The 67,114-nt window shown below is 56.6% G+C and overlaps 6 protein-coding genes and 1 long non-coding RNA gene across 24 annotated transcripts in view; 3 read left to right on the top strand and 4 right to left on the bottom strand.

The window, feature by feature from the left end:
* Positions 1-3,928: 3,928 nt before the first annotated feature.
* On the bottom strand, positions 3,929-4,873 carry LOC138824448 (olfactory receptor 4D5-like). The gene has a single exon (XM_070018325.1). The coding sequence runs from the start codon at positions 4,871-4,873 to the stop codon at positions 3,929-3,931; it is 945 nt and encodes a 314-aa protein (XP_069874426.1).
* A 5,399-nt stretch (positions 4,874-10,272) lies between these two features.
* LOC138824449 (olfactory receptor 8D4-like) lies at positions 10,273-11,208 on the bottom strand. The gene has a single exon (XM_070018326.1). It carries the CDS (start codon positions 11,206-11,208, stop codon positions 10,273-10,275), a length of 936 nt encoding a protein of 311 aa, XP_069874427.1.
* Positions 11,209-17,683: 6,475 nt separating this feature from the next.
* Positions 17,684-20,192, top strand: LOC138824450 (transmembrane protein 225-like). 2 transcript variants are annotated; one of them, XM_070018329.1, is made up of 4 exons: positions 17,684-18,016; positions 18,552-18,701; positions 18,954-19,088; positions 19,728-20,192. In XM_070018329.1, exons 1-4 carry the CDS (start codon positions 17,842-17,844, stop codon positions 19,958-19,960), a joined length of 693 nt encoding a protein of 230 aa, XP_069874430.1. In that variant the 5' UTR covers positions 17,684-17,841; the 3' UTR covers positions 19,961-20,192. The 2 variants fall into 2 exon arrangements, with proteins under 2 accessions (XP_069874430.1, XP_069874429.1); XM_070018328.1 differs by having other exon boundaries at positions 19,708-20,192.
* Positions 20,193-20,262: 70 nt separating this feature from the next.
* LOC138824451 (uncharacterized) lies at positions 20,263-21,170 on the bottom strand. The gene is made up of 2 exons (XR_011371089.1): positions 21,017-21,170; positions 20,263-20,721 (listed from the first exon to the last, which is right to left on the bottom strand). It is a non-coding gene; the product is annotated as an uncharacterized lncRNA (long non-coding RNA).
* Positions 21,171-27,849: 6,679 nt separating this feature from the next.
* LOC138824447 (zinc finger protein 202-like) lies at positions 27,850-34,152 on the top strand. 6 transcript variants are annotated; one of them, XM_070018321.1, is made up of 7 exons: positions 27,850-27,924; positions 29,270-29,759; positions 30,292-30,436; positions 30,708-30,796; positions 31,220-31,346; positions 31,800-31,907; positions 32,368-34,152. In XM_070018321.1, exons 2-7 carry the CDS (start codon positions 29,364-29,366, stop codon positions 33,192-33,194), a joined length of 1,692 nt encoding a protein of 563 aa, XP_069874422.1. In that variant the 5' UTR covers positions 27,850-27,924; positions 29,270-29,363; the 3' UTR covers positions 33,195-34,152. The 6 variants fall into 6 exon arrangements, with proteins under 6 accessions (XP_069874422.1, XP_069874423.1, XP_069874421.1 ...); XM_070018320.1 differs by lacking the exon at positions 27,850-27,924 and adding an exon at positions 28,298-28,919; XM_070018322.1 differs by lacking the exon at positions 27,850-27,924 and having other exon boundaries at positions 28,297-29,759; positions 30,310-30,436.
* A 15,019-nt stretch (positions 34,153-49,171) lies between these two features.
* On the top strand, positions 49,172-62,504 carry LOC138824446 (sodium channel regulatory subunit beta-3). The gene is made up of 6 exons (XM_070018318.1): positions 49,172-49,656; positions 53,087-53,250; positions 54,371-54,596; positions 57,148-57,286; positions 58,714-58,802; positions 59,112-62,504. Exons 1-5 carry the CDS (start codon positions 49,602-49,604, stop codon positions 58,775-58,777), a joined length of 648 nt encoding a protein of 215 aa, XP_069874419.1. The 5' UTR covers positions 49,172-49,601; the 3' UTR covers positions 58,778-58,802; positions 59,112-62,504.
* A 3,549-nt stretch (positions 62,505-66,053) lies between these two features.
* Positions 66,054-67,114, bottom strand: part of LOC138824445 (protein Aster-B) — a 120,023-nt gene continuing 118,962 nt past the window's right edge. For 8 of the 12 annotated variants that reach the window (XM_070018311.1, XM_070018312.1, XM_070018315.1 and 5 more), the window contains one exon: positions 66,056-67,114. This exon is cut by the window's right edge and continues 1,149 nt beyond it. The gene's annotated coding sequence lies outside the window, so the exon portion shown is untranslated. The other 4 variants (XM_070018304.1, XM_070018305.1, XM_070018306.1 and 1 more) reach the window with 2 other exon arrangements.

The raw sequence follows: 67,114 nt of genomic DNA, 5'->3' as shown, positions 1-67,114 counted from the left end.
CAATATTTGCATCTCTTTTAAAATTCTAGTAAGTGCATTATTTAACAGTTACTTAAAGGAATAGTTGATAGTGTTGTACACAAAGCCGGGGAGCCAGAGAGCCACAGGACTACGAGTCACTGTGTTAGTAAAACAGCAGTGGTGGTGCGTCGCAAGCCTCACCTGGCCCTGCTCCTGTGCTCCTCCACCTGCATCGGACGATGGCTCCCAGGCACAGGGGTGTGCTACGAAGCTCTTCCTCGTCATCTGCTCCCCGACGGGTCACAGACGCGTCTGTTCAGCAGCCTCCTCGATCCTTCCTTTCTCTGTGATCATAGTCCAGCCTGCCTTAAGGCGAGCTGGGAGATTTGACACCGCACGTGAATCTCCTGGAACATAATATAATGGGTGTGATTGTTCCTAGACAACCTGCCACCAGCGTCTGCTCTTCCCCTCACAAGCCACCCGCAAGCAGGGATAGAGAGCCGAGGAAGCTCGGGATGTAGCAAGGGCTGGGCAGTGGGCGCGCGTGGGGAAGTGGGGATGGGAAGGGCGCCGCGCCCGGCCCTGCCGCTCTGCTGCGGGCTCCTCGCACCGGTGAGTGAACGCAGCACAGCTGGGTGCGGCCTTCCTCGTTGATAAACATGAAAAGATTGAATCCTGTAACACTTCAGGGTATGTCTGTCTCTGAGATCATCATAAACTCCGTAACACCTTTCCTCCAAATGATTTCTAACACAGACACATGGCTTAGCTTAGGATTTTAAGTGGTTTATGGAGCATTTAAATCTAGCTCTGGAAGCCTCGCTTTACAGAAAGTCTTGGGGGCTCTAGCAAGCTATACTTTTGTAAGTTTCTAAGGGAACTGTATATTATATCTAGCTCTCTCCTTTCTAGTAGATTCTGAAACCAAGCACCAGCACAAGCATTATATTTCAGTAGTAAGATTTGAGAGACAAATGGATAGGGATTGGTAGATAAATTATATGGCTAGATAGATAGATATAAGGAAGGAGAGAGACAGAAAGATGTGTCTCCATATTGTATATGTTAAGTATATATAGCTGAGGTGTAAGAGGCAGGCTCTGCTGTAGTACAGGAAAGACCAAACATTTTTTCCATGTGTTAGAAAAGCCATTTGAAGACCAAAAGACACTCTGGATTTAGTGGGCTTTTAAGTCACATATGCCAATTGGTGTATCTAAATGCCTTATTTCCATATCACTTTACTGGCTTCAATGTTAGCCTTTGTCCTTTACATTGGGTCAGTTGAATTACACTGATTTACTTCAGAATAAAAGGGTAAGCAATTTTATTGGAAGGATAAGAAATCTGCACCTCTCTGTTGGCCCCTGTTCTACCAGTCTTTCTGCACCATTAAATCACATGGCCCTGGACTTTTCCCTTGATAGTCAAACACACTACCATCTGGCCAGAAGCCCTAGAAGTGTGTTGTTTCTGATGATGTCTCCTTCGTTTCTTCAGCTTCCTGAGTTTTATTGTAAGCCAGGCTGTGTAACTCTCGCCTCACATCTGCGTGAATCCTGAGCAAAATCCTGAGATTTCCAAGTCATCTCTGTGGGCCTTCCCAGAACCTCTGCCCTGCTATGCAGTATATTGACTGTGTGGTGTGTAAGAACCATCTAGTCATTCACAGGGAAACCTTTTATAAATAAGAAACCCAAGCATTTCAAATCATCTCCTGAAACCACTTGGCCATTAACCTTCTTACTGCAAAAGTTTCACCATGAAGTTGAGGGAGAGGGAGAGGGAGAAACAGAAAAAGAGGAGGACTGGGGGAGGAGTAGAGTCTTCTTAGTCTTTCAATGTCTATATCAAGATGGTAATCATGAACAGTTGTGGTGTCCCATGCCAGTAATCCCAGCACAGACGAGAGAAGTTTAGGACAGGAGAGTGCTGAGTTCAAAGCCAGCCTGGATCATAGAGTGACCTCACGAGAAGAAGGAGAAAGAAGGGGGAAAGGAAGAGGAAGGAGACGGGGAAGCAAGGAGGAGGAGGAGGAGGAGAGGGAGGGGGAGGAGGAGGAGAGGGAGGGGAAGGAGGAGGAGAGGGAGGGGGAGGAGGAGAGGGAGGGGGAGGAGGAGGAGAGGGAGGGGGAGGAGGAGGAGGAGGAGGAGAACAGTTGGCTATTGGCTAAGAAGAAAATAAAATGATTTTCTATTTCCCTTTATTGTCACCTTAACACATTAGGGTCTAGGCCTGAGTCACTTACTAGGTCATAGATTTTCACCTTAAAAAAAATAGTATTTTACCAAAAGAAACAGGGAAGTGATAGAAGGAAATGGAGGCTGGGAGGCGGGGTCGATGGATGGTGAGCCGGCCCAGAGTCCCCTCCCTGCTCCAGGCTGAGGCTTCTCCAATGAACGTGCCCTCCAGGGGTGAGGTCCAGCCACCAGAGAGAAGCGGGGTCATGAGGAGCTATGGCAGGATGGATTCTGCCAAGGGGGGGGGGGTGTGCAGCGTGCAGGCAAGGTGGCTGAGTCTGCGTGGTGAGCCGGTGGAGAACGCGTCTGCTGGGGGAGGAGGAGGTGTCTAATCAGGAGATCAAGCCAGAGGGAGAGCATCACTCGGCCCTTACGAACAGAGACTCCAGCCCTCCAGCCGTGCCAGCCAGAGACTTCAGCAGCCGCGGCCAGCAGAGGCTGGGAGGCAGAATTACCCTCTCGTTCAGGGGTGGGTGTGGAACGCAGCCCAAGCCAGCGGGCCGAGGGCAGACTCCGGAGAACTGTCATTCATTCGTTCTGTAAAGGGACTGTTGGAAGTGTGCATAGAAGTCAGTATACTTGTCTTCCCTAGTTTCTCTACTGTCCAGCAAAGTGATCCTGGCAAATAAAATAGTATCCATTGCCAAATAAATAAATGAGTCACAGCGGGGTGCTGCTATTGGCTCATACATATCACTAGCTTCTCGCCAGCTACTCAGGATGTTGAGATTTGAGGATCATGGCCCAAGGCTTTTGGAGAGACAAACCCCAGAGATTCTTGTCTCAATTAGCCAGCAAAAAAACAGAAACGGAGGTGTGGCTCATGTAGAAGAGCTCCAGCCTTGACTGAAGAAGCTAAGGGAGAGGGAGCGGCCTGAGTTCAAGCCCCGGTATTGGCATTCATTAATTGATTAATTAAAAAGTCACCTTTTCTTTGCACTATGGTTGAATAAAGGTAAATGTATGGCCTTCTACAAGCTCATGGTAAAGTGGAAAGATAATTCACCTTTTGCTGTTAAACTAAGTTTATGGAAGGAGAGGTCTGGACTTGTCTCCTGACTTTAAATTTTTCTTCCTACTAAATACCACTCTTTAAATACTACCATATTTTTTATGCTACCATTTTTCTTCCTTCAGTATCACAACTGAGCTATTCGGGAAGCTGAGATGTGAGGATTGCAGTTCGAAGCCAGCTTGCACAAGAGACTCTTTTCTCCAATTATAGCCATCAAAAAACTGGAAGTGAAGCCAGGTGGCTCACACCTATAATCCTAACCTCCAGAAGGCTGAGATCTGAGGATCCTGATTCCAAGCCAGCCAGGAAAAGTCCATGAGACTCTTATCTCCAATTAACCACCAGAAAACCAGAAGTAAAGCTAGGGCTTGCGGGCTAGCTCTTGAAGCCTCACAACTGACAAAAAAAAAAAAAAAAAAAAAAAAATCTGGAGGTGGAACTGTGGCTCTAGTAATCAAGTGACAGCCTAAGACAGCGCCCAGGCCCCGAGTTCAAGTGCCAATACTGATGTATGTGCACACGCACGCTCATGCACACACACGCGCACACACACATTCCAAGCTTCTCAAGTGTACTCTGTGTCCACAAAGCGAGGTCAGGACCCCCCGCCCCCCGCCCCCCCGCCATGCCCCGTGGACTCTGCGCCCTGCAGCTCCTCTGACACAGGTCTGCACGCTGCAGCCTTGCTTTGCGTCTTCCAGTCTGGAGCTCAGTGTTCTGAGTGACCCAGGCGCCCCTCCTGCCTCCCCCACAGCTTCTTCATGGCCAGGATCATGTCCTTATTCCTCAGGGTGTAAATGGCGGGATTCAGCATGGGCGTGACCACTGTGTAGAGCACGGAGACCGCCTTGTCCATGGGGAATGTCCGGAAAGGCCTGGCGTAGATGTAGATGCAGGGCACGAAGATGAGCGTCACCACGGCGACGTGCGAGGCGCAGGTGGCCAGGGCCTTCCCGCGGGCCTCCCGCGCCCGGCCGCGCAGCATGAGCAGCAGCGCCGTGTAGGACCCCAGCAGCAGCAGGAAACACAGCAGCGTGACCAGCCCGTTGTTGGACACCATCAGGAGCTCTAAGACGAAAGTGTCGCTGCAGGCGAGCTTGATGAGCTGGGGCACGTCGCAGTAAAAGTTGTCCAGCCGGTCGGGACCGCAGAAGGGCAGGTGGACAGTGAGCCCCACCTGGACGATGGAATGGACGAAGCCGCCCAGCCAGGAGCCCGCCACCAGGAGCCCGCAGGCGGTCTGGTTCATCAGGAGGGTGTAGCGCAGAGGCTGGGAAATGGCCACGTAGCGGTCATACGCCATGACCGTGAGCAGGAAGATCTTGATGCCGCCGATGAAGTGGAAGAAGAAGAGCTGGGTCAGGCAGGCGCCCAGAGAGATGGTGGGGTTGTGCGAGAGCAGGTCCACCAGCATCCTCGGAGCGGTGACGGTGGAGTAGCAGAAGTCCAGGAAGGAAAGGTTGCCCAGGAGGAAGTACATGGTGGTGTGCAGGCGGGGCTGGGCGGCCACCACCGCCACGATCAGGAGGTTGCCAGCCACCGTCACGAGGTACACGGCTGAGAAGACCAGGAAGAGGAGGAGCCGGGGCTCCCGCTCCCGAGACAGCCCCAGGAGGACGAACGCCGTCACCCGAGAATGGTTGGCTGGGTTCATCTGCCTGGTGGGTGACCCCGCCGAGGAACACGGACGGACAGATGGATGGACGGATGGACGGAGGGACGTGTGTGCCAAGAGCGCTGCACACTTCCAGGACGCATCAGGAGCAGCGCCGTCCTCTCTTCAACCCTCCGCTCCCAAGGGACCTGCTGCTTCCCTCACCAGGAGGCGGCTGGCACCGGCTGGCACCGGCTGGCACCGGCTCTACAGGACGCGGTGCCTGGTGTAAGCAAACACAGAAGACCCTGGTGGATCCCTGCACATCCCTGTGGATGCAGACTTTCCCTGCAGTGCTTGATCATCATCTGCTTTATAAAACAACAAAACCACAAGTTGCCCAGCATCCTATCCCACTTCCGGGGTAGCTCAGAACTTGTGTTCTCCTTGTTGTTTGTTTTAGCTTTAAAATGATGCAAAGTCATGGATACCACAGCAAAATAGAAAACAATGTCCTTATAGTTTGTTTTACTTTGTTTATTTACTTATTTAGTTATGGTCGGTCATGGGGCCTGAACTCTCTCTGGGCCTGGGCACTGTCCCTCAGCTCTTCAGCTCAAGGCTAGTGCTCTACCACTTGAGCCACAGCGCCACTTCTGGCATTTTCTGTTTACATGGTGCTGAGGAATCAAACCCAGGGCCTCATGCATGCGAGGCAAGCACTCTACCACTGAGCCACCTTCCCAGCCCTGCCCTTATGTTTCATGATGAGTGAAAAAACTACTGTTTTCTCTAAATTTAGTCAAGGAAACATGTGAAAGAGAGCTGGGCGTGGCTCTGTGGAGGCCCTAGCAGGAGGCCTAGGAGTTAAGGTCAGCTCGGCTGCAGAGCAGTTGAGAACAGCGTGAACAACACAAGACCCTATCTGGAAGGGAAAAACAGAAAAGAAGCTGAGTGTGGTGATGCAGCGTGGTCCCAGCTATGCCTGGCCAAAGCAGACACAGACTGTGTCTGACCTGAGCAAAACCATGAAACCCTATCTATAATTGGGGCGTGGCTCAGTAGGTAGAGCACTTGCCTAATCTGGAATTCAGTAAAGTAGCAGAATACGGAAGCTAGAGACATGATGAAACATACTACTCATTCTCTGAATAAAATAACCTACACACAGATATATCCTTAAACCATCACCTAATGAGAGATTCATATCCAAAATATGTTTTTTTAAAAATCTCAAATAAATCAATAGCAACAAAATAAACCTGATTAAAAACAAAGAACCTGAAAAAGCATTTCTCAAAAGAAGACAAATTGCCAAACATAACCATATGAAAAAATGCCCAGCACCACTAATCATTAAAGAATTGCACATCAGAATGGTTGTTGTCCAAAAGACAAAAGATAAAAGTTCATAAGGACGCGGATAAAAGAAAATCTTCCTGTAGCCAGAGCCTGGATCCTAGGCTGGCTTCCCACTGCAGTGTGTAACACTGGAGCAGTTAGCTGAGCTCTGTCACTGGAGTTTTCCTGTATGTAAATGATAGCAGGAAACCTATTTGCCTCACTGAGATACTTTAAATACCAAAAAAGGCAAAATGTGAAAAGTGTGTCTGTCTGTGTGTGTGTGTGCACGCGAGCAGGTGCACGCACACACACACACACACACACACACACACACACAGAGACACACACACACACACACACACACAGTGTCCTTCCAGCTCTAGCCTGGTTTCAGCAATTCACTGTGACAGATTAGACTGCGCACAGAGCTCAGACTTGAACTCATCATGGCTAAAACCTTCCTTGATTCAATAAAGCTCCAAAGTCATTATGTCTCAATCCTAGAAATGTGTGACTTTCTATTTTCTATTGGCATGAGAGCTTTGTCTTCAACACCATTTCTGGTTTTTTTTTTTTTATTGTGAAAATACCATACAGAGGGGTTACAATTACATGGGCAAGGTAATGAGTACATTTCTCATCAAGCATGGTTGCCTCCTCCTTTGTTTCCCCTTCCCATCCCACTCCCCCCCACCCCCTCCTTCAGCACACATTTCTAAGTGCAATTCTGTGCATACGTGTGTGACTTCTTCCAATCAGGGGATCAGTTAGTCTCTCAATATTTTGTATAATGCAGAGAATACTAACCATCATAAGAATACTGGAACTGAGGGCTGGGAAGGTGGCTCAGTGGTAGAGCACTTGCCTTGCATGCCTGAGGCCCTGGGTTCAATTCCTCAGCACCACATAAGCAGAAAAAAAAGCTGGAAGTGGTGCTGTGGCTCAAGTGGTAGAGCGCTAGCCTTGAGCTGAAGAGCTGAGGGACAGACCCCAGGCCCAGAGTTCAGGCCCCACGACCGGACCCCCCCCAAAAAAAGAATAATAGAACTGAATACGAAGAGTCACCAGCCTGTGCTATGTAGTAATATAGACTTTATCTCAAAGAGGAAGAGGAGGTGGGCAAATTGTGGGCACCAGTGCCTGCCTTGCTGCTTCAAAACTTAAACAGAATACTAACATTTTACCCTTCAAGTGAGACATGAGATCAGACACAAGTGCAAAGCGTGGAGCCTGGGCCTGGAGAATGCCAGGCAGTGACACTTTGGCTAAATCTTGAAGTTTCTTGTCAGAATCAGGGCAGACAGGGATGGTTTTGAAGGAAAGTGCAGGTTAAGAAACTGCAAGGGGGGCTGGGAAGGTGGCTCAGTGGTAGAGCACTTGCCTTGCATGCATGAGGCCCTGGGTTCGATTCCTCAGCACCACATAAGCAAAAAGAAAAAAACCGGAAGTGGCGCTGTGGCTCAAGTGGTAGAGCGCTCGCCTTGAGCTGAAGAGCTGAGGGACAGCGCCCAGGCCCAGAGTTCAGGCCCCATGACCGGACCCAAAAAAAAATAAAAAATAAAGATGCCTGGCTAGAAATAGGTCCAGAGACAGGACAGTAGGAGGAGAGCGGATAAAGGGCGGTCACGTCCCAGCTCCAGCTCCCGAGAAGCAGGCCCTGCATCAGATAGGGTATCTGCACTGGGAAGTCAAGAATGAAATCTAGGCTTTAGTGTTTCCTAGCTGTGGCATCTCAGGAGCCGGTTAGTCTCCATCTATAGCGTAGGAATCACCCTCAGCCACACGGAGCTTTAAATCTCTCCTCCAAGTGCCCTACTTCAGTGGACGTGCACTTCTATTCCCCTGGTCTAACTTTCATCTTCTTCTGTATCCCGGAAGTGGGAGGGCCACCCACAGCCACTCAGAATGGGAGCTCAGTGGGGTTCAAGGACACACGGGGTCCTCAAGGTCAGTGAGCTCCAAAGGATGCCGTGCGTGCGTGGATGGCTGTGGGCGTGGCCGGCTCCAGGAACGGGGGAGGTGAAGCCTCGCGTGAGGTCCCTGTGACTCACCTGCAGCCGTCTGCGCCCAGCAGCGCCATGGCTGTCTTACGGATGTAAATTCTGGTCACATAGTTGAGCCCTGGAGAGGGCTCTGGGACTGGAATCGGTGAGCTTAAGCACACAGGGTTATTGACGGAGCGGGAGGGAAATGTGGGGTGTGGGCAGGCAAACGTGGGGCTCTCCTACCCCCCCCCGTCCCCAGGGACTGCCTGGGCCAGGGCAGTGACCCAAGGAAGCCGTCCCTGGGGAATAAATTAACCGCCCTCCCTGGGGACCACACCACCACCTCCTCCTGCAAAAGATGAACAGTTCTGCTTTAATTATTCGTCTCCAAACTGCTTTTATCCTATCTTTCTTTTGGGCTCAATCTTTTTTTTAAACCCACCTACCTTACAGATCAAAGGTCTAAGTGCAGAGTTTTTTTTAAAAAGGAAAAAGAAAAGAAAAGAAAAAGTCCAGCCAGCCAGCTAGTTCAAAAACACATCAATTTGATTTTTCTTTCTTTCTTTCTTTTCTTTCCGGTCGTGGGGCCTGAACGTGGACTTGGGCGCTGTCCCTCAGCTCTTCAGCTCAAGGCTAGAGCTCTACCACTTGAGCCACAGCGCCACTTCCGGCTTTTTCTGCTTATGTGGTGCTGAGGAATCGAACCCAGGGCCTCATGCATGCGAGGCAAGCACTGTACCACTGAGCCCCCTTCCCCCAATGTGGGTATTTTAACACGTTCTTGCCACCGATAACTACCAAGCTCCACATCAGCTTCAACTGCTTTCTGACGTGCTGGCTTTAATAAATACCTTAATTCTGATTGAGGGTGAACATATCTTTTTGCCTGTGGGGCAAATTCCTCATCATTTGTTGGAAGTAAGCAAACTGTTTCTTTTGCTTATGGTTAGCTAGTGTTTTAATAATTTCCTTAGGGGAGAGAAAGAAGAGAGACAGAGACAGAGGTAAAGAGAGAAAGAGGTAAAGGAAAGGCAGACCGGGGATGGGGGAGGAAAGGGGAAGAAAGAGAGGAATGCAAGTTAATGTTTTAATTTGCTTTTGCACATTATACTCACAACCTGACTTGAAATTGTACAAGTCCTTAAAGATAACAACAAAATGCTATTCTAAAAATACCTTGTCTTTGGGACGGGCTCTGTCCTGGGACCTCCAATGCCTCCTCAGCCACATTTCCTTCTTGCCTTGATCCTTGAGATCAACCCCAGCCTGCGGTAGAAGTTTAGAGGGTTCTTGTGTTGTTAGGAAAGCATTTTTTCTTTTAAATCTCTTCTCAGCTTTTATGCCTGGGTTTTTAACCCCCTGTGCTTTTGTTATTTTTAAGTAGTTGTACGAGGGAGTTACAATGCCATGTGTCATTTATGAGTACAATGCATTTTGGTCACTGTCGCCCCTTCCGTCACTCTCTCCTGCCTGTCCCAACCCCACCCGTCCCCTCCATTCCCAGATCTCAGCCTCCCAGTAGCGAGGATGGCAGGCGTGAACCACGGGCACCTGGCCTAAGTCCTATCTTTGGGTTTCCAGATATCAAATGCACTCCCCGAGACCACACCAGCTTTCCTTCGTGCTGAGTCTTTGCCGAAGAATTCTGCTTTAACAGAACACCACCCTTCAATAAGTCCTTTAACATTACACAGTGTAAAAACGTCTTCCACGTTTATTAGAAACATTTTTGAAGGGGCCTCCTCACACTGTCTCGAATTTCTTACACAGGTTTCCGTAAGAGAAATGTTCTTTAGAAAGTCATGCGTGTGTGCTTGTCTTTTCCTCGTATGACTATGCCACACACCAAAGTTAGGCTTTACTCCTTTGGGGCTGGGATTCAGGAAACTAAGTGCCAAGGATCAGTGTTCAATCGCAGCAGTGAAATGAAACATTACATTTTGAATACATGCTACCCTCCACGCTTCCGCACGCGTTGCATCCTAGCACACAGATCTCGCGTGGGCGTCTGTTCAGCAACCTGAACACACACATCCCTAAATTGAATATAGTATCTGGGCTCCATAAAAAATCACCCGCCGACCAGCACGCTCACGACTGTGCTAACAGATCCTCACACAGAGCCACCCATTACGAAGACACCTGGCATCGCGTAAGTTTCACCAGGGCCTTTTTCACGTCCTGGTTCCTCAGGCTGTAGATGAGGGGGTTGAGCATGGGGATCACCGTGGTGTAGAAGACGGAGGCCACCTTCTCCTGGAGGGCGGAGGTGCTGGACGCAGGCTTGAGGTACATAGACATGAGAGACCCGTAGAAGACGAGCACGGCGGTCAGGTGGGAGCTGCAGGTGCTGAAGGCTTTGGCCCTGCCCTCTTGGGAATGGATGCGCAGGATGCTGGCGAGGATCAAGGCGTAGGATGTGCCGATGGTCAGGCTGGTGGCTCCCATGTTAAACCCACCGATGACAAAGATCAGAAGTTCGTCCACGGCCGTGCTGGAGCAGGAGAGCTTTATCAGGGGGACGATGTCACAGAAATAATGCCTAATGGTGTTTGAGCTGCAGAAAGACAGCCTTAGGATACAGCCTCCGTGAATCGCCGCGTCGACGAGGCCCACGGAGAAGACGGCAGCCACCAGCAGAAAGCAGAGGCGGGGGGACATGATGGCGCCGTAGCGCAGGGGGTGGCAGATGGCCGCGTAGCGATCGTAGGCCATGGCCGCCAGCATGTAGCACTCGGAGATGACAAACAGGCAGAAGAAGAAGAGCTGAGCCATGCATCCCGAATACGAGATCGTCCTGCCCCTGCCTAGAAACCCCGCCAGCATCCCGGGGGTGACGGCCGAGGAGTAGCAGAGGTCGATGAAGGACAGGGCGCCGAGGAAGCAGTACATGGGCGTGTGGAGCTGAGGGCTGCACTTGATAATGGCCATCAAGCCCAGGTTTCCCACCACGGTGACGGCGTAAACCCCGAAGAACAGGCAGAAGAGGGGCCGCTGGAGCTCGGGCTGCTCCGTGAGTCCCAAAAGGAGAAACTCAGTCACCACGGAGTGATTGTGTACACCCATGCTCCCCCACGAAATCTACGGAGCAGAAAGGAAGAGTCGGGTTAGACGGGTGGACTTCCAGCTTGCCCCCAGTTCCCCAGGACCAGGCATTCCAGCCAGAAAAATACTGAGTGTTACTGGAGATTTGAACTCAGGACCCAGGGCTGGCTAGGCAAGCCAGCGCCACCAGTAGTCTATCACCGTGTATCACCAGTAGTCCTATCACACCCCGAGCCCTTGTTGCTTTCTTTTTTAGGTAGATTCTCACTTCGCCCAGAGAAGGCTTTGAATGGAGATCCTCCCACCGCCGCGTCCGGGGCAGCGGGTGGCAGATGCCCATCGGACCTCGCTGCTCTGAGCCACGGCCCCAGCCACGTGGCAAAGCACACAATGCCGGCTCCGGCATTTCAACCAGAGTCCTGCACGCTAGTTGGAGGGGTCGTTTTCGGTTATTCTCCCCTCGATGTGAAATCGTCTTCCTTCTTGCTTGTTTCCTCCCCTGACCCTCTTTCTCGGGACCAGAAAGCATTCCAGGTTCATGCAAGGCCTGACTTGGAAAATGCTCTCAGCAAAAGCCTTCCTGGATCAAGGGTAGGAGTTGTACAAGTTTTATATTCCAGCATTTTGTTAACTATCTCTGAATTCAGAGATACCACAGGTGTTGTGTATGTCAAATAGCTTGTAACAACACATTGTGTTGTGTTTTAGATAGAAATGTTATAAAAAGCTTGACTTAAGACATAAAAATGAGCACTAGTAGCCGCTGTGAGGGGCCCACACCTGTAATACCCTAGCTACTCAGAAGGCTGAGAACTGAGAATCTCCATATGAAGCCAGCCAAGGCAGACAAATCTGAGAGACTCTTATCTCCTATTAAACAACAAAAAGCTAGAAGTAGAGATGTGGCTCAAATGGAGCACACCAGCCTTGAATAAAAAAGCTGAACAAGAGCTGAGATCCTAAGTTCAAGCCCCAGTGCATACATACATACACGCCCATGAGCACCCACACACATATACATGCACACACGTGTGTATATATGCACACACTCGCACAGAGCAGTAATAAGCCGTGTCTATTTAACCAGATACTAAAGGATATGCAACTAGACTAAGGCCAAAACTTTTTTAGTCAAACTTTTCTTTTCTTTTTTTTTTTTGGGGGGGGGGGGTCTGGTCGTGGGGCCTGAACTCTGGGCCTGGGCGCTGTCCCTCAGCTCTTCAGCTCAAGGCTAGCACTCTACCACTTGAGCCACAGCGCCACTTCTGGCTTTTTTCTTATGTGGTGCTGAGGAATTGAACCCAGGGCCTCAAGCATGCAAGGCAAGTGCTCTACCATTGAGCCACCTTCCCAGCCCCTTAGTCAAACTTTTCTACTACATTGATTCAGCCTTGATTCAGAGCCAATGTATTTTTAGCCATTTTAAAGCAGGTTATTTTTAAACACTGTGACAGACTTTTAAAATTACACACAAACACACACACACACACACACACAGAAATATCATCATGTAATCCCTTTGGGACAATACATGTTAACAAAAGTAAACAACATAAAATGTTCTATGAGCCTAATTTAAAAAATTAAAAACAGATGGAATTAATTTTAATAATATGTTTTATTTAATTTATATTCAAAATACCACTTCAACGTGTACACAATAGAAGAATTATAATGAGGTATTTTGCAATGTTTTGCAGAAGAGGCCGGTCCTGACACGCATGCTGTATTTTATATTGACAGCAGCTCCAGCTGAACTAGCCACACTCTGAAGACTCACTCGGGCCCAACAGCTAGTGCTGTACGCTCAGACAGCAAAAGGTTAGAATGTGAATATATATATACATGAAATCTCAGTTGTCCCAGGAGTGCATGGGTGGCAGGAAAGCACTGAACTACATGTAAGTCATGAGAGTCTGTCCAGCCCCAGTTAAGTCTTACAGTGTAACAGTCAACTCATGACAGACTCTGTGAGTTTTGTGTTTCAGTCTGTAAAAAAAAAAAAAGTAAATAATAGTGAGTAATAAACAGTTAAGGCATTGCTGTGCAAAGTAAATAAGTGTGAACAGACCGTAATGGAACACACACCTGTCCAGGGGAGGCACGGTGGCCAGTTCCTTCTGTTCCGGTGACTCAGCGGGGTGCAAATGTGCAGGATTCCTGTGGGCACTGAGGAGTGAACTTTAGAATCCATTGTAATATTCCTACAAGATAAGCATCATAACTCTGAAACCCACCTTCTTCTCCTAACGTGTGTAAATATGCCTTGCTTGAAAAGTATCTGTAGAGCTGCAGGTAACAAGGACCTGGGTCTTTTATTCCTAGAAATAAGAAGACAACCAGTAGTCCCTGAGGGTCTTTGTCTCCTGAGGTCTGACGTAAGACTGTACTGTAGGCACTGTCCCCAGGCTGGCCGGCCACCTGGGACTTCTACCATCGCTTAGACACACTGCAAGAAGCTCCGTGTGAGGCCCTTCAGAACGTCCCTCACGCGGGAGCCGATGTGTCCTGGAGTCTGTGGAGTGCAGGGGGCAGTGCCCAGTGCTGCGCCGTCTGAGCTCAGCGCCGGGCTGGTTGCTATAAAGACTCCCTCTATGGAATGACTGATTTAAAACTGAGACTTTACTAGTGGAGAGAAGTACCTGAGGAGATCTGAAAGGGACAGTCAAGTGTAGCTAAGGTTACAAGCAGAGGAACTGAGAAATAGAAAATAAAGATTTGCATGAAGAACTTTGGGAATGGCTCCTTGAGAAGAAAAGACTCAATGTTTCTAGTGCCTGGTAACCATGGAAACCAATAGTAGCAAGAATCCCTGGACCCCACCCCAGACCTGGGGCGGGCTCTCCAGGACATCTGGTAGACCCGGCCATCTTTAGATGAACCATTCCTGGTACCCTGGAAGTAAACATACGTACTTTTGTTTAAAAAAAAAATCCCCCAATTTTCAGAAGCAAACAGCTGAATTTCAATCTATCCATGGGGAAAATTGTGAGATTATTTCATAGTACCTCATCCTCAGCTACAAAGTACCTACCGGGTTAAAACCAAAATTTCTGGGATCAGAGCAAAGGCGAATGAAACCCGGCTCTTACTTGTATTGTGTGGGTGTTAAACATGCTCTCCAACCAATCTGTTCTTTGGGAAAGTGCTGTGGGACTGCCATCTTTGTGCCGACCTCCTCCCAGCACCGCCACGGACGCCGTGGTCTTCGCTGGCGTTTGGAAGCTTGTTGAAACAAGGGACCGTTTCCCCTGTGCTCCGAGGGCCTGGCAGGCCCCATGGCCGACCTCAGGGGGAATTCATGCTTTCTGCCGCACACACGGCCCCGTCGTGTTCTGTTTCGGTCAGGGCGGGTTGTGTTCTTGTCCCTCTGAGAAAGAACCACCTGAAGACGCAGCAAAGCAATCCCCAGGTGAGACAGCTGGTTCATGGAAAGAAATCACCTGCGCATGATGAGGACGTGGTACAAGAAGAGGAGTGAAATTATGAATGTTTGCAAGACTCTGTCTCAACCAGTGGACGGGGAGCAAGACACAGGAAGGCTCAGGTGGAGGATCATAGCCCAGGTTGGCCTGGGCACAAAAGAATACCCTATCTCAAAAAACGGTCAATGTACCAGGCGCCAAAGCCCACACCTGTAATCCTAGCTCTCAGGAGGCTGAGATCTGAAAATCAAGGTTCAACGCCAGGCCAGGCAGAAAAGTCTGTGAGACTCTTATCTCCAGTGAATCACTCAGAAAAAGCCAGATTCAGCGCTGTGGCTCAAGTGGTAAAACACTAGCCTTGAGCACAGAGAGGCTCGGGGACAGCATCCAGTTCAGCCCCAGTAAGTAAAGTAAGTAAAAAGTAAGTAAAAATAATTCGCAAACAGTCTGAAGGTATGGCTGAAGAGGTAGCGTCTCTGCCTAGCGAGTGTGAAGCCTTGAGTTCAGTCCCCAGTATCACCAAATACAAGGGGGACAACGGCTGTCACCAGAGCCGGGGAAAGTGGGAGGAGAGGCCTGGGAAGGCAGGCCAAGGGAAGATGGAAGAAGAATTTCTGGGTGCTACTGTAAGGGAGAATGTTCTAGTAACAGTAAAGAAACGCGCATTTTGCAGTTAGAAGAGAAGGCTGTGGAAGATTAGAGCATAAAGGAACGATGTTTGAATCAATTGAATCAATCTGATTTAGACATTATACAAGGTAACAGGGTCTGCTGAGCGTCCGGGACAAACTGTTCCGCCCCAGGAAATCCCAGTGGTCAGCGGCGGCCTCGGGGCCCAGGCCGGCCTGCTCGGCCCAGTGTCGGCGGCGGCCTCCGGGCCCAGGCCGGCCCGCTCGGCCGCGGTCTGGCTCACAGCGGGGCGGGCACCGGCGTGCACAACAGCAGCTCCCTTCTCCGCACAGTCCCCAGAGCGCGTGGCATTTAGGGAACGCTTTAATGGTCTCAGAAGGGACTAGGTCCCATGATCCACAAGTGAATCTTGCCATCATTAATGCCACAATATTAGTTCCGACTTCTCCAGAAGCCGGCGGGAGGGTAAACTCTTTAGCGACCTACACAGTGCCCGGGGACTCCACACCGCCCAGCCCCACGAAGCCCTCCGGGCTTAGGTGACGTGATCCTGTGTCAGCCTGCCCACTGCAGCTCTCCTGAAGACCTTAATAACCTGATGGCCAAGCCTGGATGTAACAAGTGGACAAAGAGACAGAGAATGCACGCACAGGCTTTTCATCCTCTGGAGGTGTTAGGCCCACATCTGCTACTTATTATCTGTGTGCAGCATTTGGGCATCAAATCTCTCTAAGTCAAGGTTTCCTTGTTGATGTTAGACATAAAAATTACAGTTCTTGGGCTGGGAAGGTGGCTCAGTGGTAGAGCACTTGCCTAGCATGCATGAGGCCCTGGGTTCGATTCCTCAGTCCCACATACACAGAAAAAGCAGGAAGTGGCGCTGTGGCTCAAGTGGTAGAGCACTAGTCTTGAGTGAAAGAGCTCAGAGACAGCGCCCAGGCCCAGACCAGACAAAAAAACAAACAAACAAACAAACAAAAATCAATGCAGAAGAATATCATTGATTGAGCTGCAAATGTCCTTGTCCAGTCAGGAGGTCAAAGCATAGAGGACAGATTCCCAGGCAGCCGGCAGAGCTTGCGGTAAGCTGGGGTTGACATGGGAGTCCTGGAAGCTTCTCCCACCGCGGCCAGGGTCCTGACTGCGACATGTGCGGTTGCTGAGAGTTCAGACACTGGAGTCAGAAGAGAAACCTCCACGCACACATGGCACTCAGGGCCAAACGGTGCCCAGTCTCACAGCTTGGCTTTCTTGCCTCTATCCGTGAAGATTCTGGAAGATTCTGGGAGATTCTGGGACCCAGCACACCAGGGGGCTTGGCTCAGATTCCCTCCATTGCGGCACCGACTCACCTCCACTTCCGCTCAGTTCGTTCGAGTCCGTTTTCTTAACTATAAAGCCTTGAGATTAAATATCCTATGTGTTTAAAGAAATGGGAAAGATCAAGAAAACACAATGGCCGGGCGCTGGTGGCTCACGCCTGTCATCCTAGCTACTCAGGAGGCTGAGATCTGAGGATCGCAGTTCAAAGCCAGCCCGGGCAGGAGAGACCGTGAGACTCCTATCTCCAATAAACCACCAGAAAACCGGAAGTGGCGCTGTAGCTCAAGTGGTAGAGCGCTCGCCTTGAGCTGAAGAGCTGAGGGACAGCGCCCAGGCCCAGAGTTCAAGCCCCACGACCGACAAAAAAAAAAAAAAAAAGAAAACACAACGGTGATAAAAGGTGTGGAAGAGGTCGGAGAGGCGGCGTGGCGTGGTGAAGGCAGTGAAAGAACCCATTCGGGAATCAGGGAAACGGGCGAGAGAGGCGTTTTGGAGATGGTTGCCTGGGTATTGCTCTGAACCTACTGCGTGTACCTACTGTGTGCTCCGTGTGTACCTACTGTGTGCTCCGTGTGTTCCAGGGACACTGCTGTATGCCATGACACCATGGAACCCAAAAAATCCCAACGACTTCTCTGCAAACTATGAAGGCAACTCTGGCAAGAGATGAGCGTCGGTCCTGACAATAACACTCCAGGCAACGCATTGAGTGTATTCTCCAGTCTTCAAGGCCCTGGTCTTTTTCCTGACCTGCCTAGAAAGCACCCATGTTTATTCGGTGTTTCCTTCTGCAGTTCTGGCTCCATGATTCTTCCTCGTGCTGATCTTGGAGTATCTGAGGACCCCACCAACTATCGGTCCAGCCATTCTAACAACGCAAACAGGACCTCTGTAATGGAGCTTGTGTCTTCAAGGCCTCTGCTTCCCCTGTATCTGGTAACTCTCTCCATCTGTGGCCTCTGACCCTTCTCAGCATCTGATTGGCTCTCTCAGGATCCCTGAGCACCTTGGTCCTTCCCCTGCCCCAGGCTCCAGGGTCGAAGGTCAAAGCAGTAGGCGATTCCGAGGCGGTTCGTAGCCCTGACGACAGGCCTCTCTCAATAAAGGGGTGGTGTGAGGGGCGCTTCCGTTCCAAACGCAACTTCAGCTTCCGCCACTACCCATGCTTCCGCCGTCACTAAAGCCCCGAGTTTCCCCCTCTCCCTGCGAGCAGTCAGACCAAAGAAGAGACATATGAAGTGTTGGTGGTGGCCTCAGCTAGACACCCCCTCTTGCGATGGTCCTAAAGAACAGGAATATCCAGACCATCAACATCCTCTTCTCCTCCTGGGCCTTAACCTTGATGGTGATCAGCCTCATCATGGAGGAATGGGTTGAGTTGCTTCCCAAAATAAAAAAGAACAAGATTAGCCACAGTCCCTGGATGATGTGTTGCACTGCCATTTGGCCAGGTCAGGACTCTTCCGTGTACAGGGCTGGGTGGAGAGGAGGGCTCCATCTCCCCTGGACCTCCCTCACCTCCGTTCACCCCCAAAACTCCTGGGGCCGCCTCCTGGGGCAGCCGTGTGCCCACCGCCACGACCATCGAGGCAATTCAGACTCCTACGTCTCACCGTCGGCATGCCGGGGAGAACGATGGGAAGCATTTAGTCTCAGTCACTGGGCATCGAGAAGCCTTGGCAGGGTGATGAACACAACTAGAATGAGAGAGGAGGGGTGAGGGGGGGCGGCAAGAAGAGAAACAGACGGTTCTGCTTCTGGATGAGACGAGATGGAAGAGACGGTATTGAATAGTAATGAATTCTCAGAAAAGGAGAGGAGACGAGGTTTATAAGGACCCTGAGACCAAGAGCAACCTCTTCTAATTCCCTCATCCCCTCTTCTTCCCACCCTTCGCTCACCCCGTCCCCGTCCTTGCCCAGACGTTGGTGGGCCCAGGGTAGAAGAAATAGCTGTCCTTCTCTCAGTACAGCTTCTGCTTTGCAGCAGCCGGCCTGGAGGCGGTCAGGATGATGCTCATGGTGGTCCTTGGCCTGTCCTTCCACATTAACTTGGTCATGGGTCTGCAGTTCACCTCCATGCTTCCTCAGAACAAATGCATCCACCTCACCATTGCCTTCCTCAGTTTCTTCACAGGTAACTTCCGGGCACCCCTCGTGGGGGGCGGAGTGCAGGCTCTGAGCCCCAGGCTGCGGCCGTCGGGCCGTCCGGCCATCTGGCCGTCTCAGCGCTCCATTCGGGTGTACACCCAGCTTCTGAGGCGGGTCTGGGCCTCAGGCGAGACGGGCGGTGGGAAAGGCTGGGAAGTCAGGTTTGCGTGGGTGAAAACTTGAGTCAAGAAACCAAAGTTGCTGAGGAGGGATTCTGTCCTTCTGCTCTGGATGGCAGGCTTCCTTCTGCTCTGTGCCCTGGTGAAGTACTACCTGAAGCTGAAGCAGGGCCAGTCCGTGTACTTCTCCAGCTTCAAGCCCACCTGGGTCTTTATCGCGGCCTGCTTCACCGTCATCCTCTTCCTTACCTGCGGTGAGTGTCCCTGGGCGCTTGGAGAGCGCTGAGAACCAAGCTCCCCAGGACAGAGAACAGGATGGAAGGTGGGGTGTGTCCGCGGAAGAAAAGTGGCACGGTGACTTTAAAAAGCGCAGTATTATGCTGTACTGGTGGCTGAGATCATGGGGGGGGGAGCCTGGGGGGAGAGCCTACGGGGGGGGGGGGGAGGAAGGGAGGGGGTTCTGAAGCCAGCTCAGCTCAGACAGAAAGGCTCTGGGACGCCAATCAGCCACCAGAAATACACAGTGCTGTGACTCCAGTGCTAACCTTGAGTGAGAAAGCTGCCCCAGCCCTGGGTCCAACCTGGAAGGACAGTGTCTGTAAGGAGAGAGCCAGAAGTCAGGCCTGGCTGCAGCCTCTGCCTGCCTGCCTCGGACGCCCTTCCCAAGCCAGCGGCAGCCTGTCCTCCAAGAGTAACCCGCTTACTCAGCCCAGTCTCCACCAGAGCAACAGCCCCCAACACCTTGGTGGTTGGGGGCGGGGGGTGTGACTTGGGCGGGGTCCTTGGTGGTTGGGGGTTGGGGGTGGGGGGCTGGCGCGGCTCGGGCGGGGTCCTTGCTGGTCGCCAGCGCCATGGTTTCCGTGTGCTTCCCAGGCATCCTCTCCATCCTCCAGTGCAAGCCGTCCCTCCAAGACTGCAGCTGCCTGCGGCCCCAGGAGTCCAACGAGGACCTTCCCCTGGACAGGAGCTCCATCGAGGTCATCTCCGCGTACACGGCCGTGCCCCGGAGCATTGTCCGGGTGCACTCCACCAGCACCAGCCCCAAGGAGGAGGACGCGCCCCACAGACAGAGCGCCCAGGAGCGCCACGTGTCCTGGGCCGTGTGATCTGGGATCTGGGGAGTTGATTGCATCTTTCAGTCCATGCCAACAGAGGGGAACAGCGCTGTGCGTGTGTGTGTGTGCGTGTGTGTGCGTGTGTGTGTGTGTGCGTGTGTGGTGTGTGTACTGTGCAGATCTCCAAGCCATCCTGTGTTTGGCATTATGTGAATGGCGATGAGTGGTTGGGAGTCTACAAAGGAAGATTTGGGAGATGGCTTATTAAAAAAATAAAATCCTGGCTAAACCAATAGTTTCTTCCACAACACGCTATTAATAAACATTCTATAAATCGTACTTGCTGTACCGCGAACTCTCTCCTTCACAGAGATTTATGATGGTAGAGAATACTTTTTTATTTTATGGTGCAAGTGGAAGTGAACACAAGGCAATCCAGTGGACACTTGTGGACGCGTCATAACATCTAAAGCAAACCTACGCACGCACTAACAGCGGCAGCAAATGTCACCTGAGATGCGCCACCCTGAGATGCGCAGGTGTCCGTGTGCAAACCCCATTGTTTTTCCTCCGTCCCCGTCCCCGTGCCTTCTGGACCCAGCTGCGCCTCTGTTGTTGCTCCAAAGTTGCCTCCTTCGCAGCATGCATCCCCCACACAGCCGCTTCCTCTTGGGGACAGTGGCGTTTATCCTCTTGGCTGTCATGACCTTTGACCTCCACCTGGGCCCCTGCAACCCCTGCTCATGGTCATGAGCAGCTGAATCTGCTTCCACCGGCGCTGGGTGCTGGGTGCTGGGTGCTGGGTGGGAGTCTTCCTGTCTGTACTGGTATACTGCAGGAAATAAATTATATAAACATTACAGCAGAGATCACTGTAACCCTCTTTTCTGTGACATTGCCCGCCCATCTTCTACACATGGCCGGTGTGGACACCCGGCCGCCAAGGGGCTCACCTGACCCTCTCTGCCCTCCCCGGCATTCACCGGGGGCCCTGGGACCGGAGTGGGGCTCCGCAGGTGTTACCTTGTGCATTTCTCGTTTAAAACCAGGAACTGCCGCCCACAGTGATTCACAGGCCGCCAATTCTAATTCTGATTAGGCCCCTGGGTTGTCTGTTTACAACTTACCTGAGCCCCACAGTCTCCACCTCTGAATGAAAGAAGAGAGAAGAAAATATTAGAAATGTTAGAGCTTTCCGCTTCCTGCTAGGCATTCTTGAATATTTCAAGAGGTGGTGGGGCTTCTCCATTTCCCGTTTGTGGGCTGCACCCACTCCTGGGACTAGTGCCTTACGGTTTGACATTTAAAGGTATATGCAGCCACTGTTGTGTTTGTGTTTCTAGGTTTGTGTTTCTAGGTCTTAGAGACAAGCACAGAATCGGGCTCGGCTGCCCTCGCTCCACACCTGCCTACAGCAACGTCCGTTACACTTTGGTCGCTTCGGCTTCGTTTGCACCTGCAGGAAAGAACAGTTAGGGACTTTCCACCACTGAGCAAACAAGGATGTACATTTTTGCTTAAAAGCAGCCCCAAAAGGGGAGCCGGGACTGCACTTTTGGGTGCCCAACTGCTGGTATTAAAGACTTTCTGTTGGCTGTACTGTGTCGTGTGGACTCTCCCACGACAAAGACACCAAGGTTTGCCCTCTCTTCATCAGATGAAGGAAGAGTGTGGTCAGCAGGTAGGTGAGGCACAAAGAGATGCAGCTCCAGATGCATCATGTCTCCCTCTGTACTTGAGAAAAGGAGATTATTGATAAGCCAAGAAACACAAGAGGGCCGAGTTAGTGGTGGACTAAACGAACTGGAGGTCCCTGTGAGATGCGTGATGTAAGTCGTCCGCTGGGTCATAATTTGGAGCTTGGGAAGAGACTGGAGCTGGAGTGATCATTGATAGTCACCCCGGGCGGGAGCCTCCCGCAGCCGGAGGGCAGAGTTGGCATTGGCCATCGTGCGGCGTTGGTCATGGTTGTAAAGGAAGAGAGGGTGCACAGGATGAGTTTTAGGGTTAAATAAGGTTGTTAGGGAAGCCTCCTCTGTGGAGATGATGCTAAAGACGAGACCGAGAGCCGGGTAGCTACCTGAGCCAAACGGGGAGGACCAAGACCTGATGCTGGAAAGGAAGCCTGTGTGCACAAGAGGTAGAAATCAGCAGCAAGCCACGCTGCCAGATTCCAAGGTCTCCATCGGAACAGGACGGGGAGTCACGACTGTGCAAGAGAACAGCAAGAGACACTTGTCCTACACCGCTAAGGAGCCTGCCATCCCACGAAGCAAGCACAAACAGCAATGACTTCTATCCAACGGCCCCATAGAAAGAACGCGTCTCCTTGGGGGTCTGAGGTTCTCAGGCAGACCCAGGTGGCGTCATCCTGCGGTGAGGGCCGGAGTCACGCGGCTCGTGGGCTCCTGCAGTGCCTGACAGCACACGCTGTGCTCCACGTGCTGGAACTCTGCAAACGCGCCGGGCCAGGACGGGCACCGGCGGGAAGAGCACGCGGCGGGGCGCACGGACCCGTCAGAGACTGACAGAAGCAGGCGCGGCTCAAGGGTAGCTGGCCCTGAAGGCCAATGAATGCAGAATAGAAACGTCAAAGCCCAACCAGAGGAAAATCCTGGGAATTCTGGAAATGGGCAGCTGGGCGGCAGGCTGGAGCTTGAGTGAGCGAGAATCAGTTTCACTGAGCTTTGATCGTGTTCCACAAACTAGAACAGAGCTTTTTTTTTTTTTTGGTCAGTCATGGGGCTTGAACTTAGAGCCCTGGGCACCGTCCCAGAGCTCTTTTGCTGAAGGCTAGCGTTCTACCACTTTGAGCCACAGCTCTACTTCCAGTTTAATTAGAGATAAGAGTCTCGGCCTTTCCTGCCCGACCTGGCTTTGAACCAAGAGCCTCAGATCTCAGAGTAGCTAGGATGACAGGCATGAGCCACCAGTGCGTGGTTTAGAACAGAGCTTTAAGCAGCAAGCCAATATGTTTCTGTTTTCTCAATTGTCTCAATCAGTGACAAGTACTGGCTGTGTTGTTGGTGAGATCAAGCTTCATCCAAAGCTAAAATAGTGCTTCGCAAACTTTAGCCCGAAAATAAATCCCCGGGCGAGCCTTGGCCACGGCGCCATGAATGGCTAGATCTTTCCCGCCTGTGACAGGGTGCCCCAAGATTCTGTGCCACGCTTTGTGTGTGGGAAGGAACTGGGGTTTGCTTTGCAGCATTCCCAGTGGCGTAGGCGACTCCCGGCCCCTTCAGGCTGATGGGGGAGACGATGCGGAGAACACGGATCACATTGTACAAGCACAAGATGAAACTCTAAAGCGCTGGGGCCAAAGTTGGTGTGAATATCTGCCAAAGAAAACAAAACTCTCCCAGGTATCAGCGTTGGTGGAGATGTGTGAGGCGGTGAGCAGCAGCAGCTCTCTGGGGAATTTTCACCTGGAAGTGGGTGGGGCTGGGTCTTGTTCACAAAGGCTTAAGGAGTTAGAAAATGAACTTGCCACAGTGGTCCAGTGAATCTTAGACAGCCAGGTAACAGAGATCCATTGAAGCCATCCAGGTGGCTTTCCAGTTGGAAAGCTCTGGATTTCTTTTTCTACCTTCCCCTCAAGGTGGATAGGGGTGAAGAGTTGTGAAAGTTGTTAGAATTCAAATAGACACTTCTCCAATCAACCAGAAAAAAGCCAGAGTAGAGCTGGGGCTCAAGTGTTAGAGCACTAACTTTGAAAAAAGGTCAGGGACAGTGCCCAAGCCCTGAGTTCAAGCCCCACTACCAGTGTGCACACACGTGTGCACGCGCACGCGCACACACACACACGCGCACACACACTCTAGGCTGGGCACCAGCAGTTCACACTTCTAATCCAAACTACTCAGGAGGCTGAGATTTGAGTATCATGGTTCAAAGCCAGCCTGCGAAAGGAAAGTCCATATGACTCTTATCTCCAATAAACTCTCTGAAAACTGCTGTGTCTCAAGTGGTAGAGCGCCAGTCTTGGGCACAAACAGCACAGGGACAGCACCCAGGCCCCGGGTTCAAGCCCCACAATTCACACACACACACACACACACACACACACACACACACACACACACACGACTCTCACAAAATAACTGTTGTTCAGTCTAATCTCCTGCGAAGTTCTACCCACGCCCGCTGTCTCTTAGGCAGGGTTGACGTTTCTTTTAGGTCTAGCATTGAAAACAGCCCTCCGCAGCCTCCTTGCCCACAGCCCACAGCTGAGACCCTGGGGCCACTCGGCTCAGCCAAGGACAATCTGCCTGCAGCTGTGGGGAGGCAGTTCCCAGAAGTTTCCAGCACTGCAGCTTCTTCCAGCCGAGTTTCAGGACTCGACCCCCCTCAGGCAGGACACAAATCCACCCAGGAGAAGTCCGGGCTCGAGCCCTGGCGGCCTTCCTCCTCCCGCCAGCGCCAGCCCGGCCCTCCCCACGCTCCACAGCCCGCTCCTCTAACCACCCGGCACGTTTCACAACACTGAGATTCTCTCCACTTCCCTTTCTAAGAATAACGTTTGCATGAAAACAATTGCAAAGTTGAAAACTGCCTAGACATTTCTTCCTTGAGACATGGATTATTTTTTAATGAGTGGTTCCCTTGGGGGTCAAATATTGGAAAGCCAAATGTCCATAACTATGAATATGGTTTATTTCATTTGTTTTTTTGGTCGGTTGTGGGGCTTGAACTCTGGGCCTGGGTGCTGTCCCTCAGCTCTTCAGCTCAAGGCGAGCGCTCTACCACTTGAGCTACAGCGCCACTTCCGGTTTTCTGATGGTTTATTGGAGATAGGAGTCTCAGTCTTTCCTGCCCAGGCTGACTTTGAACTGCGATCCTCAGATCTCAGCCCCCTGAGTAGCTAGGATTACAGGCGTGAGCCACCAGCGCCCGGCTTCATTTGTTTTTATTTTTGACAAGACTTTAGATGCTTAATGGGAAAGAACCTTCCAGGGCTGGGAAGGTGGCTCAGTGGAAGAGCACTTGCCTTGCATGCATGAGGCCCTGGGTTCGATTCCTCAGCACCACATAAGCAAAAAGGAAAAAGCCGGAAGTGGCACTGTGGCTCAAGTGGTAGAATGCTAGCCTTGAGCTGAAGAGCTGAGGGACAGCGCCCAGGCCCAGAGTTCAGGCCCCACGACCGGACCAAAAAAAAAAGGAAAGAACCTTCTAGGCCCTACCAAAGAGATTTCTTCTGTTGGACCTTGAGCCTGCCATGGGTGGGCGGAGTCTAAGCTTGGTTTTCTTGGAAACTGTTGAGGGGACAGGAGGCTTAAGTTCTGCAGAGCAGATGTTTATGGAAGTGAACAGTGGTCACTTTTAGGGACCATTTCGGCAGCCCTGTGTTTATCCTGGACTGCATGCAGAGGCTTGGCTGCAATATCTTTAACAACTATTTAATCAGTAACAACTATTTAATCAGTAATGGGGACAAACATACAGAGGTCAGCTGGGAAAGGTGTGAAGAGAGAAGTAGTGGACTGCAAGTTGGAGAGAAATACACGGTTTAAAATTTAAAAAAAAAAAAAAAAAACCACTTCCAATAGGGTGCACACCATGCACAAAGCCAAGTGACAAAGTAAAAATAACCCCAGCTACTCACGAGGCTGCGTTCTGAGGATTCGATTCGAAGCCAGCCCAGGCGGGAAAGTTCATGAGTCTCTTAGCTCCAATGAACCCCTTGAAAACCAGCAGTGGATCTGTAGCTCAAAGTGGTAGAGCGCTAGCCTTGAGCAAAAATGGCCAGGGACAGCGCCAGGCCCTGAGTCCAAGCTCTACAACAAAAGTTCCATTTTCTGGGGTTGAAAGCGTATGGAAGTGGTTCGCAGGAATGACAATGGGCTGTCCTTAGGGGGATGAGGGTGGCAGCCTGGCAGGTTTTGGGAGGGATCTGCATGAGTCCCAGGCTGCCGTCCTCTGAGAGTTCCTTGTGGAAAGGTCTGGCGAAAGACACCAAGGCTCCACGCACCAGCCCCTCTGCTGGGCCTGAACTGGGCCTGAAGGTTTTCTACTCCTAGGAAGAAATCCTCACTGTAAACAGACCACTGATAACCCCCAGGAGGAGCAGCCCTGGGAAGTGGTGAGTTAACGTTTTAGGTGGGAAAAGGACCACACGGAGAGAAATAAAAAGGTTGACAGGGAAGTTTATTGGGGTTCGCTCCCAGGCGAGCTCCCTGGTCAGGATCAGAGAGGTCGCCCTGAGTGTAGCTGCAGCAGAGCTTTTACAGGCGAGGTAAAAGCAGCACTTGTAGTGAGTGGGGAGTTGGGGCTCTTAGCTTGTGTGGCCAGTCGGCGCCGTCTTAGGCCAGTGCCCTGGAACCATGGCTGACTCAGATGGTGTTTTTGGTGGGACGTGGTCTTTCTTGGAAGCAGCCTGCTTTCCCCTCGCAGCCTGCCATCTTCCTGGCTGCCTGCTTCCCCCAGCGACCTGACACTCGGGAGAAGCCTTCGGGGGCGTCTCCCAGGACTGCTCAGGAGAGGGGTGGCAGGGCTTTTCCTGGCGGCCGGCCTGCGTCCTCACCCCGAAGCTCCCTTCTCCTCAACGGTCCAGGGTCCACTTTCCAGAACTGGGACTCCCACACATCCCGAGAGGGAGGGCAAACCCGCCCCCTCCAGCTGGGACCCATCCCTCCGGCCCTCCAGATACCCAACACCTGCTTCTCTGACCTTCGCCCTCCAGGTCCTGGAACACCTGCTTCTCTGACCCCCACAGGCCAGAACTCAATGATTAGCACCTTCCCTTCCCTGCTTCCCGGCTCCCAGGCTTCCGGCCTGGGGCTGAGTTGTGTCACCAACTTCCTGCTCCTCCGCTTGATGAGGGCAGATCTCGGCATATCTCAGCCTTTATGATAGCATAAGCCAGCTTCCATAATACTATTTTTTATTCATCTCTAGACTTTATTGGTTCTACCTCTCAAGAGAAATCCTGACACACTCTCTCGACCAGGAAGGGTTAATAGCATCATTCAAGTCATGATGAATAGATTCTTGTCGACAGACAAGACATGGGTGAGAAGGGAAGGCTAGCACGTGGCAACTAGAAAAGGTGACTTAAGGGACAAGAGTAACAGAAATTGTCAGAGAGGAGCAGAAGTGTCACTGGTGCGACCCCGAGGAAAGAGGCACAAAGCAGAGGCCACCCAGAACAGCACCAGCAGCACCTGTCGGAGGAAATGGGGCGAGCCCCAACTGCCCTTTCCCTGAGCTTCCTCTACATTTGAAACAAGACAGACAAAATACCCATTTCCCCGAACAACGGTGTTACTCAGGTTACAAGCTGGGCGCAATTTAGGACGAGGATCCGAGACGCCGGCCGCGGCCGGGCACAGCGCCGCTGGGAGGAAGAGGTCGCCATCTCACCAAAGCCACCGCCGAAGCGCGGAGGGCCGCCGCGGATGGGGGGGCTGTGGGGTCCCCTCTAAGAGCAGCCCCCCCACGTGGGGTCCCGGACCGCGGGCTCAGGATGGGAATTTCTGGGCAAATCCTAAATGCTAAGAAGACCTGCAGCGCTGTGGTGAGTGAGCAAGCCGGCAGCAGACAGGCGGACGGAGGGACGGACAGACAGGCAGAGAAGCAGAGAGACAGACGGACAGGCAGACCGACAAGCAGATGAGCAGACAGGCAGACCGACGAGCAGACGGACAGACCGACGAGCAGACGGGCAGCGGCGGCCTCCCCGCGCCCGTGCTCTGCGCGTGCGCGCTGTGAGCGCCCCGCGTCCCCGCCCGCCCCGCCTGGCCGCCGGCCCCGGCGCCGGGAGCCGCGAGGCCGGGGTCCGCGACCGACTTCGCGGGGAGCGCACCCAGCGGGCCCCGCCCCTCCGCGGGTCACCGAGCGGAGCCGCCCTCCCGCGGCCTAGAGAGGCCCCGGGGCGGCCGGGAGGCGGGGCGAGCGGCGGCTTCCGGTTCCGGGCGCATAGGCCCCACGTGTTCCGACGCGCCGGGCGCCCGCGCCGCTCGGGTTCCGCGGGGCCGTCGGGGCCGTCGGGGGAGGATTGGCCGGGCGGGGCGGAGCCGCCGCAGCCGCGGGAGCCGTGAGTCCGGGCGGGAGCGAGGCGGGAGGCGCCGGCCCTCGCGGCCGACGGGGCGCGGCGGCCGGGAACCGAGGCGGGGGCGGCGCCGACCGACGTCGGGCCCCGGCCTCGGCCCCGCCGCGGCTTCCGCGGGGGCGCTGACCCCCGACCCCGGGACCCCTCACCCCCGGCCCCGGCCCCGCCGCGGCTTCCGCGGGGGCGCTGACCCCCGACCCCGGGACCCCTCACCCCCGGCCCCGGCCCCGACGGCCCGCCGGGACGGGGAGGCTCGCGGGCCCCGGGCGCAGCGGAGGCCGCCGGGGACGTGGCCGGCCGTGCGGCCCCTTCCCCGGCCCCGACCCCGGAACTACTTCCGAAGGCGGCGGGGCCCCGGCAGCCGGGGTGGCAGGGCTGCGCCGAGGGCCGCGCGCGGGGAGCGCCGGGCCGGCTTGGTCGCCAGCGTCGCTGCCTGTGGCGCTGCCGTGTGCGCCGAGGGCTGAGGCCCGGGGGAGGCAGATGTCCGCGGCCCCGCGCCTCCGGGCCTCCAGCCTGGCCCGACCTCGTGCGTGGGGCCGCGGAGCCTTTCAGAGGACGGACACTGGAGAGAGACCTAGAGTAGGACCGACCGCCCTGCAAGGCGGCCTCCCCGGGCCTGGCCTCTGCGCAGCCGGGGGCCCGGCGGACTGGGCCAGGCGGTCGGCCGCGCTGCCCGGCGCTGTCTGTGAGACCCGGAGATCTGGAGCTAGAATGTGCCTCTTTGGGGACCTGGGCCGGGGCCGTTAACCCCGCCAGCCCTCGCCCGCTTCCCATCCTCCCCCTCTGAAGACTCCTCCCTCCCTTTACTCTCACTGTTGCTCACCTTTATGTGCCTCGCGACTGTAGAAGGACGCAGGGCAGAAGCTTCACAGGGAGTCTTGTGGCTGCAGTCCTGCGGGACTGCAGGGATTCTGGTCTGGAGAGGGTAGCGCTGGCCTGTGGTGTCTTAGAATGTGCATTCTGGCGCATCTGAACCCATGGTGAGTGTAACAGACCACGGTCAGAAGCACATTGGTTAGCCGTCTGCTGTGAGCGTTCTCCTGGCCAGTTGAGTGCTCCCGTGGGCACGCGAGCCCGTGGGGCACTGGTCCAGGCAAGAGATGATGGCGGACCATGCCGGGCCTAGGCCAGGCGGTACAGGGCCACAGTTCAGTCATGATCACCCCACCCCGGGTAGCTCCTCCCATGGTGTGGTCGTGGAGATTGGGCTGGGGGCCAGGGTAGTCGTGTGAAGTTGTGTGTGTAAAGGACTACAGTTAAAGTCAGAACTCTTGATGCCTTGCTTCGCTTCCGGCGTTTGCTCTTGTTCATCTTTCTTTCTCTGTCCCAGGTCCCTTGGGGCAGCCCTTCCGCGGTGTCCAGGCTGGGCCGAGGGGCACTGCCCGTGTGAGCTGTCGATGGTGTGAAGCCCCTGCAGCTGGGAGATGGCCGCAGCCTTGGAGCCGGAGGAGCAGGAGCTGTGGGAGGAAGAGGGGATTCTGATGGTGAAACTGGAAGATGACTTGGCTTGCGGGCCTGCGTCGCGGCGGGAGGAGCCTGTGCTGGAGACCTCCTACCAGAACTTCCGCTGCTTCCGCTACCAGGAAGCCGCCAGCCCCCGGGAAGCGCTCACCAGACTCAGGGAACTTTGTCGCCAGTGGCTGAGGCCCGAACGGCGGACGAAAGAGCAGATCCTGGAGCTGCTTGTGCTGGAGCAGTTCCTCACGGTGCTGCCCGGAGACCTGCAGAGCTGGGTGCGGGGCCAGCGGCCAGAAAGCGGAGAGGAGGCAGTCACCCTCGTGGAGGGTTTGCAGAAACAACCCAGGAGCCCAAGGCGGTGGGTGAGGAGGGGGAGTCCTGACCTGTGTGGCGCGGCGGGCGCAGGGCCTCGTGTCTTGCCTTCCGGTGTTACGGGCTCTGCCCGGGGCTCTTCTTAATCCCGGAGCCCTGGGAAGGGCTGTGCGAGCGCGCCTGTCATCGAGACTTGCTGGGGTTTGGAACGCCTGCTTGGGGCTCACTGAGGGTCTTCCTTGGTCTTTGCATTTCTTTCTTTGGCTTCCTGGGAGGGGGGTTTTGTGACTTCCATCAAAGTTTATCCCAAACCCTCAGCCTCGGGACCTGCCATCCAGGAGGGCGGCGGGACGCGGTGAAGGCTGGGGTGAGGTGGGAGGGGGGCCTCACGGTGAGCTGGGATGTGGGAGCAGGGGTGAGGAGAGCAGAGTAGTGGTGGTTCCTCTGCCCATCTGGGTGGGGTGGCCTGGGCAGCCAGAGCCCTGTCCCCGCCCCCCCGGGAGCTTTTGCTTGAGCAGCTTCTGAAATGACCGGAAGTTTCCTTCTGACCGCGTGGTCACTGGAAGTTGGGCTCGTCCCCAGGTGACTGTCCATGTTCAGGGCCAGGAGGTCCTGTCGGAAGAGACGGTGTGCCCAGCACAGAGCGCCATCCAGAGTCCAGACCAGGGGGCAGCCGAGCAGCGGAGCCCATGCCGTGAAGAGGGGCTGCCGCCCCCACAAGAGAGCGGTGGGCAGCCTGGGCGGGCGGGAGGGTGCTCCCGGGCGGGAGGGGCTGTTCTGTTTCCGAGGCTGGGAGGCGGTGGTGGGAAGAAATCTGGACACTGGCTGGGAGGCCCCCGAGCGGGCTGGCTTCACAGCGCGGGGCTGTAATTTGTGCTCATCACTCTGCTGGTTGTGTAGGTGGTGGCACTGGGGTGTCGGGGTTCCCCTCAGAGGGAGTTTGGGGCAGTGCTCGGCTTTGCACTGTGTCGCTGATCTCTGCCGCCTTTTCTTCTTAGAGGTGCCAGCGCCCCAGGAGCCGGGCCCTCCCGTGGAGAGGGGCCTGGGAGACCCCAGCATGGCCGCCCTCCTCGCCGCGCTCTCTCAGGTGCGTCCTCCCCCCTTCGTGCCTTGCCGTGTGCCGAGAGGCCGGGGTGGGCTGCGCCGCTCCGTGTGAACTCTGTATGTGCTTAGAGCCAGCGAAGCCGGGCAGCGCTCTGTCTTTACAGCTAACACTAGCTGTTTGTAGGGAGGGCTGGCGGCACTGCCGAGACAGACTGAGTGACAGCACTGAGCAGGGTTCCACAGGGATGTGACACAGGGATGCCCAGAGAGGAAAACCTGAAGACAGGAAGGTAGAATTGCTTCAGGCACAGGCCCTGGGGGAGGGCAGCCTTGTGGAGTAGTGCGCGCAGGGCCTGGGCGTCCCTGAAGGCGCCGGGTGGGGCAAGGGAGCCGCGTGGCTCCGTGGTGGAGAGCAGGAGGCTGCCTGACGTGTCAGGTTCTGAGTGGGCCGCGTGTGTTGTTCCAGGGGCTGGCCACCTTCAAGGATGTGGCCGTGTACCTGTCCCAGGAGCAGTGGGGAGACCTGGAGCCCACGCAGGAGTTCTACGGCGAGTACGTGCTGGAAGAGGACTGCGGCATCGTGGTCTCGCTGTGTAAGCAGCTCCCCGCGGCTCCCTCTGTCTCCAGCCTGCCCTGAGCAGAGGTCTTCATTGGAAAGTTGGGGTTACTCTGGCATAGCCAAGCAAAGGTCTTTAATGGAAATTTGGGGTCATGTGAGCAATTATAAGCACTGAACTTAAGATTTCTCATACCAATGAGATCAAAGGAATGATTAGCTGAAGAGCCTGCTTCCACGGAAAACGATTGGGAAGGCAGGTGGATCCTCATAGGAGCTGGAGGCTAGGCTAGAGTCTGAGCATAGAGACCGGGAGAGGAGAGACGGGCTAACCCGCTTTCCTCGGCGTGGGGGAGGAGCAAGATCTGCAGGCAAGAGATGCTCCTCAGCCTGGGCGCTCGGGCTGAAGAGACCAGAGATCTGACTGACCGGCTGCAGTGACCAGGGTCCTTCGGGCTCACTCGGGATTCCTCTCCCCTCTCTCGAGCAGCGTTTCCGATCCCCAGACTCCAGGACACCGCACTGGGAGAGGGGGAGCCGCAGGTCCCAGATGACCAGGAGCTGGAGGAGCCGGAGATTCTGAGCTTCACCTACATGGGTGAGGAGTGGGGCACTGCCCTGGGCCTCGCACCCGTTGTTTTTGTGTCTCGGGCTGTTTCGGGATTGTTGTGTTTTCTGTTTGAGTCGAGGTCTTACCATTTCGTGGTCCCCACACTGGGATTACGGGTATGCACTGGGACACCAGGTTCATTGCTTCTAAGAAGTCTGTCATTCCTGCCATTGTCCTCTTCACCCCCCCCCACACACACACACACGCACTGCCAGGCGGTGCAGAAAGAATCACGACTAGCCTGGAATCGGCTCTGCCCTTCGCTGCTGAAACCTTTACGTGTGTCCCTGCTGACGTTGGCGACGGGACAGGCACTGCTGGGACAGGCTGCGTGGGGCTGGTGGTGCCTTCTGCAGTCCCTTCCCCCCAGTACCCTTCGAGCACCTCGTGTGGAGAGCGCTGCGCGAGCCGGTGTAATGCCTGCTTTTCTCCCCTCACTCTTCTGTAGGAGACAGAAGCGGAGATGAGCCTGAGTGTGCAGCACAGGAGGGCGGGAGCGCGGAGGACACAGGCGGGCCCGCCCGGGGAGACCAGGAGGCCCCCCGGACTCCAGACTGCGAAGTGGTAGTTGAGGACAGCAGGGATAGACTTCACAAATGGAGACTCGGGGGGAGAAATTCTCAAGTAAGTGGGGTCACGAGTCTTGAAGACACGCCCGCGCCCCCCGTGTCGGAGCAGGGCCGTGGCTGTCCCGTGTGCGGGAAAAGCTTCAGGTGCAACTCGCACGTCATCAGACACCTGAGAACTCACACGGGCGAGAGGCCCTACAAGTGTGTGGAGTGCGGGAAGAGCTACACGCGGAGCACACACCTGGCCCGACACCAGAAGGTGCACAGACGCGCGCACAAGCGCCCGCCGCCGCGGAGGCGCGGGGAGGAGGCCGCGGGCCGCAAGGAGAGGCCCTACGCGTGCGGGGACTGCGGGAAGTGCTTCCGCTGGGCCTCGGACCTGGCCAGGCACCGGCGGACGCACACGGGGGAGAGGCCCTTCCACTGCGCCACCTGCGGCAAGAGCTTCGGCCAGAAGTCCGTGCTGGTGTGCCACCAGGCCACCCACCGGGACAAGCCCTACGTCTGCTGCGAGTGCCGGGAGGAGTTCGGGGACCACCGGAGCTTCCTGGCCCACAGAGAGGTGCACGCGGTGGTCAGGGAGCTCAGCCTCAGCCAGCACAGCGACGCCGAGGAGCGGCGCTTCCCCTGCCCGGCCTGCGGGAAGGGCTTCAGCAGGAAGTACCACCTGAACCGCCACCGGAGGACCCACGAGGAGAAGACCTAGCCCCCCCTCTGCAAATGGACTCCACCTGCTGCGATTCTGCACCCCTCCCCACCAGCACCCCTCACCTCCCACCCCCGCCAAGCACACCCTGAACACAGGTGACAGGTGACGGTCCCTAGGGTTGGGTCAGATGGTCAGGCAGTGATAGCTGCGGCGATAGTGATAGGGGTGTGTTGCCACGCCGAGCGGGCCAGCCGCGGAGCCTCAGCGCCACCCACAGCGGCCGGCGGCGGGGCCTGGCTGGCTGGGGTCTGGCTGGCTGGCTGGGGGCTGGCTGGATGGATGGATGGCTGGGGGCTGGATGGATGGATGGATGGATGGATGGATGGGGTCTGGCTGGATGGCTGGCTGGCTGGCTGGGTCGGCTGCACCTGCAGCTTTCTTAAAGCACACAGCCCTGAGCTCCGCACGGACGCTCGCTCAGTGCCCCACCACCTCGCCACACGGCACCGCCATCCCTCTGGCCCCGCTCTTGTCTTGTCGTGGTGCTGGGAGCGGGGAGGCCTGAGGGGGGCTCGTCAGCAGCCTCTTTGATCAGCTGTCTTGTTCTAGCTGCTGTCGGCCACACAGGCGGGCCTGCCTGCCTCCCCTCCTCCGGCCTCGGCCCGACGCTCGCAGGGGTGAAGGGTTTTCCCACGTCTGTGTGTGGCTGGCTTTTGCTTCGTGACTTCAGTTTTCTGTAGAACCAAGCAGTGCCTCAGGGCAGCCCGCGCGCCCGTGGGCATGAGGGGAGGGTGGCCGGGGAGCCACCTGCGTGGAGGGCGCGGGGTGCTCCTCAGGGCCGGCTCCTGTGCCCCGCTTCTTTTAACCTGTTCCACAGTCCGGGGCCCCGTGCGTGCCACATGCGTCCGAGCAGTCCACTAAGGAAAGTCTGTCGTGGTGGGAGGCGCGGGCCGCGTTTGAACACCAGGCAGCCGCAGCCCTTGCGGAAATACATGTGAAATAAAGTGATCCTCACAGCCACGTGAGCTCGTTTTCTGGTGCTTTCCATTTTGTCCACTCACTTTCCAGGCCTTCCTATCCTGAGGCGTATGAAGCCCCTCCTCCTTACAAATAGATCTGGAGTCCAGAATGTTCCACCAGCACAGTGACAGTTGGGAGTCCGTAATGCACGTTAAGACGTGAGCCTTGCCTTTGGCTAGGGAAGTATCTGCTAAGCAGGCGCAGGTCCACACAGCACGGTGCGCAGTCTGCCCTGAGATGTCCCAGCGCCAAAGGGAAGGGCCAGGGCCGGCCTGGTTGGTTGGAACACCAGTATCTCCACCCTCACTTCCCCGACAAGGTCTCAGATGCAGACACTAGATCTCCGTCCTCTCTCTGACCCGCTGGAGTTTCGCTTCCGGAAGGGTGTGTCATCTCCCGTGTCTGCAGCAGCGGGGCAGGGACCTGACATAGCAAAGGAGCAACAGTTGTGTTGAGCAACAACATCAATGTTGATTTCCTTAGAAATCAGGTTCATCTCTGAGACCGTCTTTCTCAGTCTCCCAAGTAGGAGGTTGCAGGAATGTGCTCCCCTGCCCATCTCAGAATTAAAATTGACAAGGGCATTAGACCAGCATAGACCGGCAAAGAATCACTCAATCTCTGAGCAAGTACTACCAGAAATGCCAAGAGATGGAGTCAGCCTGTGTGTGTGTGTGCGTGCGTGTGTGCATGCGTGTATGTGTGTGCGTGTGTGTATCCCAAAGCAGACCTGGGTGCATCCATGTATTTGCTAAGCATCCGTGGACACCTGCTGTGTGCCCTGCATGGCATTAAACCCACACAGGCCCTGGGCAGGCATCTGCAGCTGTGTGCAAATCCTGCCTCTGTTATGGGCAACCTGGGGCACATGGGTTACTTCGCACTTCTAAGGCTTCTGTGGGTAAAATGTGGACACTTGTAGATCACTAAGAAGCCAATCTTGGTATTGGGACCAAAGCCCCAGGCTCCCGGAGCCCTTGAGAAAATGAAGCAGGATCCCCGCTTGGTCAAACGTGTAGTTTAAGAACTCACCACTAGAGGGCTTACCAGAGACTCCCTGGCTGCTGTGACTGGGGGTCTGCAGGTCCAGGTTCTGGGTGGCAATGGGGAGATGTCTGGCATCCCGTGTTTGAAAGCTTCCTGGCGCTGCGCCAAACTTGCAAGAGGTGCAAGTACAAAGATGTCTAGTGCGGGCACGAGGGTCTGCCAGACCAGAGCCCTGGTCGCACCCGAGCTGGGAGGCTGCGCAGCGCAAGCCGGCGATTTGTGCCACACTCTTCCCTCTCCCTTCCTCCACTTACCTGTCCGTGACCTGTCCCACCCACCTCGGCCTCCTCCTCGCACGCCTCCCGCACGGGAGTGCCGACACTGTGTGGGTTCTGCAGGGCGCTCAGGACTCTGGGCCACTCTGGGGTCATGCGCGTCCCCGGTGAGTGACGCCCTCCCCCCCTTCTCCCCCCTCCTCCCCCTCCACCTCCTTCCTCACGTGTGATAAGCTCAGGGCTTATCATCCTCACAACTTTTTTGCTCAGGACTGATGCTCTACCGCTTGAATCAGACCTTCACTTCCTTAAAACATTAAACCAGGCTCTGACTCTCCCACATGCTCAGGATGGCACACACACTCCGCTTTGTGGCCTTTTCTCGTGCCAATTCTGCTGTCTGCCCCCACTCTCACCTATATGTATATATACATACATATATATATATATGTACATACACACACACACACATATATATAGATACACACTCGCACGCATTTATGTGTATGTGTTGCCTGTGTGCATACATAATCACATTTTCTTGATCCGCTCTTCCATTGTAGGGTGGTCTGGGCTGTTTCCATAACTTGGCTATGGTGAAAATTTTTTTTTTTCATTTTTTAAGGTAGTTTTATCGTTAAGGTGTTAAACAGAAGCATTGCTGTTTGATGAAAAAAATTATGTAGAACCATCTTGTTGTGTGTGAAGCCCAGTGAAGTCCGGGGCTCCCCTGGCCTGCTCTGCAGGGGCGTGCACTCAGACATAGCTAAGGCCGGTCTTTGCTTTGAGCAGCAAGCTTCGGAGCACCCATCTTCCCATCCTGGCTGTTAGGTCCGGCACACAGCGAATGCTCAGGAGTAGGTATTGAACAGTAAACGAGTGAACGGATGGGAGGATGGATGGATGGACAGCTGCCTCCTGTCCACCTTGCAAGCCCACAAGAGCCTCCGGGGCCTGGAATCCACCTCGGGATCCTCAGCACTGACCGCCTTGGCTGTAACGCTCAGCTTTAGAAATGTAAATAATTGCTGAAGAAGTTAAAAGTCTCGCCACTCAAAATGGTAAGTGTCAAAACAGGAAAGTAAATATAGAAAGCTTAAAGTAATCTGGGCTGTAATTTAAAAGTCATATATAAGAAAAACCTCAGGGGCTGGGAAGGTGGCTCAGTGGTAGAGCGCTTGCCTTGCATGCATGAGGCCCTGGGTTTGATTCCTCAGCACCACATAAGCAAAAAGAAAAAAAAGCCGGAAGTGGCGCTGTGGCTCACGTGGTAGAGTGCTAGCCTTGAGCTGAAGAGCTGAGGGACAGCGCCCAGGCCCAGAGTTCAAGCCCCACGACCAGACCAAAAAGGAAAAAAAAACCTCAGAGTGAGTCCACTGCCTCCGATCCCCCTCCCTCACTCCGGACACCAGGTGGCGACCTTTTGCCAGCATCTTCGGAGTCCCAGACATGAATTTATTAAATGTCCAGGAGGAGAGTTAAGGTGGGCACTAAAAATTTGTAAACAAAGATCTTGAATATACGAAGAGCTTATCATCTGTTGGGACAATAGATACATAGGTAATCTGAAAGTAAGGATGCTACAGAATAACATTTTAGAAGAGTAAAGGCTTCTCGGTTCACAGGAGAGAATCAAAAACAACCAGAGAAGTGGTCACCATTACAAACATCCAGACTCTGCAGATTCAGAATCCAACACAGCCCGGGGCCAGCGGCTCATGCCTGCCGTCCAGCTGCGTGGCGGCCAAGGCCGGAAGGACGGAGCTCATGACCAGCCTGGCGTTAAAGCTCACCAGACCGCCTCTCGCCGGCTAGCTGGTGGGAGGCCCAGGTCAGGACCTGCAAGCATCCCCGATGGCCTTCTCAAGCGTCCTCAGCCTCAGGAGCTCCAGCGCGGGGCGGGGCTGGAGGAGGCAGGCGCGCCAGCGGCCCGCCCCGTTCTGCCATCTCAAATCCAATGCCAACAACTGCAGGTCATGGAACTCGCCAGCCGTCAACACCCGCATGACACAGGCAGAAGAAATGCATGAGAAACCCACGGATGTGAACCCAGGGGCCATTTCAGGACTGGAGCTCAGACTGCGGGAGGAAAAGCAAAAAGCATGGTTTCAGCAAAGTCTAATTAAGGCATTAAAAAAATCCGATTTGGAATGGATTGGGAGGCTGCCTCAGCACCCAGAGATGCTCATCGGAGGCTCAGAGGCCGGGCCAGAGTGCTGGGCTGGGCAGCCTCCCCTCCCCTCCCTTCTCCTCCCCTCCCCTCCCCTCCCCTCCCCTCCCCTCCCCTCCCCTCCCCTCCCCTCCCCTCCCCTCCCCTCCCCTCCCCTCCCTTCCCCTCCCGCCTCCTGTCTGCCTGGTTCAGTGTTTCCTGCAACCTCTGCCATCCTTGCAGACATCTGCTCCATGTATCAGCGGCCTCACCCACGCACGCGGGCGGCTTCGTCTCGGAGCGGCGGTCTGTGGAGTCGCCCGCATCTGTATCAGCTGTCAGACCCTCTGTGGTAACACAGTTCTGCAGCCGGTCCCCCCAGCTCCCTCCCTCTGGGGGCCTGGGGGGGCGTCTGTCCCTCCCCCCCCTCCAGCCCCAGTGCTGGCTGCCTCCTCTTCCCGTGCCCTGCCCTGCGGTGCCCCTCCTTTGCTTCTTGCTTGCAGTGACACACAGGAGCATTTAGGACCTTCCCAGATAACCCCAGAGAGCGGGGGGGGGGCGACCCCCGTCACCTGGTCTCTAGTAAAGTAGCGCAGCGCTGAGGACGCGCCCCACGCTGCCGCGTGTGCTGAGCCAGAGTTTGACTCCTCCTCTCCATCCCAGCATTGTCCCCTGTCCCTTTCCGCTGGTCCCCTGTCCCCTCGGCTGGCCGCTCTGCTGGGGTCCGCTTTGGCCTCCCCGGCCTCCCCACACGGCTCGGAGGGAGAGAGGCCGGCGAGCCCCGGCCCTCACATGCAAAGATTGCAGCCTGCGGCAGTCAGACAATTAAGATGGAGCCTGCGCTGTCACCCAGCATCATCCCGCGAGGCGGGCCTGGGATCAGGGAGACAATGAATCCCCATCAGGATGGAGTGGAGTCTAAACAATCCCTGCTCACCATCGGCCCCAAACAGCCTCGAAGCTCCGCATTGAACGCAGCCTAGTGAGGAGCCACCGGGCTGCCGGAGGCCGCAGCCCCCCCTGCTCCCCCCTCCCCGCCACAGACGCAAACGCATCCCCAGATCCACAAATCCAAAGCCGAGTCCTGAGGCCACGGTGCAGCCCTCCACAGGGCCTACGCTGGCCAGGTCACAGTGCAGCGCAGGCAGAAAAGCCACCTATGGTTGGTTGGTTTGGTGTTTTTCATTTGTTTGCTTGTCTTGGACGCAGATAAACCATGCATCTTTTGGTAGGTTTTTTCCACGCTCCTTTCCGCTAGCTGAGCCTCATCTGCCCGCAGACAGGAAGTCTGCCCACAGGCACACAGCAGGCCGGGCCAGGAAATGGACAGGAGATCCAGCAACAAGATGCCCCTCCCCGCAGCTGATCTCTGCCCAGGAAGAGCCCTGGATCGGCGCTCCACCCGCCCGCACGCACTCGCCGCCGGATGACTGTCTCCCCAGAATGTGGGCACAGGCTACATGTAAGTCCTTTAATAGAATGGTGGGGGCAGCCTCCGATCTGCTCAGGAAAGGAGTGGAAGGGAGAACACGGGCCGCCAGGCCCATGTGAGAGACGAGGGTCTTCTATTTCTAGGTGGGGCCAACCTGGTAACCATGCACAGAGAACCCTGGGACTCAGAAACCCTTTTGACTTTCTCTCCTTGTTAGTATGTTTTCTAACTCCCACTTCTAAGATGTCCATCTGCCTACATCTTTGCCTAGCCCAGCTTTGTTCATCTAAGATGGTGCATTATTGATAAGAGCCTTTCACCTCAGCCCTCTGCTGCTCGGGAAGGTTTGGCAGGTTTGCGACTACGTAGGAGATGTCATTCAGCACGCCTGGTGATGCTGGGACCCTGGACCACGTCTAGGAGAAAGCGATGATCAAGTTACTGCCTCATCTGCCATGAAAGCCCTGGACCCCTCCAGGGGGTGTGGCGGTGCATGCCGGGAGTCAGCAGAGGCAGGGGGTTGTGAGGCTCCAGACCGGCCTCCCGGACTGGACAGCAAGCCATGTCTCCAAAATAAAGCAGCTGAAAACGACAGAAATGATCTCCTCACCCATCTGGAGGCTCGGATTCCGGCAACAAGGTACAGTCATGGTTAGTTTCTGGAGACTTCTTTCTCCTAGGGTTGCAGATGGCCACTTCCCCCTTGTTGCTCATGTGGCCTCTTCCTTTGGGGTGACAAAAAGCGTCCGAATTCTGCATCTTCCCATCTCTCTCCTTCCTCTCCTTCCCTCTTTCCCCCCAAGCTTATGAACGCAAGCCTTATTTGCTTCTTGCCTTCGCTCTTTCAAGCCAGGCCAGAGCTCTACCACTTGAGCCACACCTTCACTTCCAACCCAGGGCCTCGGGTTTGCCAGGCTGGTGCTTGCCACTTGAGCCATGCTTCCAACTCTACTTTTTGCTGGTTATTTTGGAAGTGGAGTCTTGTGGAATTCTCGGGATCCTCAGCTCTCCACCTCCTGAGGAGCTGCTATCACGGATGTGAGTGTGGAGACGGCGTCTTTCTTGGGGAGCTCCCGGTCATCGGGAGGCTCCTCCCCCAGGACCTCATCTAAACCTGATTTTCTCCGCAAAGCCCGGCCTCGGAATCCCACCTTGCCAGGAAGTTAGGGTTTCATGTGGACTGGGGGCCCCGGTCAGTGCCAGCTGTGCTGTGCCCTGGTCTGGGCTCCTGACGGGGAGAGGAGGTTGAGGATGCGATCCTCCGGCCCTGGCTACGCCTGCGTTTCCCCAGTTGCTGTGCCGCACGCATCTCCACAACCTGCACTGCACAGATGCTTGCCTCCTTTTGGGGGCTGCAGGGGGAGCAGTCCTGGGGCTTGAACTCAGGACCTGGGCGCTGACCCTGAGCTTCCTTTGCTCAAGGCTAGCACTCCACCATTTGGCGCACAGCTCCACTTGCGGCGTTTTCTGCGTCTGTGGCGCTGAGGCATCGAGCGCAAGGCTTCACGCACACTAGGCGAGCGCTCCACCATGGAGCCACCCTCCCACCTACTCAGGAGACTGACATCTGAGGATCGAGGTTCAAGGCCAGCCCAGGCAGGAAAGTCTGTGAGACTCTGATCTCCAATAAACCACCAGAAAACTGGAAGTGCGCTGTGGCTCAAGTGGGAGAGTGCTAGCCTTGAGCTGAAGAGCTGAGGGACAGCGCCCAGGCCCAGAGTTCAAGCCCCATGACCGCAAAAAGAAAAAAAAGGCAGGTAAGGGAAATAGGAAAGTTCGCTCCGTCTGGTGTTGTTACCAGGCCATCCCCGGGTCGCAGGCGCCCGCGGCTCCTCCTACATCCATCAGAATTTATTTTTATCTCATAGCCTCCCAGTTGGGTCTGAACATGCTGCTCTTTGCCTGCTGGGGAAGGTTGCCATGGAAACGCGTTCAGGAGCAGCAAGTCTGATGTATAACACGTCTGCAAGCAGGAGCTAAAGCACCGGCCACTCACGGAGGCCAAGATGTGGGACCCCCCCTCCCCCTCCCCACCCCTCCCCCTCCCCGCCCTCCTCTCCCCACCCCACCATTCCCGGAGAGCCTCAGATCAATCAACGCTCACCAAGGGTTTTCTTTCTTTTTTTTTTCTTCGTCTTTCATGCCAAAGCTTTACTCACTCAGATTCCAACGTCCATCTTGAAACAATGTCTAGGACACTGGTCTGCCCTGCCCAGGCCTCATCAAGGAAGCACAGGGTTAGACAACATTCGGGGACAGGCAGCACAAAGGCTCCCTCCACCAGGCTCTCTTCTGATGCCTCCGCCATCCTGACCCAGTGCTCAGTCGTCCTGTGGCGACTCCCACCCTCCCTGCCCAGGCCCAGGCCAGCTCTGAGGACGGGAGGCTCCGCGACCAGGTCGGCCATGGGATGGCAGGCATCATGACTCGGATTCCTGGCCTTGCCTCTGCCCTCCGGCCCAGGGCCTGGCTCCGGGCGCCCACCACTGCCTAGTGGGCCTGGGGGGTTCATGGGCCCCCGAGCCTGCATTTCTTCCCATTCCGCACCCTGAGACCTACGGGCCGGGGTTGCTAACCAGCTCCAGGAACGCTGGCAGCGCCTGGCAGCTGACACGAGTCTTCTGCCTTCCCACTATCACTGGCTATTGGCATCTCTGAGTTACAAGCAAAAGCAACTCGAGTTACCTCTGGGACGGGCTTCTCCAGGCCTGCCCTGTGCTCCCGCGGTCCCCGGGGACCTGTGTCACCGCAGGGGCCTGTCCTCTTCACTAGGCGGTCTTATACTTTTATTGCTGGGACAAAACACCTGAGCAACACAGATGAAGGAAGGGAAGGCTTGCGGTCTCACGGCGCGGAGCCGGGACGGCTCGGCCAAGCAGGGCAGCGCTTAACCAGTGGCCAGGGAGCCCAGACCAAAAGAAAACCTGCACAGGCTCCTGTTCTATTCCATCTGGGGCCCGCAGCCTACCAGATGGTGCCACCAACATTCAGGAGGCTCTCAGTGGCTCTCCTACACGTCAATCACCTCTGACCACTCCCTCAGTGGTTCACCCACATGTCAATCAGCAATCTACAGTAGAGTGTTTTAGACATCTCTCAATCCAATCAAATCAAGAGTGACCATTAGGGAATGAATTGCTTTGAGAGTGAGTATTCTTTCTCATACATTGTATCAGTGCCAAGAACTGTGTTCAGGATGTAGTTGAACAGACAATACTGATTGCTATTGAATAAACAATGAATGAATTCTAGAACCGAAAGGGCCAAGAAATCATCTGAAACAGGAACTGCACTCATGGTATCTCCAGAAGCCAGGCCCTGGTGACACACAACTATACTCCTAGCCCAGCAGGGGGCTGAGATCTGAGAATGATGTTCAAAGCCAGCCTGAGTGGACAAAAAGCTGGAAGCGGTAGGCGCTGTCCTTGAACCTACACGCCAAGTGAGAGTGCAAGGTCCTGAGTTCAAGCCCCAGTACTAGCACAAAAGAAAGGGAGGCGTGGAGCAAAAGGAAACATTTTTTTTTTTTTTTTGTCGGTCGTGGGGCTTGAACTCTGGGCCTGGGCGCTGTCCCTCAGCTCTTCAGCTCAAGGCGAGCACTCTACCACTTGAGCTACAGCGCCACTTCCGGTTTTCTGGTGGTTTATTGGAGATAGGAGTCTCACGGTCTCTCCTGCCCGGGCTGGCTTTGAACCGCGATCCTCAGATCTCAGCCTCCTGAGTAGCTAGGATTACAGGCGTGAGCCACCAGCGCCCGGCTAAAAGGAAACATTTTTAAAAAGACAGGAAAAGCATTTCCAGGGAAGTAACGGAGCCACTTGCTCAAGGAGGTGCCTCTTATTCATGGGAAGGGTAGACTAGAAAAGCAGAAACGTTCCTTCTCCAAATTCCGTTTGATGTGGCACCATAGACTTTCCCCTCGGAACAACCTGGGGTTTTACTATTTGAGGAGCCTGCACTGATTGTTTCTGCCACCCCTGGTTCTTCCTGTTCCTGCTCCAAGAGAAGACCACAGGACTGGCACTGTGCCCCAGGCCCCCGTCCCTCCTCTTCTCCTCCTTCCTTCCCTTCCTTGGGATGCAGCACAAGGAAGGATGAAGCAAGTGACACGAATAGATTTGTCTTAGCTATGTCAGCCTGACAGCTTCGGTGCTCCGAGACAGAGCCGCTTCTCCTACCGCCTTGCTTCCCTGCCTGCGCCCTTGGCCAAAGAGCCTTCCTCCTCCTCCACCTGCCCCTCCGCTTCCTTCTTCACGAGAGGAAATGCGAATGTTCAAAGTGGCATCGTGTGCTGGCACTCAACAGAAATGATCGTTAGCTTCTGGTGGGCTCTGGTGGCATGCATGAGGGGTGGGAGGATGGTTAGCTCATGCTGGGCCTCGGGTGATGGCCGGGCGGATGTAGGCCGCTAAGTGACCACACATGAACTGGCAGCCGCAGGCAGGGTCCGGGCTGAGGATGCTGGCGGTGACCCGTGATGGGGGGGGGGGGCCTGCGTGGAACAAGCTGGTCTGGAGGCACGGAGGACGTGCGGGGAACGTGGTCCTCACTGAGCCCCTGTGGCAGGCCTGCGTCCTTCTCGACAGCGTGCGTGATAGAATGTGATCGCCACACTGTGAAAACTTTCCAAAACGGTTCCGATTTGTGTGAGCATCAGAAGGCACTCCTCCACCTTTTACCAAAGCATATTCTTTCAGCAGGCCCTCGGGGGCGGGTGTGCAGTTCATACACATTGCCAGTTGATGAGGGACGGAGCACATCACCGCCACACTGTGGGGGAAAGCTTGCGACCCACACTGCGATGGTCGCATTGCCTCTGTTCCATCCTGCGAGAACCCACAGAGCGCTGGGATCAGCAAGCGGTCACGCGTCCACGGCTGTGAGCAGCACACCACAGTGATCACGCACGAGCCTCACGTCTGTGAGCAGCACATCACACAGTGATCACACACGAGCCCCACTGTGAGCAGCACACCACAGTGATCACGCACGAGCCCCACGTCTGTGAGCAGCACACCACAGTGATCACACACGAGCCCCACTCATGTCTTTAGCTCTCTTTGTTTTTGACCAGTGCCTGAGACGTTTACTTCACCTTCTACAGATGAAGTAAACTTGAGACTCAAGTAGGAAAGCGTATCTGATGGTACTTTGGGTATTTCAAACTTCCTGCTGGGCGTGCACAGATGACTTCATCTGGACCAGTTTGTTCTCTGTTGTTCTGTGATATATTTAAGGCAAATCTATTCGGGTAACTTGTTCTGACACAAGTGTGAGTGTCTACAGTTGAGGTAGGAGTTAGGAGGACTGAGAAGGAGGTGGGAGGGAAGATGAAGCCAATGAAGACTGTGTTATTCCACAGGCCAACAGGGGGCGCCCACACCCCTATCTCCATGGCAACCGAGGGAAGCGATGTAGTTAGAAGCGGTACCCAGGAGACCAGGAAGCCAGACGCTCATGAGCCGGGCCCCTGTGCCCTGCAGGGCAGCAATCTCCCGCTCACCCTGGGCAGGATCTGCTCATCCCCAGGCTGGAAGACAGGCCCAGAGCAGAACCTTCCAGATGTCTGCTGAAAAATGTTGGGAGGTGGGATGAGAACGACGTTCTCACGGCGCAGGCAAACCTTGGCGGGATTTAAGAAAGATGGAAGATGAGTTGCCCGTGCTTGTGTAAACCTGGCATAATGCCACCCGCTCCCAGAGTTGCACATCCTTTCCTTCGTGCTCCGATTTCCTGAAAAGCTGAGGGTCTCTGCTCCCCAGGGCGGCTGTGCGCCCTCTTTTGTTCCTTCACATCTGGGACCCACGAAAGAAGTGTCTCCCTCTGTGGGCAGACACAAGAATAGCAAGATCAAGGCCACAATGGCCTTGAGGCTGGGCAGGGCGGGGCAGGAAAGGTGCTGGAGGACCGAGGCGAGCAGGGAGAGCCCAGCGGCAGCTGGTGTCCTGCAGGTGAGGGACCGCGGCCCTCTCTGCGCGGCTGCAGAGGCTGGTCTGACGCCGGGCAGCCTGCGCCGCCGGCGCTGCCCGCCTCCGCCCTGGCCCGGTGGGAAGCACGCGTGGCAGGGAGGGCAGGGAGGGACTTGTTTTGAGTGAAGCTAAATAAAGCTCTCCAGGGTGGCAGCTGCGGCGCTCATCTTACAGGAACTTCTACGAAAGCTGCGCCCCAGCTCCGCTCCCTCGCTCTCCAGCCGGCGGAGCCAGGGGCTTGATCAGGGGGAGGAGGTCGGTCTGCAGGACACCACGAAGCAAAATACGCCCATGACTTCACCTGGAATGCATTTCCAGCATGTTCTCTGTCATCCTGTCTCCTTCCTGTGGGGGAAGGAGGTGAGGAAGGGAGGGAGGGGGGAGAGAAAAGGGAGTAAAAGGGAGAGAGGGAAAAAAAAGGCAGGGAGAGGGAGGGAGGTAGAGGGAAAGAGAGAGAGAGAAAGGGAGAGGGAAAGGGAGGGAGGGAGGGAAAGAGAGAGAGAGAGAGAGAGAGAGAGAGAGAGAGAGAGAGAGAGAGAGAGAGAGAGAGAGAGAGAGAGAGAGAAACCTAAAACTAAGGATGCTAAGCACACTGGATTTTGTGTCTTATTTAAGCACTGAGGAATTCTTCTCTGCTCAAAGTCAAGTGTCTGCAGTTGTCATTTAGTGTCAGGTTGGATTTGCTCCTCTGGGAGAGAAAGTCTTCTGCTACAAAGGAGGGAGGTAAGATCATGACCGAGGTGAACACTTTACTGCAGGAGAAAATCAGACAACCTTGAGTTTGAACCCAGATCTTGCCCATTTGCTACTCTGCTCCAGTTTCCCAATAAAACAGCCACTATCGCTATTCACTGTTAGTAATAATCAATATCAACTAGTAAAATAAAGTTTCTACCAGTCTATCAAATAGTAATAATACACACTTATTAGGTAGTATGTATGACACTCTACAATTCAGAGCTCAACAAAAGTTATAAATACCAGGTGCTAGTATTCACATCTGTAATCCTAGCTACTCAGGAGGCTGAGATCTGAGGATCCCAGTTCAAAGCCAGCCCAGGCAGAAATGTCCGTGAGACTCTTATTTCCAGTGAATGACTAGAAAAGCAGAAGTGGAGCTGTGGCTCAACGTGCTAGCGTGCTCGCCTTGAGTGAAAAAAGCTCAGGGACAGCGCCCAGGTCCTCAAGCCCTACAACCAAAAAAAAGCTACAAATATAATAATAATAAACACTTGTATGACACTTGCAATATGCCTGGAACTCTTGATAGAACGTTTAACTCCGGAGTGTGAATTAGACTGTACAGTTGCCTTTTTAAAAAATCTAAGTCATCTTTATTTTGTCTTAGGTAAGTTTTTAGTCACTTCCTGATGATTGAAAACAGAGTTAAAGGACTCTTTGGTGATTCCCATAAGAATCTCATACTCAGCTGGGCGTTGGTGGCTCCTGCCTGTCATCCCAGAGACCTGAGATCTGAGGATCAAAGTTCAAAGCCAGCTCAGGGACTCTTATCTCCAATAAACCACCAGAAAACCAGAAGTGGCGCTGTGGCTCAAGTGGTAGAGCACTAGCCTTGAGCTGAAGATAGGAGTCTCAAGGACTTTCTTGCTGGGGCTGTCTTTGAACCCTGATCCTCAAATCTCAGCCTCCTGAGCAGGTGGGATTATAGGCGTGAGCCAAGGGTGCAGGGCTTCGGGCCTGGCTTTGGTCTTCCATCAGAGCCTCTAGAAAAGCTAGGATTACAGGCGTGAGCCTCTGAATCCTGGCTGAAATGCAAGCCATCTGCTGGATGCCTTGATCCTCTCACCATTGGGTTCCCCCGTGTGAATCCAGGAAGGGTCTGCATAGTTCCATCACCAGGTCCCCGTTTCCAGTTCTCATCCCAGCATCCTTTGCTGTGACAGCAGTGCACAGCAGGCTGGCAGGCCGGATGAGGGAACGGCCTGGAGACCCCATGGGGCTTAATTCCCGGTGTTCCTGGCTATGGTGTAAACCCTTCTTCCCTCCCCTGTCCAGCGGCGGCGGGATGCCCTGCTGTTCAAAGTCTCCTCAGAATGGCAAAGGCAGGTCGCTGCACTTCCCGTCTTGACTCGGACTTCAGCTACCTCTTGATCTTCAAATGCTCCTCTTGGCATTTCTCTGGGTTTCCAGAGGGGGACCCCATGGCTGAGACCACCTGCCTCTCCCACAGTCCCCCGCCCCGCCCCCTCCAGCAGTCAGGGGTAACAGGGCTCCTGGTACCTGGTGGTACCATCCCCCTGTGTGAGCCTTCAGGTCAGATTCATTATTGCTGTCCTTCCCACATCCCCCTCCCTGCACGTGTCAGATGCCATTCACCCCCCTCCAGCACGCTGTTCCTCATGCTGTTCCCTCCCCCGAAGACGCTCCGTGCCATCCTCTTCTCAGTCTCTGAGCACAGCTAGCACGGCCCTGGGCCTCTCTTTTCTCTTGGCCTGTCTGGCAGCCCACCTTGCAGGGCTCTCTCATGTCTCTGACAGACCTCTTCTGATCCTTGTATTGATTTTGGCTTCCACGCTTCACTCTTCCCTCGCTCCTCTCGGCACAGGGTCCCGTCCACCAGAACTCCGGCGTGGCACCAAGGGCTTCATCTGCCTGATGGGGTCAAAATGGGAGATGGTGGAAGTGTGCAAGATGGCGCCTCGCTGGAGGAAGTGGGTCCCGCGGGATGTGTGGCCAGCGCTCTGTCTTCTTCACCTGCTTCCTGCTGTTCCCTGCTGTGCCGCTTCCTGTTGCTACCATTAGATCAGCTTTGCTCTGCCTCTGCCTCTCTGCGGCTTCCTCATGGGTCAACATCTCTGAAACTATAAGCATCAGTGTGGAAGCCCCCCCCTGAGCAGCAGCTGCTCCTCCTCCTCCTCCTCTGCCAGTCCTGGGGCTTGAATACAGGGCGCTGTCCCTGAGCTTTTTGTTCAAGGCTAGCTTTCTACCATTTGAGCCACAGTTCCACTTGCGGCTTTTTGCTGGCTAACTGGAGATAAGAGTCTCACTGAGCCGGGTGCCGGTGGCTCACGCCTATAATTCTAGCTACTCAGGAGGCTGAGATCTGAGGATTGGGGTTCAAAGCCAGCCGGGGCAGGAAAGTTCGTGAGACTCTTATCTCCAATGAACCACTGGAAAACTGGAAGTGGCGCTGTGGCTCAAGTGGTACAGCGCTAGCCTTGAGCTGAAGAGCTGAGGGACAGCGCCCAGGCCCAGAGTTCAGGCCCCACGACCGACCCAAAATAAAAAAAAAAAGAAAAGAAAAAAGGAAGAAAAAAAGGAAGAGGCAATGAAGCTCCACGGATGCGTGGATGGCGGAAGCTGGCTTTAAACGCAAACGGTATGCCACGTTTCTAACGTGGGGGGATGAAGTACGCCAGCACTTCCTTGGGCCTTCAAATGGACAAACGTGGGGGGGCCTGGGCAGCACCCCACATGGGGGAAGGGGGGGTCAGCACCCCACATGAGCGGGGGGGGGGTCAGCACCCCACATGAGGGGGGGTCAGCACCCCACATGAGCGGGGGGGGGGTCAGCACCCCACATGAGCGGGGGTCAGCACGCACAGGAGCAGGGTCACGCCTGCCTGGGCCCGAGAGTTTGGTGAAGCCAACTTCAGCCTCCCATCTGCGTCGCGGCTGCGGCCGATGCCCAGGATCCAGACGCCACCGCCCTCTAGCTGGGAAACGAGTGTTAAGAGCAACGTGGAGGGGGCGCAGGCGGGGGGGGGGGCGCAGGCCGGGGGGGGCGCAGGCCGGGGGGGGGCGCAGGCCGGGGGGGGGCGCAGGCCGGGGGGGGGCGCAGGCCGGGGGGGCGCAGGCGGGGAGGGGGGCGCAGGCCGGGGGGGGCGCAGGGATGGGGCGCCGCTCCTCGACCGACCGCGGGTGGACTGGGGAACAGGTGCGTCTCGCGCTCGAGGCGCTGGGAACCAGTTCACCTGATGCCGGCCCTAGGCTGGCCTGGGAGGGTGAGGGTGAGAGGGGGAACGGGGAGGGGTGCGGGGGGGTGTGCGGGGCGGGGGCGCGGGGCGGGGGCGCGGGAGACGCCGGAGCCCGGCTCTGGGCCGCGGTGACGTCACCGCGGCGGGGGCCCCGGGGGACCCCGCGCGTCCTCGGCGCCGGCTCCGCCCCGCGCGGGGTGGGGGGCGTGGCCGCGGCGGGGGAGGGTCGCGCGGGCCGGGCGGAGCCCCCGCGCATGTCCAGACCGACGGCGCTCGCCGAGGAGGGGCCGGAGCGGCCGCGGACCGCGCTGCAGGGGAAGGGGCTCGTCTCCGGCCGCGCCGCCCCCGGGCGCCTCCGCCCCTCGGCCCCGCTGTCCCCCGCGAGCCGGGGCCCCGCGTCCGGAGCCGACGAGGGCGGATCCCGCGGCCGGGGGACACGCCCAGCCCCGAGCTCCGCGCCGCGGCGGCCCGGCGGGCGGCCATGGACCCCCTCGACGGCCCGGCCTCCTAGGCCCCGCGAGGGCCGCCGCGGGCGGAGCCGGGCCGGGCCGCGCAGCGCGGGGGCGCGGGGAGGCCGCTGGCCGCGGTGCTGAGCCGGGCCCGGGCCCGATCCAGGCCCCCGCTCGTCCCGGAGGCGTTCTGGAAGGATCGCGGCGCGCGCAGCCTTGCCGGGCCGCGCGACCCCGCCGACGGGATGCGCGCCCGCGCCGCGCCGCTCCCCGCGGCCGCCCTGCTGCTCGCCTCCTGGGGTAAGTGCGGCCCGCCGCGGGCATCAGGTGGGCGCCGGCCGCGGTCGGGCGCGGGGCGCGGGGCCGGGGCCGGGCTCCGGAGGGCGGCGCCGGCTCCGGGAGCCGGGAGAGGGGCCCCGGGCCCCGCCGCCCGCGGGTCCGCTTAGCGCCACCGGGAAGCCCGCCGGGCCGCCCGCCGCTCGCCGGCCCGGGGCCGGGCCCGGGGCCGCTGGGCCCCGGTGGACGCCCCTGTGGTCCGCTGCGGGCCTGGGCGGCGGGGCGGGGCGGGGCCGGGCGTGACCGGCCGCCTGGGCCTGGGAGCCCGCACGTGTGCGGGGAGCGCGGCGGCGCGTGCGTGGAATCCGGGCGGGACCGGGGCCTGTAGTGGCCGCGTGGCCTGCGCGACCTCGGCGTCTCTGGGCGGAGGCCGCGCCCCGCCCGCGCCCACCCCTGGCGTAGGCCCGCGGTCACTCCGGGCCCCGCCGGAGGCCTCGGCGTGGCGGCTGCGCCACCGGGGCCCGGCCGGGCTCCCCGCGGAACGGACGGGAAGAATAACACCAAGCCCCAAGGGCAGCCTTCCCGCCGCGCGCCCCGAGGGCACAGGAGACCCGAGGGGAGCGGAGCCGCAGCCTCCCCAGGGAGGCCCGCGCCGAGAGGCTGAGAGGCTGGGGGTGCAGATGGAGGGGAGACTTTTCTTTCCACGTTTTGAGTGAGAGTCCTCCCCTGGATTAGAGTGGACCAGCGTGCCGCCATGCAGTGATGCACCTAGCAGCTTGGCGTCTCTGTCCTTTGCGTTGCCAGGTGAAACCTGAAGCTCTAGCTCACGCCTGCCATCCTAGCTACTCAGGAGGCTGAGATCTGAGGATCGCGGTTCAAAGCCAGCCCGGGCAGGAAAGTCTGTGAGACTCTGATCTCCAGTTAAGAAGCAGAGAACTGAAGTGGCACTGTGGCTCAAAGTGATAGGAAGAGCGCAGGGACAGTGCCCAGGCCCTGAGTTCAAGACCTACAACTGGCAAACAAAAACAAAACAACATAGCTGCCTCCTCATAGGTAGACTTTAGAAGTTGGCACAGATGATCGCTAGCATCCCTTTACCCAACAGTGCTAGGACTAAGAAAATGATCCCCACTCACAAATGCAAGTTCACTTGGCTTGCATGGGATTGGAATTCTGGAAATAAGTTGGCGTTAATGTACTTCTTCTTTTCAAGCCATATTTGCATAGAACGCCCACAAAGTGCGGAAACAACTTTCTGAGGACCTTCTGCACGAAAGGAAAGAGAAGTTCCCTTATTTCTTTTATTGTCACGTGATAGTTTTAAGCCCTCCACCTGCGGCTGAAGCAGCTTACAAAGCGATCTTCACTGCTTCCTTTACTCCCTGTGGCAGTGCTGTGGGTGGTGAGTCAGGGAGGAGACCGTGGACTCGGGGAGCAGCAAGGTGCAGCTCTTTGCTGACTCCAGTGTTGCCTGGCCTCTTCTAGACCGCTGTGGGCACACAGACCCCCGTCCTAGCCTTCATCCCCGATGCCCTCGGCTTTCCCTGGCCTCCCCCTTCCGTTTAGCTCCTGTGCCTTCTGGACCGGCCTCTGCAGGCCTGCTCTTCCACAGCTCCCCATCTTGCCCGTTCCAGGCCCAGCAGCATAACTGTTCATCTGAGAGGGCAAATCATTTCAGGATGTTGACGTCTAAAAATAAGCCCATTCCTGACATCTTTTTTTTTTTTTTTTTGGTTGTGGGGCTTGAACTCTGGGCCTGGGTGCTGTCCTTCAACTCTTCAGCTCAAGGCTAGCGCTCTACCACTTGAGCCGCAGCTCCACTTACGGTTTTCTGGTGGGTTTTATTGGAGATAAGAGTCTCATGACTGTTTCTGCCTGGGCTGGTTTTGAACCGTGATCCTCAGATCTCAGCCTCCTGAGTAACTAGGATGACAGGTGTGAGCCACTGGGGGCCAGCAAATAACTTGTTTTTGTTGTTTTTGGTTGTGAGGCTTGAACTCAGGGCCTAGTGCTGTCCCTAGGTCAAAGCTAGTGCTGTACCACTTTGAGCCACAGCACCTCTCATGTATGACCTCTTTTGGTAATTATATTCTAATGAATACCTCTTACTGCAAAGGAAGTGTTCTAGAGCGATCTTGGGAAAGGCAGTGTGACAATGGACAGAGACTTGGTGATAGCACAAGAGTTGGTTCTCTTTGGTTAAATATAGCAGCCATTAACACAGCCTATTCTTCTTTCTCGTTTTTTTCCCCCCACAAATACTTAATAGGCTAAATCACCTTCGTGTGTGTCTGTGTGTGTGTCTCAGTCATGGGGCTTGAACTCTGAGCCTGGGCACTGTCCCTCAGCTCTTAAGCTCAAGGTGAGCGCTCTACCACTTGAGCCACAGCGCCACTTCTGGTTTTCTAGTGGTTTATTGGAGATAAGAGTCTCAAGGACTTTCCTGCTTGAGCTGGCTTTGAACCAAGATCCTCAGATCTCAGCCTCCTGAGTAGCTAGGATGACAGGCGTGAGCCACTGGCGCCCGGCTTGATCTTTCCATTTTTTTAAATGACTATGTTCTTTGTCCATGCTGGACGCCACATGAGTGTGCACACATGCACACGCACACATGCACACACACGCACGCATTCCTTCTCACCAGACCCTGCCCGCAGGCCCTCAGCGTCTTGTTCCCCCGTGGGCACGGCGGCTGCACACAGCTTCCTTTTGTGAGATGCCATGTCCCTGGCAGGTTCCGACCGTGCAGATTTGTTCTGAACACCGCGGAACTCCTTCCGCCTCTGCCTGTCAGTGCCGCCCACATTTGCGTTTGTTTTATTGCCAGCTGTGCCCCACTTTGGATTAAGCCTGAGTCTGAGATCTGGTACACTCGCCTTGCCCACGTGGGTCTGCGCGTCTGGAGGGCAGGACCTGTGACGGGATCCCCGGGGGCACGCGAGGTGTGGCGCTGTCTGACCTGCCTCGGGTTGGTGCCTTTCGCCAGGCCTCACCCCCACATTACCCCCCCTCCTTTTCCTAAAGTGCAGATAGGGTGAGATCTCCCGACAGCTTTAGAGAACTTGGAGTCTCAGACAACAAACAACACAGTCGCGTCCACCTTTCCAGACGCGTGTGCCAGGCCCGCCCAGCGGCAAGGAGCCGCGCCGCCCAGCAACACAGCGCCTGCTGCGCTGCTTGGCCCTGGGTAGAGGCCTGGAAGTGGTTAGAGCTCCGCCAGGTCCTTTCATGCACACGCCCGTGTGGCCGTGGGTGTGGCGCAGGGTGGAAGGACTCCGTGGCTGGTGGGTTGCTGGCTGGAAGCCAGGCCCGTGCCCCGCCTGGACGGGGAGACCCGGCGAGCGTCATCCGTCCGCCCGTGCGTCCGTCTGTGCATCCGCCCGTGCGCTGTGCGCGAGGCCACGCCTGGCCTCACGCCTCCCTTCTCTGCCCCTCCTCCCTGCCCCCTCTGCAGCTGGGGTCTGCCTCCCCGTGTGCGTGGAGGTGCCCTCCGAGACGGAGGCGGTCCAGGGCGAGCCCATGAAGCTGCGCTGCATCTCCTGCATGAAGAGGGAGGAGGTGGAGGCCACCACGGTGGTCGAGTGGTTCTACAGGCCGGAGGGCGGTAAAGACTTCCTTGTATGTCCCGGCCTGTGCGGCCGCTCCCCGGCTCCCACGCGGCCTCTCTTCCTTCAGCTCAGCCGCGGGCAGGCAGAGGCCGGCCGCCGAGGCAGCCCTGGCTGGGAGGAGGGAGGGGAGCACGAGGAGCCCTGCTTAGAGCCTGGGTGTGCTAGCGCCTGTCCTGCGGCCTCTGGTCTGTCCCGTCCTCCCCGCAGTCCCGGGACGTGGTTAGGGAGCGCAGAGCAGAGCAGAGCAGAGCAGAGCCTCCCTGTAGACGCAGCGCAGGGCCCCCCCCCCCCCCCAGACAGCGACTGGAGCGCCAAGGATGCCCGCGCCCTGCCACGCCCATCGTCCCAGCTGCTCAGGAGGCTGAGATCTGAGGATGGCGGCTTCGAGCCAGCCCACACGGGAAAGTCCAGCAAAAAGCTGGAGGTAGAGTGTGGCCTAAGTGGTCAAGCACCAGCCTTGAGCTGAAAAGCCCAGGGACAGCGCCCAGCCATTTTGGCAGCGCCCTTTACCTTCCTGGCAGAGCAGGAAATGGAGACCTCGCCGGGGAAATCCTGCTGGTCCAGCCGCAGCTGGTGCGCGCCCTTGAGGGGCACGGTGGCACGAGTCCTTCGGAAAACGAAGGAATTTCAGTCCTTGGGCCCAACATGAAAACCTGAGGTTCAGATGTCCAGGGGCAGCGGGGGACCCTGGGTCCTGCCCTGGCCAGGCCAGCTGCCGCCTGCCCAGGGCCACCAGGCTGGGCCGCCATGCCTCCCGCTCCGCCTTCCTGCCCACCTCCTGCTGCCCCTCCTCTGCCCCTGCTCCTGGGCCCCAGAAAGCACCAGCCACCTTCCCTCCTTCCCCCTTCTCCCCTGGCTTTTCCTGCCAGGCTTTCCCCACTCACCCCTCCCCGCCTCTCCCCTGTGGGTCCACGTGTCGACACCTGTCTGCCTCCTCTCCGCTACCGTTCCACCCCTGCTGCAGTGTGGCTCTCCTGGGGACATGGCCCCTTCTGCCCGTCCCACCTTTCCTTCACGCCCCTGCCCCGCCCCCTGCCCCTCCCCCTCCTCCCTTCCCCCTCCCCCCAGCCCCCGCCCCCTCCCCCCTGCCCCCTCTCCTGGCTCCACCTGCCCCGCTCCTCTGCCTGCAGATCTTTGAGTATCGGAATGGCCACCAGGAGGTGGAGAGCCCCTTCCAGGGGCGGCTGCAGTGGAACGGGAGCAAGGACCTGCAGGACGTGTCCATCACCGTGCTCAACGTCACCCTCAACGACTCGGGGCTCTACACCTGCAACGTGTCCCGCGAGTTCGAGTTTGAGGCGCATCGGCCCTTTGTGAAGACCACGCGGCTGATTCCCCTCCGGGTCACGGAGGAAGGTGAGGCGGAGGGCCGGGCGGTGGGGGGCGGGGGGCTGGTGGACGCTGCGGGCTGCAGGAGGGCCCTGCTCCCCCCCCCCCCACTGCCTCACCGCCGCCCCTCTGCCCCGCCAAGGCTCCGAGGACAGCGGGGGGCCGAGAGCCAGCGGTGGAGGGCGCTTCCCTCAGCCGGGGCCTGCGTGGACGCTCAGAGAAGCCGTGGGGTTATCTACAAGTTCTCTCCCTTCCCACCCGGAAGCCAGCGACAGCGCCAAAGCAGAGCTCTCAGGGTTCAGCAAGCCCCAGAGCCAGATGCAGTAGTTCATTTTTATTTCTTGGGGTAGTGGGACTCGAACTCGTGCCTGTGCTTGCTAGTCGAGCCTCACCCAGGCCCTCGCCGCTGTCACTGCTTTTCAGGCAGGGTTTGTGGGGCTGGCTTTGCATTGTGGTTCCCCACCTCGCTCCCCCTGTACTAACGGGGTGCCCCAGGCCGACACCACGCCCGCCCTTCACGCTGGGCTTCTTAGAACACACACTTTCTGATTCTGCAGAATTTGCACCGTCCAGCAGACCGCCCGGGAATGCTGACGCTGTGAGCGCGCTCTCTGAACCATCTCTTTTTTTGGCTTTGGCGTCTGGCTTTCTCTGCCGCAATCATCACCCTTCGCCACCTGTGGCATTTTTCTTCTCATATATCCATTCTTGGCTGGAAGTGACCCTCGAGAGCTGTCCGAGGGCACCGTCTGCGGACGCCTCTGGCGTCGGCCGTGTCTGTGAGTCAGTGGCTCTCGCAGCACCCGAACACGGTCCATGCCCAGAACCCAGGCAGGACGCCCAGCTCCTCATTCCCTCCTGTAGTCTCACCAGCGGGCCCGGGAGCTGTGCTTCCAGCTCCTTGCAAATGTGTCTTCACACGCCAGCGTGTGATCAGCGAAACCAGGGGCCGCTCCCAGCGGCCGCTCAGTCATGTCCTTAGCATGTTCCTAGCATGTTCTTAGCATCATGGCTGCCCTTAGACATAGAAGGGTGAGCTCATTGCGGCCTGGGTCATGAAAAAAAGCAAGTGAGGTCAAAGTCAGCATCCTGCCTAGAGCAGTGACCCAGGATCCCTGACCGCCCAGACGCAGTCGATGTTTTTAAGTCATATTGTGGGGAAAAATAAAGAGGTGAAGGTTGTCCCGTCCTGAGAGTGAATGGCAGAGAAGATGCAGGTACACCAAGATCAAAGTGGAAGGTGGATCCCTTATGGAGGCAGAAAATGCTCAGAGCACCCGAGTGCAGGGGTGAGTCCCTGCCCCTCTCCGTGTCCGCGGTGAGCAGCAGGGCGCGGCTGGCGGCTCTCTGGAGTAGCTTCTCTTCAAAAGTTCCATTCCTCTCCTGTTTACTTCGCCCGCTCCTCTCTGGGGACCGGAGCCTGGCGCCCTCTGCTGTTCAACCTCCGGAACTGTTGGCTGCGGCCTTCTAGATCTAGGTAGATGCCACTCCGAGGCCTTTGCCTCCAGAGGCCCCCTGGCCCGGGGGGAGTGAGCTAGCCAGGCAGCCAGGCAGCCTTGGGTAAGAAGAGAGGGGAGACAGGGTTGTTATTAGAACCTCAGAGCTGCTTGGATGGTTCAGTTGGAAAGAAGTGTGGAGGCTCCCGGGAGGCGTTCTCAAATACAGGCCGCCAGACTCAAAGCTGCAGGTGCAAACTCAGTGGGTTGGGTGCTGTCTGTCATGTTGAGGGAGGAGGGAGGGAGCTCTGGGGCCGTGAGTGAGGGGCTGGCTCACGGGTGTGAAAGGGAGAGGGAGGCGGGGGCAGAATCCATTTACCCACCCCAGCGGCCTGCCCTCCTCCCACCTCACGCCACCACCCGCCTTTTGTGTGTCTTCTCCTTTCTTCCCTGCTGTCCTTGTGGTCCCTTGGCAGCCTCCCATGGGACCCTCACCATCCTCTGGTTGCTCAGAGGTGGCGACCCCATCTCCCCCATCCCCCATCCCCGGGCCTTTCTGTTCAAGTTGGACTCTTCCTGGCCTTAGGCTCTTGGCTCCTGTTCTGAATAGAAATCTAAAGCCTCTTTACCTAGAGGAACTGAAACCACTGAGAAGGGGCATGGAGGCATGGCTCAAGGGGGTAGAACGCCTGCCTAACAAGCACAAGGTCCTGCATTCAAACCCTAGTGCCACCACTAAGAAAAAACAACCCCCTGAGAACAGCTTCCGGGGTGGAACCCTGAATGAAGCAGCCAGTGAAAGCCAGTGAAAGCTGGAGCTCCTTTAGCGTTGATGCTCAGTTAAGCCAGACTTAGCCCAGCACCAGTGCTCACACCTGTAAGCCTAGCTATTCAGGAGGCTGAGATCTGAGGTTCAAAGTTAAAGCCAAAAAATCCAAGGGACTATCTCCAACTAACCAGTAAAAAAAGTACTGGATTGAGGCATGGCTGGAGTGGGAAAGCACCAGCTGTGAGCAAGCAGCCAGACGAGAGGAGGAGGCGCCGAGTTCAGGCCCCAGTACTGGTGCACACAGAACAGGCCCCCACGGCAGGTGCAGGTATGTGGGACACACATCTGAATCTCTTCCTCCTCCTCCTCGCAGCTGGAGAGGACTTCACCTCTGTGGTCTCGGAGATCATGATGTACATCCTGCTGGTCTTCCTCACCTTGTGGCTGCTCATTGAGATGATATACTGCTACAGAAAGGTCTCGAAGGCCGAGGAGGCAGCCCAAGAGAACGCGTGAGTCCAGAGCCACCGAAGTCATGGTGAGAGCTGTCAGGGGCAAGGAGATGGCTGGGCATCCGTCAGGACAGCCCACCACGCAGGCAACACGATTGCCCCCATTTACAGATGAGCAACAGCAAACGGGGAGAGTTGCCCGCAGACCCTTGCCAGCCCATCCCTGCTGCACGCTGGCCTGCGTTTAGCCAGTGAGGAGAGGACCAGCCGCCGCTGCCACCCAGCAGCCCATACAGTCCCCAGCAGCAGGCAGGGGTCAAGTGGCCTGCTGGGGTTGGGCACAGTGAATGGAGACGGTGGGATTTGAACCTAGTCTCCTGTCCCTCACATCCGTTCGCACTCCTTGTGTGGTGGTCAGCTGGTTCCTCCAGGGCGCTACCCCGAGTCCCGCGTTCTTCCCTTAGAACCTCGAAGCCATTGAAGACCCCACCCGGGGGCTGTAAACTTCTCCTGTCCAGCCCACACCTCCCTCATTCCACCAAGACCCCGGTCCCTCAAGAGCACATACAAGAAATGAGGGGCACGAGAGAGAAGGGTCTAAGGGACCACGCTGGCAGGCTGAGTGGGGAGAGGAAAGACAGAAGAGAACACAGACCTCAGCGGGTCACTCAGGCAACAGCCTGGAAAGCCAGGGCTGGTAACACCTGGAAACGTGTGTGAAACGCTGCGTACGATGCTGCACGCGCAGCTCTAGTCCTGGCTACTCAGGAGGCTGAGATCTGAGCATTATGGCTTGAACCTAGCCTGGGCAGAAAAGCCCATTTGACTCTTACTTCCAACTAACCAGCAAAAGGCCAGAAGCAGAGGTATGACTCAAATGGTAGAATGCAAAGCCAAGGGAGAGCGCAAGGCCGAGTTCAAGGCCTAGTACTGGCACTAAGTCATAAATAAAACCCTATTTTACACAATATCTATGACCTCAGGAAAGTAAAAAAATATATATGATCATATACAGATAAAAAAATTATGCTGAAGCAGGCTGTGATTTCTTAATTGCTTAGAAATGCTCATGCTTAGACAGGAGGTACCCAGGCTTAGGAAGTACTAGATTGGGTCCATACAGGACTAAGACCCTCAGAAGAACCAGAATCCCAGAGAGCTGTGACCCATCCACAGCGACCAGAGGCAAGTCCAGGAAATTTACCCTGACTCCACATAGAAGCATACAAGAGTCTCGAGAATTAGTAACCAGAAACCTGCTCATGGTACTTGGATTTTAGTTGATAGGACTCCTGTGATCCAGGCAGCTCTGAGATGAGGAACTCAAGGGGAGGCGTCTCAGGCAGTGCCCTGGTGTGTCTCATGGACACAAGGGAGATGTCATTCTTCACAGACCATCTCACAGTATGCTCCCAGACTGATACCTGCAGGCTCCATGTCCGTCTGATCCACGAGCAAGCCACGCTCTCCTCCCTGCCCACCTGTAGGTCTGACTACCTTGCCATCCCGTCGGAGCACAAGGAGAACGCCGCGGTCCCCGTGGAGGAATAGCGCCAGGGCCTCGCGGTGGCTCCAGGTGACATCCAGGACGTGGAGGGGCGGGGACTGCGGGGTCTGGGCTGCTGGGGCACCCGCAGCCCAGTGACTTCACGTCTAGCTCCTTAGGCCAGGTTATCCCCACCCTTGAGGTTCTTTGGTTGATGCTCAGGTGTCCAGTCCTTCAGGGGTGACCTGAGCCGTGGGGAAACCTCATTCCCCTCCCCCCTCACCCCCCCCCCCCCGCCTCCCCAGCATCCGATCCTCGCCTGCTCCCTCTCTGAGCACAGCACATGTTTGGATTCTACCGGGGCCAGAAGTTCTCAGTGAGTTGTTTTGTCGTTGGTAGGTGGCCTGCGCACCCAAGGACAGGATTTCCAGAGTTCGAGAGGTGGAGGGCAGCAGGAGGAGGCCCAGCCCAGCCCGCCCTCGCTGCAGCCGCACCTCTCCCCTGCCCACGCGGCGTGCATCCACCGCATCTGACCTTTCACTCCCGACCTCTCAAGACTCTGCCACCATGGAGGAGCCGGCATTTTCCTCGGACTCAACCTCACCCTCTCCTGCCTTTTCCAGCCGGATTTCTCCCGTGGGCAGCCAGTGCTGCAGAAGTGCTGGAGGGTAGTGCGTCCCTCCGCTCCCCCGGCCGGGGCCGGCTCTTCCTCATTGCTGCAGGAGACGGAAGCAAGCAGTGACTCGGCTGGGTCAAAGCAAAAGCCTGCTGTGTACCGGGGCACTGTGAGGTCGAGTGTCCCCCGTTCACGGCACCAGAGAGAAGCATGCCTCTCTAGGTTCTCCTTCTATACGGACTAAGGTGTTCTCTGGAGCTTAGTACTCCAGCTCGAGAGCCCGACAGGTCTCTGGAGACCTGGACTCAGTCCTGAGGCACCAAGGATGAAGGGCAATTTAAGGAGCTCGTCGGAGTCACATGACACCTTTCTGATCTTGTTTGGATTTCTCTCTGTCCTTAAAGAGAGCAGAGAAACAGTGGGGAAAATATTAGTCAACCTCATTTTCACTTTAGAGACTGATCCAAGGGCAATACCCTTCATACCCGGCGATGAGAGAGGGGAGGGGGTCTTAGCAGATGCCAGATGGCAGTGTCTGAGGCCCGGCCAGAGCCCTGCCCCTCGGAGCTGGGAGGTTTATACACAAGGCCATTTTCCTTGGGCTTTGGGCTGCATGTAACAAGCCCATTTTCTTTCCATCTCTTCCATCCCAGAGATGTCCTTGAAATGAGACCCCACACACCTAAGTCAGAAGGAAATACTGCAATAAATCCAAAACCCTTAATAGTAATTTTCCACGCTATCCTTCGGAGACTGGGGATAGACTTACAGTAGGAAACAAGTCTGGTTAGCACAGTTTTACCTAGTCACAACCGGTCCAGACCTGCCCCCAGCAGCAAGCTCTTCCTTCCACGCCACTTCTGCTTGGTTCCAGTGGACCGGGCAGGTAGCTTGCAGTGAGGTGGTCTGCATGACTGCTTTTCTCTTCCTGCTTTCTTTGTGCACGTGCTTGCTTAGCTGCACTGGGGTTTCAACTCGGGGCCTCAAGCTTGCTCTGCTTGCTTGTTTGGCTGGCACCCAACCATTTGAGCCTTGAATCCAGCTCAACTTTTTGTCAGTTATTTTGGAGGTGGCATCTTGCAGATTTTCCTTCCCGGGCTGGGCCTTGGGTCCTCTAGATCTCAGCCTTCTGAGTAGCTCAGATTACAGGTGTGAGCCACCAGTTCCGGGCACTTCTTTTCCCCATCACTTTTTTTTTTTAAAGCCCCACCCCAATGTCTTCATTTCTAATGTAGCTGAATGACACGCATTGTTTATCCAAGTTACCTTTCTCTTCCTATTTCTGACTCTTCAACCCCTCGCGTTGTGGATGCTGTCATTCGAGCGTATGGCTTGTGAGGCCATTTTATGCCTCTGCAGTGACCTCTTGGGGTGGACGTTAATTAACACGCAGCTTTACTGAATCATGACACTAGAGAATCAGCGGGAGCCAGAATCTGAGCCTTCTCATCTCCAGCCTGGCTTGCCGTCTGCCCAGACACTGCCGCCTCCTGCCCCTCTGTGTCAGTCACGTCCACCGAGCTCTTCGCTGCTCTTGCTTCCGGCCAGTCCTCACCCTCTTCTTCCCCTCCCCCACCACTGCGCGGCGTGCTGGACGGCAGGACGGTGCCTGTGAGAGTCGATCTTTCTCATTGCCCGAGTTGGGTTTGTGCTTCATCTCTCCATAGCTGCAGCTCATCTCCTTCCCGGGAGCCTTGACCGTGACGATAAATCACCAGCCTGTTTAAGTCTTCACCCTTCTCCCTCTTCCCGTATTCCTGCACAAGGCCCAGCTACACACGTGCGGCTCTGGAAGCTTCATCTGGCATGCTGTTGCTTATCGAAGGGCTTGGAAGAGTTCTCAGGGGCCAGAGCCATTGTGAACCGCACCTGTCGTCCTGACGCTGGGACTTCCCAAGGCTGATGGTCAATAACACAGCTCAGCCAGGGCCACGCGGGGCTGGGGGTGGCGCTGCCCTACCCACTGCCTCACCGCGCGAACGTAACCCGCTGGGCTCCAAGGCCGCTCGCTCGCCTCGTGGGCCTACACTGTCAGTGCAGCCTGGTGGCAGAGCTCCGACCTCGGGTGCCCGTCCTTCCCTCAGCCTCCATTTCCACAGCTTGTTGACCTTTACCTTTCCATTCTCATCTCCAACCATTTGCATATAGAGCTTTTTTTTCTTCAAGGTGTTTTTGGGCATGCCTTCAGTGTCAAACTAGACCTGTGAGTAGCAAAGGAAAATTCCCAAGGAGGAAATACACTGGAAAATATGTCCCACAGTGAATGGCGAAGGGGAGGAGAAAGTACTCTGTCTCCTTCTAGTCCTACACAGGACAATAAAAACATGCGTCGGGAAGAGTAGTCCACGCCAGTCCCAGCTAATCAGGAGGCTGAGGCAGGAGGAAAGCTGGAGCCCACAAGTCAGAGGTAAACCTTGCAAAACAGCCTTGTCTAACACAGGAGGTGAGGGAGAGAGGAGAGCAAAGCCAAGAGAGAAGGCTGTGCCGAGAGCCTTGCCGGAAGAAGGGCCGAGGGCTAACTTTTCAGACACGTCTTTGACCGTCCCCTTTCCCGGTAAGCGGAAGAGTAATGGGAGGAGAAAACAACAGAAACCCCTGCCCCCGCCTCCCCCTGCAAACAGACGGAGCCCCGGCTCCGTGGCCGCTGGCCGCTGGACATGGGTGCAGACAGTGCTTGGAGTGCTGCCATCGGCCTTCCCACCATCCACTCCCCGACTTCATCCAGTACCACCCGTCTACACTCGAAGATCCTGGGCGTGAAAATGCCACCATCCAAACCCTACTTCATCCCTCCGGTACCACGGGAGATGGTGAGCAAGTCTGACCACAGCTCGGGCGCAGGCCGGCTGCACCTGGAGCCTGAGTTGCTCCGTCCTTGCTCCCTGCGTCCGCGCTGCTGGCTGGACTGGACGGGCAGGGTGCGGCGGGTGCAGAGGGCAGGGGGTGGGGCGGGAAGGGAGGTCACCCTGACCAGTGCTTGTGAACCACCATCACACACAACTAGCAAACTCGGCACGACGGTAGATGGAATCTTCCCTGCTGGTCACCCCACAGCACCTCCTGCATTTCCTACCCCAGAAACATTGCGAGACCACCCATGCCCCCAGCCTAATGCCTGCTCGTAGTGTTTTCTTTCAATAACCTTCCTGTTCTCAATAAAGCTGGCTCTGCTCTGCTCTGCTCTGTGTCTGCTGCGTAGACTCTGGCGCCCCTCAGCACCTCATGGAACCCCGTGCTAGACTCCAGCCCCTTCCCCCACCCAGCACCTACACCTTATGAGCACACCCAGAGAACAGAAACACTCCCTAGTCTACCAGGAAACATGGCTCTGTGTGATCTTGCCTATTCCCTTTTCCTCCTCTACTAAGATTCAGAACACAGGAGACATCATCTCACCCAGCAGCAACTTTGCTGACCGGGTGGTAGACGCCAGTGGTGAGGGAACTCGGGGAGATGGGGGGCAGGGCTCTCGCCTCCGCTTCCCGAGGCGCATAATGCAAGGCAAAGCGTCTCCTGATTTCCCTCGTCCTGGAAGTGCCAAGACTCCCCAAAGGGAAAAAGTACCACAGGAAACTGGATTCCGCCACCACAGCTCTTACAGTAGCCCAGACTGAGCCGAAACAAAATCAGTCTGGGGTGTGATGGCTCATGGCCGGAACTGAGGCTGCGGAGGAGGCTCAGATGGGGAACATGTCACCGACTCCAAGCAATCAGGCTGGGCGCAGTGGTGTGCTGCTGCGGCCGGGCTGCACAGGAGGTATAAACAGGAGGATTGTGGTCCAGGTCAGCCAGGCACCGATGCCAGACCCTATTTGAAAAACAGAACAGAAAGGGCCGTGGACGTCATTCAGGTGGCTGCCTGGCCAGCGCGAGGCCCGCAGTCACATGCGCTGCAGAAGAACATCTTCAACACACCAGGTCTGGGCGGCGCGACGACGCGCATCCGGCCTCCGCGCCCCGGGCGGGCACCGCGCACACAGGCGCGCACGCCAGGAACGCGCCACGAGGACCGCGGCCACACGAGAAGCCACGCGCACCGCCCACGCGTGATCCAGTGCTCTGCTCTTTAGTGCACGCGCGCGGCCACGGCGCTGGCGCCTCACCGAGGTTTGGCTGGCGGCCTTGCGCGTCTCTAGGTTCTAGCAGTGAGCTTCCCCGGCCCCGCGCACGGCGCCGGCCCCGCGCAGTGCCAACCAGACAACTCACTGCACCGGCCGCGTTCTTCCCCGTCCGGGGCCGGGGTGAGGGTGGGCGCTGTTCCCTCTCCTCCCCCACCCCACGCCGCCCCGCCAGCGTGGCTCAGGGGCCGCCAGGGCCGCTGGCCCGGTCCTCCCCACCGCGGAGCCCAGGCTGAGTGAGGGGAGAGCACCGCGGTGGGGAGGACGGCGTGGTCCCTGCAGACAGTGGTCTGGCCCTGGTGCAGGGAGGGAAATGTGGGTGCCACACATACTGGTTGGCAAAACGGGGGGGGTCCCCGCGCAGCTGCGCACACGGTGGGGGGAGGGGGTCCCCGCGCAGCACCGCACACGGTGGGGGGAGGGGTCCCCGCGCAGCTGCGCACACGGTGGGGGGAGGGGTCCCCGCGCAGCACCGCACACGGTGGGGGGAGGGGTCCCCGCGCAGCACCGCACACGGTGGGGGGAGGGGTCCCCGCGCAGCTGCGCACACGGTGGGGGGAGGGGGTCCCCGCGCCGCTGCGCACACGGTGGGGGGGTCCCCGCGCAGCTGCGCACACGGTGGGGGGAGGGGTCCCCGCGCAGCACCGCACACGGTGGGGGGAGGGGTCCCCGCGCAGCTGCGCACACGGTGGGGGGAGGGGTCCCCGCGCAGCTGCGCACACGGTGGGGGGAGGGGGTCCCCGCGCAGCACCGCACACGGTGGGGGGAGGGGTCCCCGCGCAGCTGCGCACACGGTGGGGGGAGGGGTCCCCGTGCCGCTGCGCACACGGTGGGGGGAGGGGGTCCCCGCGCAGCCGCGCACACGGCGCCGGCGCCCGGGGCCAGTCCCCACAGAGCCAGCCGTACCGCCTGGCGCGCTGCGAGGTCTCCGGTGTGGAGAGAAGCGAGAAGGCCCGGGGCGGAGGCGGCCATGTCCTTCAACCCTCCGTGCGGCGGGGAGAGCATCCGGCTGGCCACACGCCGTCACAAGACCCCTGAGTGGTCGCACGGGGCAGAAGCGGGGAGCAGACGGGGCCCCGGTGGGTGAGGCGGCCAGCAGAGGAGGGGAGCGCTGCACCCCACGCGGACGCGCTGCCGGCTCACTCTGCAAAGCAGGACGGACAGACAGCCTTCCAGAAAAAATCCAAAGCCAGAACCATCCCTCCTCGTGAGCCCAGAATGCATGTTCTGGAAAGACAAGGGATCGGCCGGCCTGCTGGAAGTTGGGGGTGGGGATGGTTGTCCCGAAGCTGGGAGACGGGTAGGGTGGAGTTGGAAGGAGGTCCATGGGGATTCCTGCAGGCCGGGACAGGGCCAGAGGGAGATTCCCCCAGGGCCAGTCCCAGACCCCCGGCAGACGGGGCGGGCGGTGGCCGGGCACCGCGCAGCACAACACAGAAAGGGCCCTCGGACCACGGCAGGGTAGGGCCAGGGCCGGTCATTTTCCCAGGACCTTACCCTACAGACTCGGCCCCAATGCACGTAGACTATGGGCCACGTTCCCTCCAGGGCCTACACCAACTGCAGGGCTTTGGCCAATGCTATATAATTGATCCGAGCCAAGGAGGGTTCTGGTTGAGCCCAGAGAGGCCGGCGAGGCTGGGCATGGCTTCACACCACTCTGCCCTCTGCCGTGAGGAGCCATGGCGCGATGAGACTTCACGGTACTGAGATGGAGGACGGGCGCATCCCTGATAGTGCTCTTCTGTCCCCGACCCTCTCCTCCCAGTTCCTCGCCAAAGGAGGAAGAAACGCCTTCCCAGGGTAACAGACGGCGGCTCTGGCGTCTGCTGCGGGGCCTCCCAAGCCCTCCAGCCCCGGAGCACAACGCCTAGCCACCTCCGCTTCTGGGAAACCCGCACCTGCCCGAGTGCTCACGAGTGACCAGAGAGCTTCTAACGCTAACTCACGACGCGCAGCCTGGTGTGGGGCCTACCCTGCAAGCGAAGCCAACGCAAGCTTCCACCCCAGAGAGGCCGGCCTCCGCCTGTCACCGCGGACACTGCGGCTGACCACAGCGCCCGGCTCAGCGTCAGCGGCTGGCCTTGAGGTCCTGGGCCGCGGTCCCCTCGTCCTGGGAGGCAGAGGAGCTGTCTACACGGCTGCTGGGAGGCGGGTGGTGCGGGTCCCGCCATAGTAAGCCGGAATGGAAGTCTATAATCCTGGAGCTGTGCTTCATCTGGTTAGAAACTGCACATTAGGACTGAGCGCAGCCTCTCGACCATTCTCCCACACGAATCCTCACAGGGAGAGGTCTGCGGGGCCTTCAGCATTCCTCCATTATTAACTACAACTAAAATAAAAGCCGGTGGCCCGCAGGCGCCCACGCCGGCAGGGCTGACCCCAGGCTTGTCTGCAGGAGCCACTGAGCCTTCTCTTCACAACTCACTGCCTAAGGATGGAAATCGGTTTCTCGGGGGAACGCATACTTCTTGTGTTTTCCAGTTTCAAAGCCAAAACAAGGCTGCGGCTGCGACGCAGGTGGAGCGCCGAGGGTTCGCGCCCGGGAACGGCCATCACAATAATAACGATAACCACAGAGAAATCTCACAAGAGATCCACGGTGTTTTTTAAAGGAGACACACCCTAGATACACACATCACTCCTGGGGTTCTGGGGTTCAAACCAGCAGCTCCTCTGACACCGTGCCGGCAGCAGGACTCTGTGCCAACGCTGCTCCCGCCACCCCCTCCCCCCACGCACACACCCACTTTACGCCATTCTGTAGGACTCACGTCATCTTTAATAATGAGGCTCAGTGATCACGTACGCCATCTATTGAACAGTTCTGGGGGTGATTTGGGGCCCCGGGTTACTCCCAGGGGCAATTCTTTGGCATCTGCACCTTTCCTTCTCGGTGTGGCTCACCGTGCTGACTGCGGTCCCCAGCGTCTGCCTCAGAGTCCGGGCTGAAGGACTGCGTGCTGAGCGACTGTGGTGGGGCATGCGCAGCCTCCGTGGGACGCATCTCACCTCTCCACCCTCCTCCCGTGGACGAGGGCCGGGCAGCTACCCGGCGTCCTCACCGTCCCTCTGGAAAATACCAAGACCTAGCTCTCAGACAAGACCCAAAGAAGTCAAAAGCTTTCCACTTCCGAAAATGCAATGTTCCAAGCCATTCTAAGAAAAGCCTGCCGCTGCAGTTGGTCACGGTAACATCTTCCCTCCTTGGCGCTGGTGTTTTGGGAGAGCTGGGCTCTGGGCTCTTCTGCCGTTTGTGTCAAGAGGCCCAGGAGAAGAAGGAGCGCGTCTGGCCAGGTGAACCGGGGTTCTGCGCCAGGGATGTCCATGAGCCCTGCCCAGGGCTGGCAGCATTCCTATGGTTATGGCGGAAAAAACCAGTAGTATGTGGGCCATGGACGTGCCCACAAGGGCCTCACGTGATCAGAGAAAGCCAGCAGTCCAAGTAGGCCAAATCTGGCGGGCTTACGCTCCTAATTCAGCGTCTTCCCTCTACTTCTTGGTAATCTCGTACTTCTCTGGAACCAGAAACTTGCAGGATTTGCACACACGCACACAAACAAGCCCAGAGACACAAGGATGGGAAGGGACGGCCTCCTGTGGGTAGTGGCTCCTTCGAGCCCCTTTTCTGTCCAAACACAAGCACTTGCACCAAAGCCTTCCTTCCA

This window comes from Dipodomys merriami, unplaced genomic scaffold (assembly GCF_024711535.1).
Source record: "Dipodomys merriami isolate MVZ:Mamm:240054 unplaced genomic scaffold, mDipMer1.0.p SCAF_129, whole genome shotgun sequence".
NCBI lineage: Eukaryota > Metazoa > Chordata > Mammalia > Rodentia > Heteromyidae > Dipodomys > Dipodomys merriami.
Note: the sequence above shows the minus strand (reverse complement) of the source record. Positions and strands in the feature narration are given on the sequence as shown.

Bases quoted from the DNA above. Each gene is read 5' to 3' on its own strand.
- LOC138824448 (XM_070018325.1), bottom strand. From the start codon at position 4,873: ATGAACCCAGCCAACCATTCTCGGGTGACGGCGTTCGTCCTCCTGGGG.
- LOC138824446 (XM_070018318.1), top strand. From the start codon at position 49,602: ATGCGCGCCCGCGCCGCGCCGCTCCCCGCGGCCGCCCTGCTGCTCGCC. The intron at 49,657-53,086 runs GTAAGTGCGGCC...CCCCCTCTGCAG, and splicing joins CCTGCTGCTCGCCTCCTGGG to CTGGGGTCTGCCTCCCCGTG. The intron at 53,251-54,370 runs GTATGTCCCGGC...CTCTGCCTGCAG, and splicing joins AGGGCGGTAAAGACTTCCTT to ATCTTTGAGTATCGGAATGG.
- LOC138824450 (XM_070018329.1), top strand. From the start codon at position 17,842: ATGGTCCTAAAGAACAGGAATATCCAGACCATCAACATCCTCTTCTCC. The intron at 18,017-18,551 runs GTCAGGACTCTT...TCTGCTTTGCAG, and splicing joins TTGCACTGCCATTTGGCCAG to CAGCCGGCCTGGAGGCGGTC. The intron at 19,089-19,727 runs GTGAGTGTCCCT...TCCATCCTCCAG, and splicing joins CATCCTCTTCCTTACCTGCG to TGCAAGCCGTCCCTCCAAGA.
- LOC138824447 (XM_070018321.1), top strand. From the start codon at position 29,364: ATGGCCGCAGCCTTGGAGCCGGAGGAGCAGGAGCTGTGGGAGGAAGAG. The intron at 30,437-30,707 runs GTGGGCAGCCTG...TTTTCTTCTTAG, and splicing joins GCCGCCCCCACAAGAGAGCG to AGGTGCCAGCGCCCCAGGAG. The intron at 30,797-31,219 runs GTGCGTCCTCCC...GTGTTGTTCCAG, and splicing joins TCCTCGCCGCGCTCTCTCAG to GGGCTGGCCACCTTCAAGGA.
- LOC138824449 (XM_070018326.1), bottom strand. From the start codon at position 11,208: ATGGGTGTACACAATCACTCCGTGGTGACTGAGTTTCTCCTTTTGGGA.